Source organism: Suncus etruscus, chromosome 17 (assembly GCF_024139225.1).
Source record: "Suncus etruscus isolate mSunEtr1 chromosome 17, mSunEtr1.pri.cur, whole genome shotgun sequence".
In the NCBI taxonomy this organism is placed as follows: domain Eukaryota; kingdom Metazoa; phylum Chordata; class Mammalia; order Eulipotyphla; family Soricidae; genus Suncus; species Suncus etruscus.
The window spans coordinates 72,646,040-72,708,305 of record NC_064864.1 but is presented as its reverse complement, the minus strand read 5'-3'; the positions used below and the strand labels follow the sequence as shown (position 1 = coordinate 72,708,305).

The 62,266-nt window shown below is 57.6% G+C and overlaps 3 protein-coding genes across 11 annotated transcripts; all 3 read left to right on the top strand.

Annotated features, from left to right (window-relative positions):
- The first annotated feature begins 10,466 nt into the window (after positions 1 to 10,466).
- Positions 10,467 to 39,610, top strand: PACS2 (phosphofurin acidic cluster sorting protein 2). 7 transcript variants are annotated; one of them, XM_049790539.1, is made up of 25 exons: positions 10,467 to 10,612; positions 25,340 to 25,427; positions 26,221 to 26,310; positions 26,583 to 26,708; positions 27,384 to 27,546; positions 27,754 to 27,827; positions 28,135 to 28,191; positions 28,858 to 28,917; positions 31,097 to 31,245; positions 31,730 to 31,820; positions 31,947 to 32,021; positions 32,400 to 32,545; positions 32,677 to 32,809; positions 32,886 to 32,990; positions 33,071 to 33,177; positions 33,279 to 33,433; positions 34,120 to 34,230; positions 34,396 to 34,504; positions 34,944 to 34,976; positions 36,141 to 36,183; positions 37,022 to 37,064; positions 37,140 to 37,275; positions 37,352 to 37,578; positions 37,661 to 37,774; positions 38,375 to 39,610. In XM_049790539.1, the coding sequence occupies exons 1-25, from the start codon at positions 10,494 to 10,496 to the stop codon at positions 38,491 to 38,493; spliced, it is 2,673 nt and encodes an 890-aa protein (XP_049646496.1). In that variant the 5' UTR covers positions 10,467 to 10,493; the 3' UTR covers positions 38,494 to 39,610. The 7 variants fall into 7 exon arrangements, with proteins under 7 accessions (XP_049646496.1, XP_049646493.1, XP_049646494.1 ...); XM_049790536.1 differs by having other exon boundaries at positions 31,730 to 31,847; XM_049790537.1 differs by having other exon boundaries at positions 28,135 to 28,215.
- Positions 39,611 to 39,899: 289 nt separating this feature from the next.
- On the top strand, positions 39,900 to 44,442 carry TEX22 (testis expressed 22). Its single transcript, XM_049790566.1, has 3 exons — positions 39,900 to 40,196; positions 44,070 to 44,168; positions 44,262 to 44,442. The coding sequence occupies exons 1-3, from the start codon at positions 39,906 to 39,908 to the stop codon at positions 44,424 to 44,426; spliced, it is 555 nt and encodes a 184-aa protein (XP_049646523.1). The 5' UTR covers positions 39,900 to 39,905; the 3' UTR covers positions 44,427 to 44,442.
- Positions 44,443 to 46,712: 2,270 nt separating this feature from the next.
- Positions 46,713 to 60,984, top strand: MTA1 (metastasis associated 1). Of its 3 annotated transcripts, none has more exons than XM_049790545.1 (21): positions 46,713 to 46,786; positions 50,045 to 50,112; positions 50,752 to 50,845; positions 51,179 to 51,205; positions 51,297 to 51,423; positions 51,544 to 51,607; positions 53,374 to 53,491; positions 55,008 to 55,110; positions 55,718 to 55,817; positions 56,005 to 56,193; positions 56,638 to 56,712; positions 57,013 to 57,071; positions 57,159 to 57,274; positions 57,454 to 57,605; positions 57,701 to 57,890; positions 57,969 to 58,058; positions 58,506 to 58,649; positions 58,749 to 58,784; positions 59,861 to 59,892; positions 59,981 to 60,132; positions 60,467 to 60,984. In XM_049790545.1, exons 1-21 carry the CDS (start codon positions 46,759 to 46,761, stop codon positions 60,615 to 60,617), a joined length of 2,115 nt encoding a protein of 704 aa, XP_049646502.1. In that variant the 5' UTR covers positions 46,713 to 46,758; the 3' UTR covers positions 60,618 to 60,984. The 3 variants fall into 3 exon arrangements, with proteins under 3 accessions (XP_049646502.1, XP_049646501.1, XP_049646503.1); XM_049790544.1 differs by having other exon boundaries at positions 51,155 to 51,205; XM_049790546.1 differs by lacking the exons at positions 57,969 to 58,058; positions 58,506 to 58,649; positions 58,749 to 58,784; ... (1 more) ...; positions 59,981 to 60,132; positions 60,467 to 60,984 and having other exon boundaries at positions 51,155 to 51,205; positions 57,501 to 57,605; positions 57,701 to 57,831.
- Positions 60,985 to 62,266: the final 1,282 nt, after the last annotated feature.

Here is a 62,266-nt window from a genome sequence, read left to right as displayed (position 1 = left end):
TTTAGTGGTCATGAGGTGCAATAACAGTCACTTTGTACATCAAAGAAATGTATTTTAATACTATAGTAACCAAGTTACCTAACCTACAATAGAAATGTTAAAGGCCCAAAGAAAGAGTTCAGAAGGGATCTACCATTATGGTCCCTTGAGCACCAGCAGGAATGGTCCCTGAGAGCAGAGCCTCTCCAAACAGTTAGAAAACAGGAATAGCTTCTGTTCATGTTTTTGTTTTGAGGCCCATAACTAGCAGTCCTCAGAGGTTACTCCTGGCTCTGAGCTCAGAAACTACTCTTGGCAGGTTCAGGGCCCCTATAGGATGCTGGGGATCAAACCCAGATTGCCTGCATGTAAGGCAAATGCCCTCCCCTCCCTGCTGTGCTGTCGCTCCAGCCCTGCACTTTTTCTTTATTCTTTTGGTCTGTGGTCACACCAGGCAGTGCTCTGGGTTCACTACTGGCAGGGTTCAGGAGACCCTGAGGGTATTGCAGCCAGGGAGGCCCCATGGAAGGTGCTGTCTTCTGTGCGTGCCACCTTCTCTCAGGCCTGGTGCAGACTTCTTGCCATTGCACAATGAGCATACAGGAAACCTTAGGAGAGACACAGTAGGAGTCTCCCCAGAGCCTCTGCCTCCTAGGCCAAGCCCAGAGAGGGCTCCCCAACAATGGTTCATGTGCTCAGTGTGATCCTGGGTGCCACAGAGAGTGTGAAAATCCTGAAAAAGGTGCAGGGAGCACCCCTTTTCCAGACAAGAGCATCATCTCCTCCCTGCTGGGGTCACCTCTCTAAGTCCTCCCCAAACTCCTGTCACCCTGCAACTTTCATTTTCTTCTCCAAACCCCAGGGACCCCTTCAGGGTTAGAGGTGCACCATAAGTAGGACACCATTGTCATGGAAGGTGAGGATAGGTGGGGAGGTGATGTCTGCTCTGCCCGGGGGCAGGGGGGGAGAGGGAGAGGGATATTTGGCTCTACCTGTCTCTGGTAACAGCTGCCCTGTACAATTTCAGGCCTAAGGACCCCAAGGGCCAGCTGGGAAGTTTGTGCTAAAGGCTGGGGGAGACTGTGGCCTGCTTCCCAATGCACTGCCAGGTGTCTCCTGGCCTTCAGGGTCACAGATGCCCATTTTTGCCCCCTTTCAGCAGTCCCAGACAGCTCTTCCTGCAAGCAGGAGGGACACTGTGCCCACCTCAAGTCTCTGTGGAGCTGGGTGTGGGCTGTGTCCCACTGAACTCTAGTCACTTCTGGCTTGCCTGGCCTAAAAGCATCACAGGACAGCTCTGGCCTCAGTCCATTTCCCCGCCTATCCCGGGTACTCAGGCCAAGTCTGAAAACTGATGCCTTTTCTGCCTGTGAAATGCAGGGTTGAACTTGGTCTTCTGTTTGGGATGCCAGCAGCAACGCCTCAGGGAGGGGACTCTGAGGGAGGGAGAAGAAGGGGGAGAGAAATGATGGAGGAGAACAAGGGGTGGGGGAGGAATAAGGGGCAGCAATAAATTTTCTGAAGCAGGTGTCTGTACTGGCCTCCAAAGGTAGGATGGAGGATGGTGTCTGGCCCAGGAAAACACCTCAGGAAGAAGCTGGCTGCTCCTGACAAGGCTACTGGAAGGCAGAAAGAGCCCAATGGGCAGAACAGCAACAGCCACTCCACAGGGGTGGAGCCCTGGCACCCCAAGATCTGCCTGGAAGGGGTTGCTGTGTCCCTGCCCACTCCAGCCCTGCTCTAAACACTCCCACAGGGCATCCCTGTATAGGGTGCTCAGGCCCTGGGGGCAGGGTGACACTTCTTCAGAGGAAGGCTTGGGTGTGGAGGAATCAGTGAAAAAGGGCTCCAAATGCAAGTTTTTCTATTTGACTCTTATTTTCTTGTCTCCAAGGGCTAGAGCAGTAGCACAGTGAGGAGGGCATTTGTCTTACACACAGCTAATCCAGGTTTTATCCTCAGCATTCCGTCCTGGAGTGATCCCTGAGCATAGAGCTAGGAGTAAACAATGTGCATCACTAGGTGTGGCCCCAAACCAAACCAAAGCAAAAGGCAGCTTCATTTTTTTGTTGTTGCTGTTTTTTTAAATTTATATTTATTTATTTATTTTTGGGTTTTGGGTCACACCCGGCGGAGCTCAGGGGTTACTCCTGGCTCTGAGCTCAGAAATCTCTCCTAGCAGGGACGGGAGACCATCTGGGATGCTGAGATTTGAACCACTGTCTGTCTTGGATCCGTACGTGCAAGGCACATACCCTACCACTGTGCTGTCTCTCCAGCCCCTGTTGCTGTTGTTATTTTTGGGCCATACCCAGTGATGCTCAGGGGTTATTCCTGGCTCTGTGCTCAGGAATCATTCTTGGCAGGCTTGGGGGACCCTATGGGAAGTCAGTCAGGGATTGAATCTGGGTTGGCTGTGTGCTATCGCTCTGCCCAGTATCTTCAATTTAATCTGTCACTTTTTTCCCCTCAATTTGTGCTCTTTAAACTTTTTTTTTTTTTTTTTTGGTTTTTGGGCCACACCCGTTTGATGCTCAGGGGTTACTCCTGGCTATGTGCTCAGAAATCGCCCCTGGCTTGGGGGGACCATATGGGACGCCGGGGGATCGAACCGAGGTCCTTCCTTGGCTAGCGCTTGCAAGGCAGACACCTTACCTCCAGCGCCACCTACCCGGCCCCAACTTTCTTTTTTTTTTTTTTTTTTGGGGGCCACACCCGGTGACGCTCAGGGGTTACTCCTGGCTATGCGCACAGAAGTTGCTCCTGGCTTCTTGGGGGACCATATGGGACGCCGGGGGATCGAACCAGGTCCGTCCTAGGCTAGCGCAGGCAAGGCAGGTACCTTACCTCCAGCGCCACCGCCCGGCCCCTCTTTAAACTTTTATTGTGAACATAGACAAAGTCAGTGCTGGACAGACGGTACAAAGGGAAAAGTGCTGGCCCTGCCAGTATATACACCAGATACTATCCCAGCATCATAAATGGTCCCCCAAGGAAGCTAGGACTGATTGCTGAGTGCAGAACCCATGAGTACCACTGAGTATGGACCAAACCCACTATGCTAATGCTCTGGCCCCAGAGTTTTTGAAAATTTAGAAAAATCCCTTCTCACACTGAGATTTTAGATTTTCAATTTGTTTTTCTAGAAATTTTAGATTCCATTTTGTAATATTCTTGTTCCCATTGAATTGTACTTAAGAGCAGTGCTTCTCAATTATTTTCTGTCATGCCCCTCTAGGAAGAAGAAAACATTTTTGCACCCCCCCGCGCAAAACTGTAAATAGTATCTTTTTTTTGGGGGGGGGCCACACCCGTTTGATGCTCAGGGGTTACTCTTGGCTAAGCGCTCAGAAATTGCCCCTGGCTTGCGGGGGACTATATGGGATGCCAAGAGAACGAACGGGATCGAACCGAGGTCCGTTCCGTGGCTAGCTCTTGCAAAGCAGACACCTTACCTCTAGCATCACCTCACCGGCCCCATAAATACTATCTTTATTTAAAAAAACTTTAGGGGGGGCCGGAGAGATAGCATGGAGGTAAGGTGTTTGCCTTTCATGCAGGAGGTCATCGGTTCGAAACCCAGGCGCCCCATATGGTCCCCCGTGCCTGCCAGGAGCAATTTCTGAGCCTGGAGCCAGGAATAACCCCTGAGCACTGCCGGGTGTGACCCAAAAACCAAAAAACAAAAAACAAAAAAACTTTAGGGGCGGGAGAGATAGCACAGCGGCGTTTTGCCTTGCAAGCAGCCGATCCGGGACTTAAGGTGGTTGGTTCGAATCCCAATCCCGGTGTCCTTTATGGTCCCCCGTGCCTGCCAGGAGCGATTTCTGAGCAGATAAGATAGCCAGGAGTAACCCCTGAGCACAGCGGGGGTGTGGCCCAAAAACCAAACCAAAACAAAACAAAAAACTTTAGGGGCCGGAGAGATAGCATGGAGGTAAGGCATTTGCCTTTCATGTAGAAGTGCATTGGTTCGAAATCCCAGCATCCCATATGGTCCCCTGTGCCTGCCAGGAGCGATTTCTGAGCATGGAGCCAGGAGTAACCCCTGAGCACTGCCGGGTGTGACCCAAAAACCAAACCAAACCAAACCAAACAAAAACAAAAACAAAACAAAACAAAAACTTTAACCTGCAAAACAAAAATATATAAAATAATTTAAGCTGATTTTGTTTTTGTTTTTGGGTCACACCTGGCAGCGCTCAGGGGTTACTCCTGGCTCTACACTCAGAAATTGCTCCTTGCAGGCTCAGGGGACCATATGGGTGCCGGGATTCGAACCAGGGTCCTTCTGCATGCAAGGCAAATGCCTTATCTGCATGCTATCTCTCCAGCCCCTGAGCTGATTTTTTAATCAGAGGTGATGTCTGGATTAATTGCTACAATGAGCACGTTTTGCAATGCATAGCTTTCGAAGCTGGGTTTGAAGCAGGACACAGCAACTCTCAACTCCAGAGACATACAGAGACATAAACACAGGGTTTAGCTTGTTATGACAGTGTTTGCTGAGGTCAAACACGCTCCCCTTTATGGAGCTTCGTGCCCTTCCTGGGGGGTGTGCCCCACTATTTGAGAAGCACTGTTTTAGATTAAGAAGTAGATTTTAGGGGCCGGGCGGTGGCGCTCGAGGTAAGGTGCCTGCCTTACCTGCGCTACCCTAGGACGGACCACGGTTCGATCCCCCGGCGTCCCATATGGTCCCCCAAGCCAGGAGCGACTTCTGAGCGCATAGCCAGGAGTAACCCCTGAGCGTCACCGGGTGTGGCCCAAAAACAAAAAAAAAAAAAAAAAAAGAAGTAGATTTTAGTTTCCTTTGTTTTATTTTTTGGGGTTTTTGGCCACAACTGATGGTGCTGAGAAGGTCCTCTTGGCTCGGGATTTGGGGTCATTCCTGAGTGCTTGGGGCCCATGGGTATGAGGGACTGACCCCGGATGCAGCCTATCAAACTGTCTCTTTGGGATCAAGATTCAGTTCCTTTAAAAGGAAGAAAAAGACTGGGGAACCAGAGTAATAGCACAGTGGGGAGGGCATTTGCCTTGCACACGCTGACCCAGGTTTGATCCCCGGCATCCCATATGGTCCTCGAGAACCACCAAGCCTAAGTCCTGAATGCAGAGCCAGGAGTAATTCCTGAACATTGCTCAGTGTGGCCCCAAAACCTATATATATATATATATATATATATATATATATATATATATATATATATATATAATTATGTCATATATTATTATTATATCATAATAATAAATAAATAATAATAAAAAACAAAAAAGAGATGTAAACCAAGTTTTTTTTTCTCTTTTGGGGGCCACACCCAGCAGTGCTTAAGGGTTACTCCTGGCTCTCCGCTCAGAAATCAATCGCTCCTGGCCAGACCCAAAGAAATAGCACAATGGTAGAGCGTTTGCCTTTCATTCGGCCTACCCAGTTCAATTCCTGGCATCCCATATGGGACCCCAATCTGCCAGGAGTGATTTCTGAGTGCAGAGCCAGGAGTAACACCTGAGTGCCACTGGGTGTGGCCCCAAAACCAATCAATCAATCAATAAATAGTTTTTTTTTTTATAAGATATCCCTCCTGGCAGTCTCTGGGAACTATATGGGTCATCTGCATGTAAGGCAAATGCCCCTACCGCTGGCTATTGCAACAGTCCCTAAATCAAGTCTTGATAAATCATGGTACATTGCTCACAGCTGAAAACTGGAGGAGGGATGGATCATGGCACCGCCCTGAGAAAGCCTTGGCGACTGCACCTATACCCCACAATCACTACTTTGCCTATGGCCCAACTTCAGTGTTTTACAGCTGTTCTTTGCAGGGATGCTTAACAAATCAAAATTCTAGGGATGCCGGTATTTGGTTGAGATCACCAGGGCTTTGTTGGAGTGAGTGCAGGCACCATCTTCCTACCTTCTTGTACTTCCTGAAAGCCTGGCAGCCACACCACACAGCCATCATCACATCAGCCACAGAGCTTGGAATTCCTGGACTGTGCTGCCACATATGCTGTCTTGCAACTTCCAAAATTTTCAATACTGTCACAAAATTAGGTGTCAATTAGGTTTCTCCCAAAGTAAGAAAACTACAAAATGAATGTCAACATGGCCATTTAATGAAGCCATTAATGTTAAGAAACAAAAACAAGGGGCAAAAATGATAGCACAGCGGCAGGGCATTTGCCTTGCATGTGGCTGACCCAGGACAAACCTGGATTTCATCCCTTGCTTCCCATGTAGTCCCCTAAACCAGGAGCGATTTCTGAGCGCATAGCCAGGAGTAATCCCTGAGCATCAATGGGTGTGGCCCCAAAACAAAAAAAAAACAAACAAACATGGGACCGGAGAGATAGTTTGGAGGTAAGGCGTTCGCCTTGCATGCCTTGAATCCTGAAATCCCATGTGGTCTCTCGAGCCTGCCAAGAGTGATTTCTGAGCTCATAGCCAGGAGTAACCCTTGAGTGCTGCCGGGTGTGGCCCCCAAAAGAGAAAAAACAAACAAATAAAGAAACAAAAACAAATAACAGAAAAATTGAAAAAAAAAATTTTTTTTTTTTTTTTGCCACACCTGGTGACTCCTGGCTATGTGCTCAGAAATCGCTCCTGGCTTGGGGAACCATATGGGGTGTGTGAGGGGATCTAACCTCGGTCTGTCCCTAGGCTAGCGTGCTAGCCTGCGCAAAGCAGATGCCCTATGGCTTGCGTTTTAAAGCCCTATGGCTTTAGTTTTTGGGTCACAGATTGTAATTGGCCCAGATTGTAATTTTTTTTTTTTTGTGGTTTTTGGGTCACACCCGGCAGTGCTCAGGGGTCATTCCTGGCTCCAGGCTCAGAAATTGCTCCTGGCAGGCACGGGGGACCATATGGGGCTCCGGGATTCGAACCGATGACCTCCTGCATGAAAGGCAAACGCCTTACCTCCATGCTATCTCTCCGGCCCCCCAGATTGTAATTTTTAAAAATTATTTCATTGCTGGGGCCAAAGAGATAGCCTGGAGGTAAGGTGTCTGCCTTCCATGCAGAAGGACAGTGTTCGAATCCCGGCATCCCATATGGTCCCTCGTGCCTGAGCGTAGAGCCAGGAGTAACCCCTGAGCGCTGCCAGGTGTGACCCCAAAACAAAAACAAACAAAAAAAATATTTTATTGCTGTAACAAGGAAGAATTTCACTACATAAAATCATTTCATTGCATGGAAACAAGCAAGATAAAGTAAGTTATTTTGTGCCTGCCAAAGGGGCAAGCTTGGGAGTGGGTGTGAATCTGGGACAATGGTGTTGGAAATGTTACACTGGTGGTGGGATTGGTGTTGGAATATGGAATGGCAGAAACAAATGTATTATGAGCAACTGTAAGCCACTTTGTCTAAATCAAGTAATACAAAATTAAAAACAATGGGGCCAGAACAATAGCACAGCAGTAGGGCATTTGCTTTGCATGCTGCCGGCCAGGATGGATGGACCTTGGTTTGATCCCTGGCATCCCATATGGTCCCCGAGCCAGGAGCAATTTCTGAGCACATAGCCAGTAGAAAATCCTGAGTGTCACAGGGTGTGACCCAAGAAGAAAAAAAATTAAAAACAAAAAGCAGGTGGCAGCTGGGGGCCTGAGAGCTGGTACTCCAGATGCTGACCTTGCTCCCATACACCCTGGTTTGGTCCCCAGCACAGCAGGGAGTGACCCTGGAGCAGAGACTGAAGCAGCAGAACTGTGGGGTGTGGCCCCCCAACTAAGTTCTTTGTTCTGAGGCCCATCTTCTGAAGATGATAACAACACTGCTACCCCTTACTCCCCAGAGCACCCGGCCCCCCGGGACAGGCTGTGTCCCAGCAACCCGACAGATTTCACACAGCCTCTTCTGTCCCTGCAGGGCCACCCACGCCCGCTTCTCCCACGGGCTCTCCATGAACGTCAGCATGATTGAAAGCCACCTTCCTGTGGGCCCAAAGATGCCCCTGCCTGCCCCTGACCCACCCTGGCTCTGCCATTCCCTGCCCTAGCCTGCCCCTGCCCCAGCCCTAGCCTGCCCTGCATGACCCAGCCTGACCCTGTCCTAGCCTGACCCAGCCTGTTCCTGCCTGACCCTGACTCAGCCAGACCCTGCCTGAACCTTTCTGCCCCTGCCCTACCCTGCCCCTGCCCCAAGGGACTCTGTCCCGCCTGCCCAACCAGGTGCACCCTTGCTTTGATCTTTGGTGCTCATATGTGTTGGATATGTGTGGTGCATGAGGCAAGCGTGTGATGTGTGTATAAGTATATGTGGTGTGTTGTGATGTGTCTTGAGTAGGGTGTACAGTAGGTAGTTTGTGTGGTGTGTGAGTGTGAGATGAAATGTGTGGGGTGTGGTATGAGCCTGTGTGTGATGTGTGTAGGGTGTGGGGTGTGTGGGGTGTGAGGTTAATGGAAGGTGGTGGTGTGTGTAAATGCATGTCTGTGTGTAGAGGGTACCCATGTGGACGTGTCCTGGGATCTGAGGGGGTGGCCTTGCTTCAGTCCTGTGCAGGTACCAGACCAGTGGGAGGCCATAGGTACAGCCTGTCCCCAGGATAGCCTGGCAAGGAGGCCACGTCTCAGCAGTACTGGTGGGCAGTGATGTTTCAGGGGTGACCACCCACATTCTGTCTCTTCTTAGCAGGGCTTGAGACTCCCGTGAATAGCCCCTCTGGGGTCATAGGCCAGACACAAGGTATCTGATATGCTTCAGTTTCAATGAGGACTCAAGGGCCCAGTGGAGCAGGATGTGGCCATCCCCTGCTACTTCCTACATCCATGTCTGCAGCCCCCTCAGAGCATAGCCCTGGCCCTACAGATAGCAGGGCTGGGAGAAGCGGAGATAAGGCTCAGTGGCTACCAACGGTGCACATGGCTCTAGGCTCCAGGTGCGGGATGTAGGGAGGTGAAGAGGCAGGGAACAGAGCTTCTCTTGGTCTCTGGTGTCTGTTGCATGGCAGGTCCAGGAGCAAGAATGCATGCAGCCTCTGCAAGGGGAGGCCGAGGGGATCAGCCTAGCTGCCTGATCACTGTTCAGGGGTCATGAGAGGCAGTCAGAATGTTCTCCAAATCTCATAGTTCTTGGGGAACACCAACCTGTACCCCCATGTTACCCTTCCCCCAACTTCCTGCTTACCTCACCTGGATGGTGAGACCTTCCCACAGCTGGGAGGGGTCTGTGGTGGTTAATTAAGGATTTGCCTGGGAGGAGGGAAGAGGGCAGATGCATCAAGAGGAGAGAGGCAGATGCGGCTAGGAGAGGATAGGCTGCTAGGATGGAGGCAGAGTAGCAGGAAAGAGGCTGCTTAGCTTAGAGGCCATATGAAAAAAGCATATGGCGATTAGGGCCTTGTAATAAAGCTGGATGTCTCCTGAGACTTCAACTGACTGCCTGTGGGTCATTTCTTTGTCTTTATCCTGAACCCACAGACCCGAGGGCCAAAGGGGCTGCAGGCACCGAGCTGGGCCGAGAAAGGCCTCGCCATCAAACCATCCACTACTCTAGGACTCATTAATTATTAATTCAACATCCCCAAATCCAGATGCCCTTCCTTCTGGCCTCCTGCCCACAACCCAGTGGGCTTGTCAGGGGGCCCAGGAGGTCTACTCCAAGCTCCAGGGGTGAAGTAGGTGGGTGGGCCTGTGGGGATATGGACCCAGTCCCACTATCCAGGAGGCCCTTCTAGGCTAGACCCTGTCCCTTTCGGGTGCCAGCACAGCTGAAGATTGAGGGACGCTGGGAGGGCACAGGGTGCCAAGGCCCTGGGGCATAGCTTGAACCTAGGAGGTCAGAGGGGACTCAGTTTCCACATGAGGTGATGGGGCCCCCTTATGAGCTGGGGAGATTGGAAGTAGGTGTCAGTGGGAGAGGAGATGGTGTCACCAGGGAACAGCCAGGCGCTGGGAGGAGTTGTAAGGCACCAGAAAGTGGGGTTTGGGGAATCTGGGTGTTTGTTGGAAGACACGAAGACACGAGTGGAGGGCAAGCTTCGGGGACAAGAAGGAACCCCAGGAACTCCTCGACGGAGCTGCGGGACACCGGGCAGCCTGGGGTGCGACAGCGGCTGGGGACGGCAGGGAGACTCCGGTGCAGGCCCGCCCGGGGCAGCTCCTGGGGCCGGCCGGGCGGGGCGCAGGCGCGTCAGGCGCGCTCCCGAGGACCCGCGGGCGGGGTCGCAGCCGGAGGCGCTGCCGGGGGGGGGGTGCGCGCGCCCTCACTTCCGGCGGGCGCGGCGCCGGCCGTGATTGGCCCCGGGCCGGCGGGCGCGCGCCCCGCGTAGCCAATCCGTGGCGGCGGCGCGGGGCGCGCGCGAGGGGCGCGGCGGGCGGGCGCGCGCGCGCGGGGCGGGGCCGAGCGGCCGCAGCCTGGTCGTCGCCCGCGGGCCTGTCCGACGCGGCCCGGCCCGTCCCCGCCGCCGCCGCCCGCCCGCCCGCCGCCAGCCATGTGACCGCGCCGCCGCCCTCCGCGCGCCCGGCCGCCCGCCGCAGCCCCTGGCCGCCGAGGGAGCGGCGGGGCCGGCGCCATGGCCGAGCGGGGCCGCCCGGGCCTCGCCGGCGCGCCCGGCGCGCTCAACACGCCGGTGCCCATGAACCTGTTCGCCACCTGGGAGGTGGACGGCTCCAGCCCCAGCTGCGTGCCCAGGTACGCGCCGGCTGCCCGCTTTGTTCCGCGGCGGCCCGGGCACCCCGGCCGGCTGCTGGACCCGCGGGCGCGCCTCGCGCGGAGCCCCACCCCCGTGCCTGCCGCCCGGACCTTCCCAGCCCCGAGTGCGCCCGAACGCGCCCGGGACCCCCAGCCGGGCCTTGGGTCCCTGGCCCCGCGCCCTAGCCGCGCCCGGTGGCTTGGGACCTTTGTCGGGGTGCTGCGCGGGGCCCCGATCCCTTCGGGGCCGTGCACCCCCCGGCCCCGACCGTCTACCCTCTGGCGTCGAGATCCTGCCTGCGCCTCCCGCTCCCGGGGCGCAGGCCCCTCGTTGCAAGGAGCCCCGGGCCCCAGGGGCGCACCTCACATCCTCACACCTGCCTGCGGGTGCCGCCCCGCCGCAGCAGCCACGGAGGACGCGCTGCCAAGCCTTCCTCCCTCATCCTGGGCGCCTGGCACTGCTTTTCTTGACCTGTCCTGCGCCAGGTGGCCACCTCCTCCTTCCCTGCGGGTCCCCCAGGCCGGCCTCCCCGACTCTGCTCTGTGCAGCCCTCTCTCTGTCTGGGCTCACAAAGGCCCGCGCCCGGGTCGCCCTCTGGGGCCTGCTGACAGCTGCCGGGCTGTGGCCTCTGCAGTTGGAACATGGTGTCTCTCCCTCCTCCTGGAGTCCAGGCTCTGATGTTTCTGCCCTCATGGATCCCGCTGGATTCCGCTGACAGGGCCTCGGTGAGGGATGAAAGAGCAGATCAAACCAGGACTGGTTTTGCCAGGTCCCGCAGGCTGACCTAGCAGAAGGGGTGCAGAGCCCCAGTGGACCTTCTGATCGCCAGGGATGCCAGGCAGTATGAGCTCTGCTGTGCCCCAGAACAGCGGAGCTCCTGAACTCCGCTGGATCAACCGTTCACCATCCCTTGCTGTAACCCCCAGTATTGGAGGACGGGTGCCTGGCAGTGTGCCAGCTCAACAGGGGCTCTGGAGAGGTTTTGTCAGCCCTCCCGGGGTGGGCAGGCAGAGTTGGGGTCCCCCCATGTGAACCAGAGCAAATGTGTCCGTCTTAGTAGAGGTTCGGGCTCTGGTGTCTCTTCCAAAAGTTCTTAGTTCCTTGCTAGGACCTGCAGTGGGATCCTGCGTTTGTCGGGAGCCGCACCTGCCCTTCTTCGGTGTCCGTGGCCACCGGTGGGCGAGCGTGGCCGTGCTGGACTTAGGCGCACTCTGGTGACTGGCGGGGCCACTTTACTTCCTCGTCAGCGAAATTCCTGTGAGGGCCTTCGCCAGCTTTTGTTTCCTTCTTTCTCCCACTTGGACTCCCTGGTTCTTGTTCTCTCTCTGGGGGCGGGAGGCTTCCCCACTCGCTGCTGAGATTCTCCTGCATGTCCCTCAGCCTCTGGTTCTATGGGTACAAAGGGAGGTTCTGGAGAGCTCCTGCCCCATCTCGAGGCCCCTGGTTTGGTACCATCTTGGGGACCTGCACCCGAGCCTGCTGAGGTCACTGACAGTGAACAGTGGGAGTTGGCTGTTGCCGCTCACTCCCTTGCCAGCCATGGCCTTGGCTTGTTTTGTGTCCTGATTCATGTACTCTGGGTCTGAGCCCATTGCCAGCCTTTAGGAGGGGTTTGTGGGGTCTCCACTTGGACCATGGGAGATTTTGGGGAGACTGGCCCCTGAGGGTCCGGGTCCTGGGAGGGCAGAGGCGGCCTGTGCTCTTCTTGCTTGCTGTTCGGTGCTGCTCTGCTGCTCTGACTTCCCTCTCACCTCTGCCCTTCTCAGCTGTCTCTGGTGTGTTTTTAGATTGGGGGGCAGCAGCTGGAAGAGCAACTGAGGGCTGTGTTCATGGAGTATGCCCCCCAATTCCAGCCATCAGTGGTCCTGGGCTACTTTTCCCACTTGCATTTGGGATTCCTCTCCTGTCTCTTTATTTGGTCCAGATTTTCCAGTGTGTTGGCAGGAAACTGTTCCCTCAGTGTTCTCTGCAGTGTCTGCAGGCCTGGGGACCCGGCTCCTCTGCTTCTCTTCTGTGTTGGCTGTTGTCTGTCTTGCTGTTCTGGTTCTTTTTCTAGTTTGTTTTGGGCTCACCAGGCAGTGCTCAGGGCTTACTTCTGTCTCTGCGCTCAAGCTCAGAGATCACTCCTGGTGGTGCTTTTGGGGCCTCTTTGTGCTATTAGGGTTAGAACCCAGTTGGGCAGTGTTCAAGGCAAGCAGCCACTGTACTGTCCTATTACCTGTTTCTTAACCTTCATACAATGGTTTTTTTCCTAGCAATTCCTCACAGTCAAGCTCTTTTTTTCGTTACTCATCCCTGTGCTTGAGGACCCCAGGAGCCTCCCTCTTTGACTTCTTTCTTTTCTGTCCCTTGGAGAAGTGGTTTCAACAGGTGTGTTTGCCTGTTCCTGCTTTCTGCTTTCTTTGAATGGTTGTTGGGTTTCTTAGCACTTCTAGACCCTAGGAGCCTCCCTCTTTGATTTCTTTCTTTTCTGTCTCTTGGAGAAGTGGTTTCAACAGGTGGGTTTGCCTGTTCCTGCTTTCTTGCTTTCTTTGAATGGTTGTTGGGGTTCCTTAGCACCTGTCTAGACTCGGTGTCTCCCTGGTGCTCTTGCTCTGCTCTCCCTGGGCCCTTGCCTCCTGATCTTTGGGTCACTCTTCAGCATTCTACATCTCTGCCCAGTCTGTTTTCTTTTTCTTTTTGGGGGAGGGAAGCTCACATCTATTGTTGCTCAGGGGTTATTCCTGGCTCTGCACTTAGATCACTCATTGCAGGCTCAGGGAACCACATGGAATATGGGGGATCGAACCCGGGTTAAGAGCCCTACTCACAGTACTATCTCTGTGACCTTTTTTTTTTTTCTTGATCATTTTTTCTTTTTCTCAATTAATGTCTTGATTTTGGTGGTGTCAGGTTGGGGGAGGGTGATACTCAGCTGTTCTCAGAGCTTACTTCTGGGTTCCGGGGACCATATGATGCTGATCGAACCCAGGTCAGCTCTGTATCTGCTGTGCTGCGTGTGTTCATTGTGTACTGTGCTTTGCTCATGTGTAATGATTCCTCTGGTGAGTTGACATTTCTGTTTCTTTAGCAGTTGCCCTGGATTGTAGCATGGTGCCTTCTGTTAGGTTTTAGTCTAGTTGTGCCTGTAGAGTCTGGCCCAGCTCTTGAGCTTGTGGTGTTTCCCAATCTGCATTTTTGCTGGGCAAGGGGAACGGACACTTGGATGGGGGTTACTCCTGGCTCTACACTGAGGAATCACTCCTGGTGGTGCTCAGGGGACCAAATGGGGTGCTGGGAAATGAATTTAAGTTGACTGAGTGCAGAGCAAATGCCATTTCAGCTGTGCTGTTTGTTCTGACCCACTCTGATCTGCTCCCTAAGCCCGTAAGTGTTGTGATACTGCATCTCATAGTGACACCTTTCCTGTCTTGTGCTCCTATTGTCAACCCCAGGAGGGCTTTGCTGCCTGCAGCTGGCTCTGTATGCCCCCGAGCTCCCTAGGGTCCTCCCGGCTGGCAGGACCAGTTGTCCTGCCAAACCCCGCCTTGGAGGTGCCATCCCAGGAGGATGAGTGAACTTTTCACCTCTGTGGGCCTGATTCGTCCCTCTGGGACCCCTGACTTCCTTCTCGAACGTTCCAACATAAGACCTGTGCCCCCTCCCACATATCTCCTGCAGCCCCGGCACATACCAATTTCCGTCCCTGCTCCAGGAGAAGAGGCTGCGATCTTTATAGTGGCAGAGCTAGGGGGGCAGTGGGACAGAGGGTATGCTGAGAGTGTATGCTGGGGGCTGCCCTGATTGTGAGACTGAAATAGGAATTAACAGGCCTGCAGGGACCCCTCTGTGCTTGCTTTTCCCTGCTCAGGTAGGACTTTGGGGATTGGCTTTTGTGCAAAAGTGAGGTTTCCTAATCCAGGATTTGATGTCTATGCTGAGATGGGCCTGCTTGACTCCTGCAGCCTCTCAGGCTCTGGGTTCCAATGCCAGCTGGGGACCATATTCAAGGGGAAACCTAGAGAAAGCTCGTGCCCACGCCCCCTGGGTGCCACCCTCTGAGGAGCCCTGAGCAGCACTGTGAACCTCCAGGTTCCTGCTGGTGGCTAGGCAGAATGACCTAGGGGTGCCACTGTGCAGTTCTGCCATATCCTCCTGCTGCCAGGCCTGTGGTATCCGGTGGCGAATGTGGCTACTGATGACCCATGGGCTGCCCAGGGTGGGTGCCAGCCAGAACAGGCATGTTTGGAGATGGTGCCTTCTGCTTGGATGCTGTCCCTGTAGCTGGCAAGACCTGCTAATGGCTTTACGCTGAGAACGGCACTTTCACTTTGGAGCCTGTTCCTTGTCCCCCAGAGCTGCTGGGTCCAAAGATGGGCCATGATGGGAGCATGCTGGAGGCTTCCAGAGAACCCTGGCCTCGCTGTTTCCGGACTCTGTTTTTTACATCCCAATGGTTTTGTCCAGCCAAGTGTCCCCTGCCCCATGGTAAAGTGGAGCCTTCTTTCTGCTCAGAGTGGGCGGTTCCTGGCATTGTGCACACAATGGGCATCCTTGCTGGCACTGCAGCACTCTCAGAACATGGAGTTCCCTGGGAGACTCTCATAAGTTAAGGACTTAGTGCCCTAGTCTTGTAGCAGTGAGTTCTTCTCTGGCCATGCCAACCTGAGTGCCTCGGTGTGTGTCTTGCAGCAGTGGGCAGTGATTCTTCTATGCATGACCATGCCAGCTCGGGTGCCCTGTGCTCCATGCCAAGGAGTGTTTCCATCCCTGCCTGCACCTGGGCCCCAGGTGTGCGCTGTGGGACTGTTCACTGTCATCCTGCTGGGGCTCCTGGCAACCAGTGCCCGTCTCCACTCCCCTGGGAATGGCTCCCCCAGCTGGGCATCATGGGTGGCACAGGGCTGGCCCTTTCCTGCTCAGGAGCAGATGTGGTACCCCTTCAAGGCCCCCTTTAAAGTATATTTGGGGGACTGGAGTGATCAAGTAGTGGGGAGAGTGTTTGCTTTACACATGGCCAACCAGGTTTAATCTCCTCCACCCCATATGGTCCCTGAGCCAGTTAGGACGGACTTTTCATCAGTCAGGAGTAACCCTTGAGTATTTCTCTGTGTGTGCCCCCGAAAAGAAGTCTTTTGGGAAGGGGTAGTACAGAGGTGGGCATCCAGTGCTGGGGTGCTGGACACTTGTCAGCGTGGACCTGGCAGGGAGGCTCCAATGCTAAGAACTTGACTGACTCCCACCTGACTCCTGGTTTCCCGTCCCCCGCTCAGAGGTTTGTAGGGGATGCCACTGTGTTGCACCCCTGGAAAAATCGGTGAGGCCAACGAGCATCAGGCAGGGTGTTCAGATGGGGCTGCATGTTGCTGATGGGTGACTTGAGCTTTGCAAGTGAAAACGATCCACGTGGGGTGCAGGAGGAAACTAGAAGGAAGGTGGTGCTGACTAGTTGGGAGCTGTGCTGGGTGCGAGAGGCCCAGCTCCCAGCTCTGCTTGATGGGTTGTTTTTGTTTTGGGGCCACACCTAGTGATTCTCAGAGGTTACTCCTGGCTCTGCACTCAGGATACTCAGGTGCTGGGGATGGAACCTGGGTATGCCACGTGCAAGACAAGTGTCCTAATCTCCCCAAACTTGATGTTTCTTAGGCTCAAACCTGGCTCTGGCATCCCAGGCCACCCACACATGGACCTGAGCCCTTGGTTGCAGAACTGAGTCTGGGGGTATCTGAAGTCTGCTTCCTCACTTAGGTGTTTAGGGATGTAGTTCCAGGACCTGCCTTGTTCTGGCTGGTCACTGACGTAATGTGGTCAGATTGGAACCCCGATGCTGACAAACTTGCTCCTCATGGCTTTTGCTGGCACTACCCAAGACTCGGTACTTTGCTGGCAGGAGAGTAGGTTACCCTACAGATAGGGCACAGCCTGTCACAGGTCTACCACTAGACTTAGTCCTTGCAGAGAGGCGCTGCACCGGCCTCTCTGTGCTCAGGGTTGCTTTTACTGTTTCCAGAGTAGGACAGTCACAAGTGCTGGTGGAGTTCAGATAAGACAAGTTCAGAGTGGATAGGGCTGGAGCCGTAGTACAACAGGGAAGGCATCTACCTTCACACAGCTATGCGTTTGATCCTGGCACCCATATGGCCCCTCAAGCCTGTCAGCAGTGATTCTTGAGCACAGGGCCAGGAGTAAGCCCTGAGCACCTCCAGGTGTGGCCAAAACAAAGAACTCTTTATTAGAGAACTGAGGGGTGAGGAGGCATGCAGAGTGATTGAGTGGGTGGGTGAGCCTGGTTTCCCCTGCACAGATGCAGGACACAGGGTGCTGGATTAATAGGTGAGGGTGGCTGTACCAAACCCCTAAAGCTACAGCTGGGCAGTAGGTGGATGGATACGTGGTCAAACCTTAAAATTCTGTGTTCTTGGCCAGAGCGATAGCACAGTGGGTAAGTTGTTTGCCTTGCACACAGCCAACCCAGGACTGACCCCGGTTTGATTCCCAGCATCCCATATAGTCCCCTGAGCCTGCCAGGAACCATTTCTGAATGTAGAGCCAGGAGTAACCCCAGAGCACCCACTGTGTGTGGCCTAAACAAACAAAAAAGATTCTGTGTTCTCTAAGGTTCTTTTTTTGGCCACATCTGACAGCACTTTGGGATTACTCCTGGCTCTGTGCTCAGAAATTGCTCCTGGAATGCTCGGGGGAACCATATGGAATGCCAGAGATCCAACCTGGATCTGTCCGGGGTCAGCCACTTGCAAGGCAAACGCCCTGCCACTGTGCTATATCACTCGGCCTCTAAGGTTCTGATATGAGTTTAGTTGTAGTTTCTGATTTCTGCAGCTCATTTGTTAGAAGAGTGCCCTAATAGCTTCTTGCTGCTTTGTTACTGATCACCTTTCAGAGATGAGCTCAAAGATGAGCTTTTGCTATGCAAGTGCAGCTTTGCGCATTGCTGATGGAGAGGAAGGGCTGGTTCCAGCTCCTGCTCTGGCTGGGCACAGCAGTCATTGCTGACCTTGACCTCAGGTGCTGTGCCTCCTTTTCTCCAAGGGCTGTGGATGACCTGGACTCTGGACTTGCCAAGCTTCTCCCTTAGGATTGGGAATGCTGCCTCCTTGTTTAAGCTCAGAAAGGGCCAGGTCTTTGGCCTAGCCCTGGGTGTAGGGTTTTGGGGTCCCCTCCTGCTCACATACCGCAGCTCCTGGACAGCCTGTGCTTCTGGGCTGTCCCTCCAGCATCTGCTATGACTGTGACCCCAGGAGGAGGCTGCCTCCTCCTCTCCTTTGGTTTTTGGCACATTATTCTGCTGCGGTACCCTGGTCTTTCCTCGACCAGCTTTGATGTCACTGTGGATACCTGGGTCATTGAGCTTCCCAGTGTCCTTCCTGGCTCTTTGTGCCTACAGTGTATGACCTTTCAACCTTAAATGGCTTTTGATGACCACAATTTTGCTCTTGGCCCTGCCATTGCCCCTTGTTATACTTTCTCTTGCGACTGATTTCTTCCTTGGAAATGGACTACGACTGAGTTCGTATTCTTTTCTCCTCAGCACACAATAGTTGTTCCCCCTGCTTCCATCTTCAAGGATGCTGGCTGCCATCTCCACAGCTTCTTGTGTGCACAGGGTCCAGATGCCTTCTCCCCATCCCCACTGACAGGGAGTTGGGTGGCCCTGGCTATGTGACGGAAAAGGCACTCAGCACCTGGGCATGTTGGGATGTGTCCAGCAGTCGACCAGCTGGGTCTGTCCCCTGAGCACGTAGAAGGGGACAGTGTGTGGCTGGGGTGTGTGTCCGATCCACCTGCCGCAGTCTCTGACATCCCACAACCGTCCTCAGGGACTTCACTCCCCTGTTGGCCCTGACCCTGGGAGGGGTGAGGACACTCCTGGAGACTCTTTGCCTTTCCCCAGGAGGAATCCCCATCCTCCGCTGAGGCACCACAAGGAGCCCCCTCGCCCTCCCTTCTCTTGTTAGTAGCAGTTGTCATGCAAGAGGCCTGGGAGCTGGCACCATCCGCCCTGAGGAAGCTGGGCAACCTCGACCCAGAACTGGGCCCCCTCCAGACCTCCCACCTCTCAAGCACCCTCATCTCCGTCAGCCCCTGATCCTGTGACCCCCCCACAGCCCACAAGCCCCACGACCACTCTCAGCCCTTACCTCTGAACCCTGTCATCCCTTGTCCCAATTACCCCTCATCTTTCCAGTACCCCCTCAGCTCCTCACACCGCCTCCCATAGGACCACCCTAGTCTGCGTGTCCCCCTCAGCCATACCCCCGGCCAGCTTCGCGTGGCAGCTGCGTGTGCACCGCTGGCCCGCCAAAGGGGTTCTGGGGCTGCCCTTCAGCCTGTGAGGCCTCGACCAGTGCCCCCGGGCCGGTGAGGTGCGAAGTCTTGGGCACGGCCCACGCTGAGGCGGTGTGTCTGCCCTCCAGTGTCCGAGGGCAGCACATGTGTGCCCCATCTCGGGTACGTGCAGCCACCTGCCCCACCTTGGGCCTCACTCATGCTCAGCACCTGGCCACGCCCAAGCGCAGCCGCCCTGGGCGCGGGAAGGTGGTGCGTGTGAGCCTTGCACTGTGTCTTGCACCCGTGTTCCACAGTGGGCTTTGGGGGTCCAGCCTCGGGCCAGGTTCAGGGCAGCTGTGTGGTGCCTCCACTCTGCCACCCCCATGCTGGAAGCTTCCAGAACCCTAGGCAGGGTGGGGCTAGCGCCTGCTTGGCCCATCTCAGGGTCGGCCCTGAGGACTGAGAGGCCTTTTGTCCGCGGACACCAGGCTCTGTGGGCGCGGGGCGGCCCGTACCCGGCCCTATTGTCCCCTCCGAGCTGCTGTGGCACCACGTCCTGTCTCGGAGACAGCCCGGAGAGGGTTGAGGCCGGGGCTGCTGCCTCCTCTGGACTGCCGCTGGCTCCCTGCCTTGCCAGACCAGTGAACTCCTAGATGAGTGCCCCAGGCTTAGGTGTCCATGGCTGCAGCGGGCCCTGGAGAGGAGGAGGAGGAAGGATAAAGCCTGGATGATGGGTGGGGAGGAGGGGGTAAAGCCTGGTGCACGGACGGGTGGGGAGGACAATAAAGCTTGAATATTGGGGAGGATGATAGATTGGTGGATGCTCTTGGAGGCATCGAATATGGATGGAGGACAGAGGGATTCAGTACAGATTGGTGGGGAATAGTGAGGCTGCTTAGGAAGTTGAGACTGGGAGATGATGGCAGTTAATTTGCACAGTATTCTGCCCAACTGAGCTCCCAGGTGAGAGACACAGCCTAGAGGCCTGACCCTTCTAACCCCAGGATTTTTGTTTGTTTTAGCTCACTCATGGGTTTAGCTCTTCTCATGGGTTACTTCTGGCTCTGCACTCTCTTAATTACTCCTGGCGGTGCTCAGAGACCATATGGGGTGCCAGAGATTGAACCTGCATTGGCTTTGTGGAAGGCAAGTGCCTTAAGCATCACTCTGGCTCCTTACCCAAGGTCTTTAATCAAAAGTTAGAACTAGGATGGGGCGGGAGAGATAGCATGGAGGTAGGGTGTTTGCTTTGCATGCAGAAGGACAGTGGTTCGAATCCCAGCATCCTATATGCCTCCCCCCCCAGCCTGCCAGGAGCTATTTCTGAGCAGAGAACCAGGAGTAACTGCTGAGCGCTGCCAGGTGTGACCCCAAAACAAAACAAAACAAAACAAAAAAAGAACTAGGAGTCAACAGGGGCTGAAGTGATAGCACAGCGGTAGTTTATTTGACTTGCACACAGCCAACCTAGGATGGACCTGGGTTTGATTCCTGGCATCCTATATGGTTTCCCCTGAGTGCAGAGCCAGGAGTAACCCTTGAGCGCTGCCAGGTGTGCCCCCCCCCCCCCAAAAAAATAAAGGAACTAGGAGTCAACAATAGTACAGTGTGTAGGGCCTTGCCTGGCATGCATTGACCCAGGTTTGGTCCCTGAGCCTTCCAGGAATGATTGCTGGGTGCAGAGCCAAGAGTCAGCCCTGGGGCTGGAGAGATAGCATGGAGGTAAGGCATTTGCCTTTCATGCAGAAGGTCATCGGTTCGAATCCCAGTGTCCCATATGGTCCCCTGTGCCTGCCAGGAGCAATTTCTGAGCATGGAGCCAGGAGTAACCCCTGAGGTGTGGCCCAAAATTCAAAACTAAATATAAAAAGTTGAAACCAAGTATTTGGTTGGCATCACCACAGAAACAACTTTATCCCTCTTCCCCTACTACCCCTGAGCTTGACACTACTGCTCAGTTCCCCCATGTCCATACTGGGACAAGACAGAAGCAGCTAAGTATCCTTTGATGGTCAAGTGGACAAGCTAGCGGGCCTGCTCTGAGAAAGTCTCCTTAGCTTGGTCCTCTGGATGAACATCCCATAGGACTTAGGTTGCTGGGATAACCGCGTGAACATAGGGGGGTTGTTCAGTGTTCCGGCTGCAAGGCTGTTTTGGATGTCTAGAGGCCACAGCCTATCATGGTCCCTGCGTGTCTCCACGCATTGCCACCCCTGAAGCCGAGCTGTGCTTCCGCAGCAGTGTCTGCCCTGTACAGTGCAGCCGTGGGATGTCCTGGGCCATGCTACTGCAGCACCACATTCCTGGGAAGTTTTTAAAACTGGGGCAACCCTCCACCTGGTACTTCCTGGCTTCTGGTTTGATGCTTGGGCCTGGGAGTCCTGTGCCAAGGGCTTAGCCACAGAGACTAAGAGCCACTGGGCACATTTTTGCCCCTTTTCTCTCCCCAGCCCTGATACATTGTTTTTCAGTCTTTAAAACGCTCCACCTAAGATGAAGAATTACAAGGCAGCTTGTTTTTGAGGCACTGGCTGGTTTCAAGCAAATTGTCAAGGTATATGAATGGTAGGCATCCTGCAGCTGCTCCTAGCAGAGTACTCTAGAGGACCACAGAGGCAGGCCAGGGATGGGAGGGAAACTGGGGACACTGGTGAAGGGACATGTAGGTCCAAAACTCAATCATGAATCACCTTTGTTTTGTTTGATTGGGGGGCCACACCTAGCAGTGCTCAGGGGTTACTTCTTGTTTGTCTTTTTGTTTTTTTGGGGCCACACCCAGTGACGCTCAGGGGTTACTCCTGGCTATGTGCTCAGAAATCACTCCTGGCTTATGGGACCAAATGGGACTTCTGGGGATAGAACTGAGGTTTGTCCTGGATCAGCCGTATGAAAGGCAAACACCCTAACGCTGCACTATTGCTCCTGCCCCGAGTGCTCAGGGGTTACTTCTGAGAAGCTCTGCACTCAGGAATCACTCCTGCCATTGTGTGAGGGACCATGTGGGATGCCCAGGATCGAACCCTGGTGGGCTGCGTGTGAGGCAAACATCTTCCACACCATGCTGTCGTTCCGGCCCTCAGTCAGGGATGAGTAACTTGCTCACAGTGATCTGTAAACTGGAATAAGGTGGAGGAGCACTGCTTGCCTGGTCAGTGACGCCACAGGCTGGAGCACCTGTGTTCCCTGGGTGAGAAGGAAGATGCTCTGGGGTACTCTGGGCAGAAGGGGTTCAAAAGCCACAGATACCCCCATAAGGAGGTCACAGCACCCTAAAGCCAGTTGGAATTTGCATAGTTGATGCAGATGTTGACCTGCTTGTGATTCCTCGGGATAGCAACTTTGAAGGCCTGCAGTCAGGAACACACATGGGCAGCAGCAGGAGGAGAAAAAGAGCAGGTGCCTTCCTGGCCATTGACAGGGCTTGGATCCCCGGCACCGGCTCACTTGCCAGGAACAGTCTGACTCTCCAGGTGTGGGTGGAGAAGAGAGTGTGGGGGCCCTATCCTATTCTGGAAGCTTTTGCTATCTTCTTATTCGTGGGCAGTAAAGGGCCACATGGTCACTGTGGGTATAACCTTAGTTGGGCCCTTTAGGTGTCCCGAGCCTGGCTGGCCCCTCAGGTGACAGGTGTTGACCTTACATAGAACACACCCACCACCTCAGCAGACCCAGCAGGAATTCTTGGCCTTGCCTCTTCAATCCCTGTGGCTGCAACTTCCCAGACTTAGCACTTGCAGAACTGTGAGACCTGGAGTGAGATTTCAGACTGTTGAGGCCACCAGGCTGTGTAGACACATCTCTTAGAGGCTCTGCTACAGGGCCAGGCCAGACCAGGCGGGCAACTATGAGCAGCATCTCCTCCAGCATTAGCTTGGCTTCTGCCCTGTGTGGGAACTGCCGTGTGCCTGCATGAATGAGGCCCGCAGAGACCACTGACCTGTCCTCTCCAAGAGCCGGGCATGGGGTCAAGGTGCACTTTAGCTGGGGTCCAAAGCATGCTCCGGGAGGTTTTCAGTGCTGGAAGTGTTTGTCGAGTTTGCTTCGTGGGGCTCACAGACACCCCAAGGCCCAGTATGCGCTGAGGGCTTGGTGGGTCCCTGTGTCCCTCACAGCTCCCTGACCACTAATGGGCCTCCTCAGGGTGTGCCCTGCTGGACATGGGGCCCTATACTCTACCTGCTCCTGATTCTGGCCTTGTTACTGTCTGTCCCAGAGCCTGCTTTATTGCCTGTCCCTAGATGCTGTCCCTGCCTTCCATCTGTCCCAGGTCCTTCCCTGTTGCCTATTCCTGTTGCTGTCCCCATTGCCCGCTTGTTGGATGTTCTTGGGGCTGGGGTGGGTCTCTGGGGAACTTCACCTTCCTCCTACCTTGGCTTTTTGTTTTTGTTTTTGGGCCACACCCGGCAATGCTCAAGGGTTACTCCTGGCTGTCTGCTCAGAAATAGCTCCTGGCAGGCACGGGGGACCATATGGGACACCGGGATTCGAACCAACCCCCTTTGGTCCTGGATTGGCTGCTTGCAAGGCAAACGCCACTGTGCTATCTCTCCGGGCCCCTACCTTGGCTTGCTTGCTTGCTTGCTTGCTTGCTTCCTTCCTTCCTTCCTTCCTTCCTTCTTTTTTTTTTTTTTTTTTTTTTTTTTTTGTGATTTTTGGGTCACACCCGGCAGTGCTCAGGGGTTATTCCTGGCTCCATGCTCAGAAATTGCTCCTGGCAGGCACGGGGGACCATATGGGACGCCGGGATTCGAACCGATGACCTGCATGAAAGGCAAACGCCTTACCTCCATGCTATCTCTCCGGCCCTTCCTTCCTTCCTTCCTTCCTTCCTTCCTTCCTTCCTTCCTTCCTTCCTTCCTTCCTTCCTTCCTTCCTTCCTTCCTTTCTCTCTCTCTTCTCTCCCTCCCCCTCCCTCCCTCCCTCCCTCTCTCCCTCCCTCCCTCCCTCCCTCCCTCCCTCCCTCCCTCCCTCCCTCCCTCCCTCCCTCCCTCCCTCCTTCCTTCCTTCCTTCCTTCCTTCCTTCCTTCCTTCCTTCCTTCCTTCCTTCCTTCCTTCCTTCCTTCCTTCCTTCCTTCCTTCCTTCCTTTATTTTTGGTTTTTGGGCTATACTGGGTGACTCTCAGGGGTTATTCCTGGCAGACTCAGGGACCATGTGGGATGCCAGGGATTGAACCAAGTCCATCCTGGGTATACCGCATGCAAGGCAAATACATGCCCTACTGTTGTGCTATTGCTTCAGTCCAGCCGCCTTGGCTTTTCTTTCTTTTTGCTGAATGGGGTGAGGCAGCTGTGCTCCTGGCAGAAATAAGGCCTGTGTCCCGTCCCCTCTGCCGAACCTCAGATTCATTCTGCCTCCACGGCTGGCCTGCTTTTCTGCCTTCTCTCTTCCTAGTCCCTGTGCCTCATTACTATCATTTTTGTCTTGGGCTCACACTCAGTGGTGCTTGGGGCTTGTTCCTAATTGTTCAGGGATTTTTCCAGTAGGCTTAGAACCATTCGTGGTCAGCGATGTGCAAGGCAAAGGCTTTTTCCCACCTCACTGTAGCTCAGAACTGGGGCCTCACTGCTCTGCTGCTAATGGAGATTTGGGGTGATTCTTGCCCTCTGTCCCAGGGGGTTGGGGTGTCCCTGCCTTGCTTTGCGGTTCTCCCAGGCGGGAACACTGGTGCTGGTGGCTGTGGTGCCCAGATGCTTCACATGCCTCCAAAGCTCCTCTAGCTTGGGTTGGGCTGATGGGGACTGTTGGCTTCCTCAGGGTGACTGGAGTTGGCTGTGACATGACCATGCAGTGTGGTGTAAGAAGCAGGGTAACTATTGAGCCCCATAGTGGCCAGGACCCTCCCTGTTTCTGGGTGCAGGAACATGGTCTGTGCCATTTCTTCTGTTTCTGCTGGAACTGTGCTCCTTTTTCCAGCTATTCTGGGTGCCCTGATCCTGGGCAGTATGAAGCCCGGGGGCTCCCTGTCTCACTCTCAAAGCCTTATTCACCACCTGCGTTACCCACTGGCTTTGCTGTCCATCCCACTTTCCCCAGTTTGCTTTGGTCCTTCTGCCCAGCACCGTCTGGATGGATATGCTGGTGTCTTGTCCTTGGGGTGCTGGGCCTTTCCCTGCTGTGGGCCCATGGCTCTGGCCGAGCGGCCTTTGCTTGGCTCAGCATCTTGCCCAGTCTCTGTATTAGCCTTCAGGGCACCATGTCCCTGTTCTCCACTTGGGAGCCCAAGTGGGGCCTGCTCCCGGGTGGGGGCACTGCCCCCCACAACCCTACATCTGTCCCCTGGTTCCTTTGGACTCAGGGAGGTGTGCTTTTCCATAGCCTTTTTTGGGGTTGGGGAGCTCCTGGCAGGGATGAGCTGGGGTGGTCAGCTTGGCCCTGGCGGTGCCCTGTGCCTTGCCACAGTGTGGGGAAGGGTGCTGTATGGTAAGCCCAGCGGGCACTGAGCTGCCCCCTCCCCCAGGTTATGCAGCCTGACGGTGAAGAAGCTGGTGGTGTTCAGGGAGCTGGAAAAGGAGCTCATCTCTGTGGTGCTCGCTGTGAAGATGCAGGTGGGCCTATGGGAGCTACTGGGGCAGGGGATGTTGTTGGGAGGGTGTTACTGGGTGTTGGGTGTTTCTATGGGGGTCTTACTGGGGTGGTGAGTGTTGACAGGGGGAAGTTGGGTGTTGCAGAGTCAGTGTCAAGTCCAACCCCTCTCAGATGACCCTGGCATTGAGGCACACAGCCCCCAGGGACCTGCCCAGCCTGGGATCTCCTTATGTTTCACTAGGGCTCTCGGTGGGCTTCTAGTGGCGTCTCAGGTTCATTTGTGGGGGGCTGGTTTTCGTGCACTGGCCGCCAGGGGTCCTTTGCAGCTGTCCGTGGCATAGGGTTTCTTGCTGAGGGCCCTGCTCTCAGCTCCCCTGACTCCTGGCTGCTGGGGCTTCTGCTTGTGTTGTGCAGTGCCTATGAATGGTCAGGGAGCTGCTGAGGGTGGGGAATTGGAGCCCCAGGGGGCCACCTTGCCTTCCCCATTCACTCCCCTGTGCTTCCCTGGGGCCTTAGGACACAGATGTGACACCCATAGGAACCCTCTGCTGGCCTGGGGGCTGTTGTAGGGGCTTTGAGAGGTGCTGGTGGGATCCAGCTGCAAAGAGTTTGTGGGAAGCACCATGAGGAACAGGAGGAGGGCAGGAGGAGTGGAGCTGAAGTGTTCAGCCGAGGCCCAGTCAGGGAGCACCAGCACAGAATCTGCCTTCTGCCTGTGTTGGCCCCTCAGTGACCACACCTCCCTTGGACCCCTGTTTGGGCAGCTGGTGCTAAGTGCTGACCCATGCTCAGCGCTCTGCATCTCATCCCCAGGGCTCCAAGCGGATCCTGCGATCCCATGAGATTGTGCTGCCCCCCAGTGGACAAGTGGAGACGGATCTGGCGCTGACCTTCTCCTTGCAGGTTGGTGTCTCACACCAGGGGGGCAGGTGGCTTGTGGGCAAGTGACCTTCACTCAGAGGCCTGCTGTTCTGTACCCTGGGGTATCTAGATGCATTGTCAGGTGGGTCCTCCAATGACATCCCCCCACAGTCTCTCCATCATGGTCTTGTCCTGGTGCCCACTTCTGTCCCCCACTCCCCCATAGTGGGTGTGGGTACCCTGACTGAAAGTTGGGTGTATGTGCTGAAGTCCTTGGTGCAGTCTGGCTGCATGCTCATGGAAGCCCCTTGCAGTACCCCCACTTCCTGAAGCGCGAGGGCAATAAGCTGCAGGTGTTGCTGCAGAGACGCAAACGTTACAAGAACCGAACCATCCTGGGCTATAAGACACTGGCGGCTGGTGCCATCAACATGGCCCAGGTAAGTGCCCGACCTGAGAACTCTCCTGCACCGCTCCTCAAGGGTCTCCTTTCGGGCTCTGACTACTCACTAAACCCCTGCCTCCTTCATGGGCCCTACCCTGGGGGCTACCTGGAGGTGCTAGGGCAGGTGTGAGGCATGAGCTATGAATGTGCCAGCAGCCCTATGAGCCTGTGTCCTCTCCAACTGTCCTACCTCCTGCCTCGTTCTGTTGGACTGGTGCCAGAGCCATCTTCCCACGATCCACTTTTTCACTAAGTGTTTGGCTGGACCTAGAGCACAGAGGGGAGGGCACTTGTCTTGCATGCGGCACTCGGGTCCAATCCCCAGCATCCCCTATGGTCTCCTGAGCACCATCAAGAGCTCAGAGCCAGGAGTAACCCCTGAACAAAAGAGCTTGGCACCTTGGTTTAGGCTTCAGCATGGAGCAAATCTAGCACCTGAAGCCCTGTTATCACAAAGGGCAGCTTTTGAGTGTGACAGCTCACCGAGGGCCAGGCCAGGCTGGAGGAGGGGCCTGGTGCTGAGCCGGCACTGACCACTCACCTGAGCGTGGCCTGGGGCTTGTCCCAGCCTTTCTCTGCCCCAAGGTCCCTCCAGGCACAGCATAGGGTCTAAGAGGGATGGGGTGGGCTGGCCACTGTCCTGTGGCTCCCTGACTGGCGCTGCCTCCAGGTGATGCAGCACCCCTCAGAGGGCGGCCAGGTGCTGGGTCTGTGCAGCGGCACCAAGGAGGCGGCTGTCAAGGTGGCCGAGGTCTGGGTCTTCTCCCTGTGCAGCCAGCCTGTCGACCATGAGGACGGTGCCATGCAGGCCGGTCCCAAGGCCAAGTCTGTGGGTGAGCTGCGGGACAGGGCGGGGGCCTGGCATGGTTATTGGGGCTGCCCCAATGGGACTTTGTTCCCTGCAGTGTGGCCTACGGCCACCATGGGGGCTGCAGCTTACAGAATCGTCTGGGCTGCCATTGGGACGTCGGTCACCTCATTACCAGGACATGCTGGAATCTCAGAGCACCCACCTCCCCTTCTGTCAAATTATTCCACAGACAACTATTCGGAGGAAGAGGATGAAAGCTTTTCCTCGGAGCAGGAGGCCAGTGATGATGCTGTGCAGGGCCAGGTAGGAGGCAGGAGCGAGTGCTGGTTCTTGCATGAGTGTGTGTTACCGTGTGATTGAGTCTGTGAGTCTCTGCTGCCTACGTGAATATCTGTGCATCTGTGGCTGCATCTGTGTGTCTGCACGTGTGGGAGTCTATGAGCATCTGTGTGCGTTTCTGTTTCTGTGCATCTGTGTGTGCCTGTCTGTTTGTTTGCATGTCTGTGTGTGCCTGTGTTTTTGTGTGTATGTGCTTCAGTATTTGTGTATGTCTGTACATATGTGTGCATGTCTCTGTGCTGGTCGAAACCAGGCATTATATCTTCTGCAGGACCTGGACGAGGATGACTTTGACATGGGGAAGGCAGTGAAGCAGCGGCGCTCGGTAGTAAGAACGACGTCCATGACCAGGGTCGGTGGAAACTGCCTCCCTCGACAGTTTGGGCATTGTGGTGGGCACATGACATGGGACTAAGTATCTCCTGTGGTCCAGTCTCTTCCCCAACAGATGCCAGTCCTAGTGGGGAGGGGTCTGCCAGGACTTCAGCTCTCTTAGAACTTCGCTGGTAGTTGCCAACCAGGAGGGGTACCCCTGTGCACCCAGGGTGCCCGTCCACACAGCCAGGGCAGGCAGCTGAGGTCTAGCTTCTGTGTGCAGATCTGGGGGTTGTTGAGACACACTGTGTGTCCAGCACTGCCCCATTACTGGCCCTTCCCAGGGGTGCTGAATGACCATATGAGGCTGAGGACTTCTCCCCAGGAAGTGGCTCTGGGCTGACGGGTTGAGGTCGCCTGTCAGTGCCCTTCCCTGAGGCCTGTGTCTGGGCCATTCTTCATGCCAGCCACATTCTACTAGGAGTTCAGGGCCCCCAGAGAGAGCTGAGCTCTGTCAGATGGGCCTCATTGGCTGTGGAAGCTTATGGAAGAAGCAGCTCAATGGCGCTATTCATGCTGGTGAAGCCAGTATGGGGCCCTCACTTTGGACACAGGTGGTGCCACCTGTGTCCTGCCCATGATGTGGACCCACAGCCCTGACCCCCTGCTTGTCTTGCAGCAGCAGAATTTCAAGCAGAAAGTAGTGGCGCTGCTGCGGAGGTTCAAAGTGTCAGACGAGGTGAGTGGCCAGCTCCATGAGGTGCTATGCCTGGGCTGCCCTTGGCATGTGGCTCTCTGGTTTTTAGTTTCTGAGGCTCAGGGGACCATGTGTGGAGCCAGGGACAAATCTGTCTTGGCCACGTGCAAGGCCACAGTGCATTTCCCGTGTGCCCTCTGGCCTTTGGGGCTTTAGTGTTTTTGCTTTGGCACACCCAGGGCCCCACTGTGCATGCCAGCAGTGCAGGAGGTGGAAGCCAGGAGGATGCAGGGACAACAGGCTCAGGGCCATCCTATGCCCCGGGCATTGTCCTGTGCGCGACCCTGGCTTGGAGCTCATGATAACTAGATTGTTGTATTTTCTTTATTTTGTTATTGGGACCACACTCATCAATGTTTTGGGTTTACTTCTAAATTACTCTTGCACTCACGAATTGCTCCTGGTGCTCACGATGCTCACAGGATCCTATGGGATGCTGGGGATCGAACCCAGGTCAGACACATGCACGGCCAGCACACTGACCACTGGAGTATCACTCCAGCCTTAAACAGACTAGTGTAAAGCAGGTGAGGTGCACAGCCAATTTGGGCCGGAAGTCTACATGCCTTTCTTCTAGTTCACCCTGCTGCATGCAGGACCTCCAAAGCTTTCTTCGGAGCTTCTCTGGTCCTCAGATGGAGGTTCACAAGGAGGTGTTGGCTTTCATCACTGCATCGGGGACAGGGTCCACTGGCGAAGGCCCTGATCCTACAGCGCCAAGGCTGGGCATCAGCTCTCCCCCACTCTTTGTACCTTTGTGTGTGGAGTGAGACCCACACCCCTCAGGGACTCAGAGATTACACCTGGTGATGCTTGTGGGACTCTATGGGCACTAGAGATCGAACCTGATTCAGCCACATGCAAGACAAATGCCCTACCCTGTCCCTCTTTTCATGCCTTTTTATGTGGCTATGACATTTAGGCCCAGCTTTGGACCCATAGGACAGGCCACATTTGGTATCTGAGCTCCTAGAGCCCCCCACGTGCCTTAAGAGTCGGGTTAGGGGGCCGGGTAGGTGGCGCTGGAGGTAAGGTGTCTGCCTTGCAAGCGCTAGCCAAGGAAGGACCGCGGTTCGATCCCCCGGCGTCCCATATGGTCCCCCCAAGCCAGGGGCGATTTCTGAGCGCTTAGCCAGGAGTAACCCCTGAGCGTTAAACGGGTGTGGCCCAAAAACCAAAAAAAAAAAAAAAAAAAAAAAGAGTCGGGTTAGGCAGCGAGCCTGGTATATGTGAGTGCCCGGCATCCATCATGTCCCAGCTGGCCCTGCTACAGTGTGTGCCAGGGTCCTGAGGGGACAAGAGATGACAGGGTAGCCCCTGCATATGGCTTTTGAGAAAAGCAGGCAGTAGCAGGAGATGGTCCTTCCTGGGTGCTGAGTATCCGCTGCTTCCAGGCTAGGTCTCGGTGTTAGGTTGCTTTTTGGTGAGATCTAATTCTGCTCTGTGCTCGGGACCACGTCTGACTGTGCTGGGGACCATAGCTGGTGTCAGGATCTGACATACAGTCAGAGCCACTTGCTAGCAAAAGCCTTGACCTTTGAACCATCTCTCCAGCCACATCACATAGATTTCTGTGTCCCAGAGGGGAAGGTGTTTTTAGAGATTCCAGAAATGGTTCAAAAAGAGATAACCCCTGAACTGGAGAGATAGCACCGTGGGGAGGGTGTTTGACTTGTGTGCAACAGACCTGGGTTCAATCCTTGGCATCCTGTATGGTCCCCTGAGCTTGCCAGGAGTTATTCCTGAGTACAGAGCCAGAAGCACCACCAGGTGTCGTCCCCCTCCCCCCAAAAAAAGGAAGTCCTTGAAAACCTGGGGGTCAAGAGTGAAAGTGAGGCCCGGAGAGATAGCACAGTGGCGTTTGCCTTACAAGCAGCCGATCCAGAACCAAAGGTGGTTGGTTCGAATCCCGGTGTCCCATATGGTCCCCCGTGCCTGCCAGGAGCTATTTTAGAGCAGACAGCCAGGAGTAACCCCTGAGCACTGCCGGGTGTGGCCTAAAAACCAAAAAAAAAAAAAAAAAAAAAAAAAAAAGAGTGGAAGTGCAGGAAAGCATCTTCTGAGTTCATGTTTCCCTAAAGGAGATATGCTACAGGCACGACTATACCCCAAGGTGATGGGGTAATGGGGTGGTCAGCCTCCCACCTGTGACCCCCGACAGGTTCTGGACTCAGAGCAGGATCCGACGGAGCATGTGCCTGAGGTGGAGGAAGACCTGGACCTGCTGTATGATACGCTGGAGCCCAGTGACAGTGGCCCCGACATGGACGATGATGACAGTGTCCTCAGCACGCCCAAGCCCAAGCTCAGGTGGGTACTGCTATAATGCTCCACAGCAGCGCCTGTGCAAGGAGATTGGATGTGGGGCCACCTGGTGTGAACCTGGTCCAGAGGGTCTGCGGTGTGCGGTTCCTCCAAGTCTCTGGGGAGTCTGGGTGGAGACGGTCGTGAGGGGGTGTAGTCACTGCTCCATGCCCCCTTGGTCCTGCCCTGGGTTTGAGGGTCCCCAGCCCTTTGGGTACTGGCAGAATGAGGGCTAGTGCTCTTGTGCTTCAGTGTCCGTGCCTGCCCCTGCCTTCTGCAACCCTGGCCTGATCATCCTGTGTGGGCTTGGAAGTGGGTCTCGGGGGCCCCCACACCTCCTGGCTATGCCCCTCTGTGTGCTGGTGCTGTCCAGGTAGATCACTGAACAGAAGAGCTGGGCTCCCAGGCCCAAGTCTTTTCAGGGCACTGAGGGAGGCTGAGGGGGACACTGCCATGCACCCCTGTGACCCCACCTGTGCCCCATCCTCAGGCCCTACTTCGAAGGCCTATCCCACTCCAGCTCGCAGACCGAGGTGGGCAGCATCCACAGTGGGCGCAGCCAGAAGGACCCACCAAGCCCTGTGAGTCCCTCCGCTCTGGGGTCAGGGGTGAGTCCCCCTCACTGGCTCCACCCCCCCCCCCCATTCCCCTGCGCTGAGCTGGCCTCAGCATCCCTACCCAGCCTCCTGACTCCTGTCTGTCCACAGGCTGAGGTGCCTGAGAAGACGCGGGCCCTGGGGGGGAAGCTGCCCAGCGACAGCGTCTCAGACCTGGTAGCACATGTAAGCAGGCGGGGCCTATCATCCTGCACACACCACATGCCTGTCACAGTCGCAGGGGCCAGAACACTCCAGGATAGTGGGAACTTGGAGACCCCTCCCAGGACAATGGGGACTTGTGTACCCCTCCCAGGACAGTGGGGATTTAGGGCCCCTCAGGTAGTGGGGAGTCCCAGGACATTGGGGACCACAGAACAAAGGGCCAAGAGCCAGAATGAGTATCTACTGTCTGGGGACTGTAGCTCTGGGAGTGTCAGTGCTGGCCCCTGTACCTCCCAACTAGTGGTAGGTTAGTACTTCCAGGCCTGGCATGTGCCCTCTGGTGTGGCCAAAGGCCTCCTTGCCTCAGCGCCCCGTGCAGCTGTGCTTGTCTACCCTCAGCACAGTGGTCAGGTCCTGGGGGAGCAGCCAGCTCTGCCCCAAGACAGCCCCGAGACTGAACCCAGCAGCCTAGACATCTTCACTGAGAAACTGCCTCCCAGCGGGCGCATCACCAAGACCGAGTCGCTTGTCATCCCATCCACCAGGTGATGTGGGGGCGCTGGGTGGGAGTGGGGCCAGCTCTCGTTGAGGGTGCACCTTCTGGGACGCTGGCCAGACTCCTGGCTGCCCGTACACACACCCAGTCCTGATCGTGTCCTGGCTGCTGGGCCCACAGGTCTGAGTGCAAGCAGGCAGGCCGTCGGGGGCGGAGCACGTCCCTGAAGGAGCGGCAGCCGGCCCGGCCTCAGAATGAGAGGGCCAACAGCCTGGACAACGAGCGCTGCCCAGACTCCCGCAACCAGCTGCAGGTGCAGGACTCCCCGGCTGGTGGGGCACGGTGTCCCTGCCCTGCCTGGTCCGTAACGGCCCTGTATCTCCCCCCAGATCCCCAGAAAAACCGTGTATGACCAGCTGAATCATATCCTCATCTCCGACGACCAGCTCCCTGAGAACATCATCCTGGTCAACACCTCTGACTGGCAGGGCCAGGTGGGTCTCAGCCCCTGGGTGGGCAGGTGTGGGGGACATTCCTGCTAGTCGTTCATGTGCCCCATCCTGTGACTCCCCAGTTCCTGTCAGGTGTGCTGCAGCGACACACGCTGCCTGTGGTCTGTACCTGTTCAGCCGCCGACGTCCAAGCTGCCTTCAGCACCATCGTCTCCCGCATCCAGCGATAGTGAGTCCAGCTGGCAGGGACTTGGGGGGTCCTGCTCGGTTCCTGCCATGAGGGGCTCATCCTGAGGCGTCTGTCCTGTGTCTGTCCCTGCCCTTGAGCAGCTGCAACTGTAACTCGCAGCCACCGCGGCCAGTGAAGATTGCTGTGGCGGGCGCCCAGCACTACCTGAGCGCGGTGCTGCGCCTCTTTGTGGAGCAGCTCTCGCACAAGACTCCCGACTGGCTGGGTTACATGCGCTTCCTAGTCATCCCACTGGGTGAGGGCCTGCACCCCACTTCTGCCAAGCCCCGTCTTCTCCTGCCTGTAACTGTCATTGAAATGGTGTGGGTACTGAAGTAACAGCACAGCAGGGAGAGTGCTTGCCTTGCATAGACCTACCTGTGTTCAGTCCTCGACCTCCCATATGGTCCTTTGAGCACCGTCAGGAGTGGTCCCTGAATGCAGAGCCAGGTTGGCTAAAAAAAAAAAAGAAAAAGAAAGAAAGAAAGAAATGGGGCCGGGGCTGGCGAGGTGGCGCTAGAGGTAAGGTGTCTGCCTTGCAAGCGCTAGCCAAGGAAGGACTGCGGTTCGATCCCCCAGTGTCCCATATGGTCCCCCCAAGCCAGGGGCAATTTCTGAGTGCTTAGCCAGGAGTAACTCCTGAGTATCAAATGGGTGTGGCCCGAAAAACCAAAAAAAAAAAAAAATGGGGCAAAAGAGATAGTAAAATGAGTAGGGCGTTTGCCTTGCATGTGGCTGACCTGTTTTGATCCCTCAAACCCTGTATGTTCAGAGTCCCCATATGAGCAGTCAGAATAATCCCCAAACATCAGCAGATGTGGCCAAAAACAAAAATATAAGGGGGGAGTGTATGGGTGTCTAAGGAACCCCACTGCAAGCCAGCTATTTTAATCAGGCCATTGGGACTGGGGCCTAGTCTGACCCCCAGCCCATGGCCTGCAGGCTCGCACCCTGTGGCCCGCTACCTGGGCTCCGTGGACTATCGCTACAACAACTTCTTCCAGGACCTGGCCTGGCGTGACCTGTTCAACAAGCTGGAGGCCCAGAGCACTGGTGAGGGCAGGGGATGTGGGGTGCCCTGTGGGTGGGCAGCAGCCTTGGCCTCCATTCTGCCTCTGCCAGCTGAGCTTCTGAGCTTGCAGAGCAGCAGGCCACTGGGCTGGGCAGCCCCGGCGTTCAGCTGGCTGCACCCACCCAGCAAGCCACCTCCCCGTGCAGTGCAGGACACGCCCGACATCGTGTCAAGGATCACTCAGTACATCTCAGGGGCCAACTGTGCCCACCCGCTGCCCATCGCAGAGGCCATGCTCACCTACAAGCAGAAGAGGTATCTGCTCTGTGTCCTTGTATCCCTACATTGGAACACGGGGATCCAGGAATGGGCAGGGCTGCACCCCAAGGCTGGGTCCTAATGCCCCAGCCTTTTCTACCTCCATGTTTCCCAGAGTGGGTGATGCTGGTCCCCAGGGACATTGAACAGGAGCACCCTTGGGTGCCACAGGGCACTTTTGTTTGCTTAAAACGGATGGGGGGAAGGGAGACAGGAACCGAGTGAGGTTTTTCCTGGAAAGGGCTGTGGCCCGGAGCGTTCAGTACCTTTTGTATCATCACCATGTGCTTCTCTGCCCATAGAGCCCTGGCTGGGCTGTGGGCTGGAGGGGCAGAGGAGGCTGGCCCCCAAGAGTGAGGTGCAGGTGGCCATGATGTATGCCACATAATCCCCACAGTAACTGTGTCTTGTTTTCTCTCCGGCGCTTTCTGAAAAGGAGAAAGAACTTTCATTTTGACTTTACCCTCAGGTACCACGACTCTGGCCTCTGCCCATCCCAGGCTGGTCTTTAGGGCTGTTTAGCAGAGTCCAAATGTGGGGTGCCCCGAATATGCCGCCTCCAGGGCAGAGGCCCTATGGCCTTGTGGAGTCTCAGACTGCAGTGCCATTGCCCTCACAAGGAGCAGGTGCCTTGGGTCGGTCATTGCACCAATGATCAGTCAAGCCAACCTCCCCAGCTTTCCTGGCCTTGGGCTCTAGGGTATTCTGAGAAAAGTCCCCATGGCACAGGTGGGTCCAGGTGGACCCCGGAGGTGACCTCTCATCACACTGCCCTGTGTCCTGCTAAACAAGCCTGAGCAAAGGAGAGAAAGACCAGCCAGGGGCCGCTCCTCCCTGACCCACTCCATCAGGACCCCACCGCATGACTGGCCTTGGCTCAGCTCGTGGGGACACCCAGACTCTTATCCACGGGGCTCCTAAGGCTCTGGGGCCAGACAACAGCACAGCTCTTCTTGCCCAGAGCCCCCTTCCCTCCCTGTGTACACCACTACTCCACGCAGTCTGCCCCCAGCCCCTCCTGGCCAGGCATGGCTGTGAGCTGACCCTGGCCCCGGCCCATGGGCTGTGCGTGCTGGACTGGGTGCATGGCAGCCTCGCAGCTTGGCTTCCAGAGTCATGTTGCACATCCCCATGTCTGGGCCCTTCCTGCGTGGTGGGGAGCCCTGTGATCTGGACCCCCAGGGACCCCTGCTTCTGCCCCTTGCATGCAGGAGTGGCTAGGCATGGGACAACTTGGCCGTCTGAGAGGAGAAAGGTGTGAAGATGCCTCAGCTCTGCTCCACTGAGAAAGGGTTTGGGGATCCTGGAGCACGGAGTCTGCAGGGCCATTCCAGATCATGGCTCCCTGCAGCCATGTGGGGGCTGTCTCAGTGGGGGCCCGTATGCCCTTCCTGGCAGTGGGTACTTCTGGGAGGCCCCAGAGACCAGCTGCAGGGTCTTGCCAGGAGGAGATCCAGTGACACCTGCTCCAGGACACTTGCTTGACCTACTGGTTCTGGGGGTGCCTCTTGGGAGTCTCAGTCTGCCAAAGGCCCTTCTTGGCCCTTGCTGACCAGACTGCAAGAGGAGCGGGGTGGGACATGACCAGAGCCAGCCCAGATGGGACTGGTGATGACCTCTCTCCTTGCTCTAGCCCTGATGAAGAGTCTGCACAGAAGTTCATCCCCTTCGTAGGGGTGAGTGTCCCGCATGGTTCAGAGCTCCAACTCTTCAAGGCCATGGATCAGAACCACAGAGAGGGAGTAGAACCATGGGGAGGGGTGGCAGAACCTCACAGGGAGGAGCCAGAGAGATAGCATGGAAGTAGGGTGTTTGCCTTGCATGCAGAAGGACGGTGGCTTGAATCCCGGCATCCCATATGGTCCCCCAAGCCTGCCAGGAGCGATTTCTGAGCTAGAGCCAGGAGTAACCCCCGAGTGCCGCCGGGTGTGACCCCCCCAAAAAAAAACTATTAAAAAAAAAAACCCTCGGGGGCCGGGCGGTGGCGCTGGAGGTAAGGTGCCTGCCTTGCCTGCGCTAGCCTAGGACGGACCGCGGTTCGATCCCCCGGCGTCCCATATGGTCCCCCAAGAAGCCAGGAGCAACTTCTGAGTGCATAGCCAGGAGTAACCCCTGAGCATCACAGGGTGTGGCCCAAAAAAAAACCAAAAAAAAAAAAAAAAAACCCTCACAGGGAAGGGGACAGCCACACAGGATACACAGGGTACAGAACCACACTGGGGGTGGGGGTAGAACCAACTAGCTGATGGGCCGGTGGGTGAGTAGTGCCCGACAGTGCCCAGCACTGCCCTGGCCTATCCTTTCATGGGCCCAAGAATGGACATTTCCTGCTAGGAAAACCAGACTGCTGCCTCTTGCCTAATGGGGATGGCCCCATCTCCCAGTCAAGCATCCACAGGGCCTTCCATAGGGGACTGGCAGGGAGCTGCAGCAGCCCAGGTGGCCTGGGCATAGGTATAGCAGTGGCTGTAGACTGGGGTGAGCACTCTGCAGCGGTGCCCTGCTGTGTTGCAGGTGGTGAAGGTAGGCATCGTGGAGCCGTCCTTGGCCACCTCAGGTGAGACCCTTCCACGTGGTAGGGCCGGGGTGCTGGCACAGGACTCAGACTCATGGCCCCCTTTTGCTCCCCAAGGCGACTCAGACGATGCAGCCCCATCGGGCTCCTGTGTGCTCTCGTCCACCCCACCGTCCTCATCTCCTGCCACCAAGGAAGCCTCACCCACGCCCCCCTCCTCCCCGTCAGTGAGTGGCAGCCTGGCTTCCCCCAGGTAACAGCCCCCTAGGCCTGGGGCCCCGCGGCTGTCCCTGGTGCCCGGGCCAGAGAGTGAGCCCTGCTGCTTCCAGCCAGGGAGTCGGCGCCGAATTGATGGGGCTGCAGGTGGACTACTGGACGTCGGCACTGCCCACAGACAGGAAGAGGGACGCTGAGAAGAGGGAGCAGCCCAGCGCCAAGACAACGCTCAAGAGCACCTTCCGCTCTCTCCAGGTCAGCAGGCTGCCCAGTGGCGGCGATGCGGCCCTCACGCCCACCATGTCCATGACCGTGGTCACCAAGGAGAAGAACAAGAAGGGTGAGTGGGGGCAGGCAGGGAGGCCCACATGGCCATGAGGGCAAGCTGGCTCACAGCAGGCCTGTTCTCCCTTCCCATCCAGTCATGTTCCTGCCCAAGAAAACCAAGGACAAGGACGTGGAGTCCAAAAGCCAATGTGTGGAGGGCATCAGCCGCCTGATCTGCACAGCTAAGCACCAACAGAACATGCTGCGAGGTGAGGCCACTGCTCCCTGCTGACAGGCCCATCCCTGCCCAGTACTGCCCACTCCTGCACGTCCTCATCTATTCCTGCCCCCTGCCAACTGGCCCTACCTGTCCTCGTTCATCTCTGCCCACTCCTGCCTGTCCTCATCCACTGCTGACCATTACTGACCAACATTGCCTGTCCTCATCCACTGACCAGCTCTGCCCACCCTTGCAAGTCCTTGCCCATCCCTGCCTCTGCCTACCCTTGCCCAACACTACTGCCCCTGACTAGTCCCAGGCTATCAGCTCGGTGCTGGGTACGGAGAGGAAGGCCCTTCCCAGGACCTTCACGGGTTCTCCCTAGTTGCGGGGCGCCCTGTGTGCTCTGGGCTTTTCCGACAGGGCCTAGCAGGACTCAGTGGGACACAAGCCCTTCTAGCTCCTCAGCATAATTGACCACCGTGGCCACGGAGCCCTCGTCCTCTTGACTCTCCTGATCTGAGGCGGGGGTGGGGGGGGGAAGCCTTGCTCTGGGCAGCTGAGCCTGTGGGAGGGACAGAGGGCAGCAGAGGGTGCTTGTCAGGGAGCAGTCCCTCAGCCTGGCTGTTACGAGCTCTTGTCCCCACAGTCCTCATCGATGGTGTGGAGTGGAATGATGTCAAGTTTTTCCAGCTCGCAGCACAGTGGTCATCCCACGTCAAGCACTTCCCCATCTGCATCTTTGGACACTCCAAGGCATCCTTCTAACCCCTCCCGTAGCCCATGGCCCCTGTCTGGCGGGGGACACGGCCTGGTCTCAGCTTCCCTGTAATACTCGGTGGGTGACAGCCAGATCCTTAAATGCAGCTGCTGTCTCCGTGTGAACGTGATCACAGCCTGGCAGCAGAGGATCTGGTCTGCCTTGGCCCCGGTTCCCAGGGCTGCCCACCTGCTGGAGAGGAGGGCAGGACAGAGGCCCTGCCTGTGCCTGCAGGTCTGAACACTTTTCAGTACAGGTAACTCTTATCTGCCGAACCTGATGGTGCCCTCCTGAACCCCATGCCCGACCTGGGATTGGGCGCTGCTCCAACCTGCCCCTGCTGTCTGCTCCGCACGCACTATGGCCCTGCAGGGCTAACCACCATCTGGGCTACTGCCTCGCTCTAGACAGGCCCCCTGCACCCTGAAGATGCTTGTCCCCAGCTGAGCCCCTCCAGGCCTTGCCCCATACCAGCCTCAAGGCCATCCACGGTTCCTGTCGGGGAGGAGGGATCCAGGGAGCCTGTCCCCCACCAGAGGCTCTGCCAGTGGTCCCACAACATGCCCTACAGGAGAACTGGGCTGCACTCACCCCGTGCCTCAGTTTCCCTGTCCACCACGGGGGCAGCCACGTTCCCTGCCTACCTCACGGAGCCATTCTGAGGACTTGTGCTGGCACCGGTTCCTCCAAGGCAGAAGCTGCAGAGGCCAGAGTGGGTGCAGGGCAAGGGGTGCCCAGTCCAGGGGCCAAGGTTAGGTGCCTCCGCCCAGCCCTGCACCCCATGGCGCTGTGTCACCCCACGCCCCGTCTCCCCAGGACACGCGGGCCAGTGTCCACTTGGGGGCAAGGGCCCCCACCTTGCTGCACTGTTCTGGCTCCAGATGAGGCCTCGCTGCCCGTGGCCGGGCCACTGTCAGGCCCCGACGGGGCGGGCTGACAGGCCGAGCGGACCCTGCTGCTCTGTACACCGTGCGACGCTTGTTTCTAGGGTGTTTGTTGCTAGGTCTCTTTTCTAACGAAACAGGACTGATGTAAATAGCCTTTGGGGAAGCAGGCGCTGATGTGTCACGGACCTAACTGGACTATTTTAAGGTGCTGATGCAACAGAATAAACCTGGAGACACACCCCCGGGCCCCTGTGCTTCCTACGCGTGCTCGCAAAGCCCTCCGTCCCCGTCCCCCACAACTGAACCAGCTGGGCCCAGGCCCCAGGGCGGCAAGAGCCAGAGCGCAGGCGCTGCGCGGGGTCGGGGGACAGGAACTGTGCGGAAGATTTCGGCGGAAGTTGCTCGTGGCCCCGCCCCTGCCCGCGCAGGCCTGGCCTGGGTGTGGCTGGTGTCAAGCGAGGTCACAGAGGGCGGGGTGCGTGGGTGGGCGGGCCGTGGCTCCGGATCACTCGGGGGAGCAGGAGAGAGACACCATGGAGTGGGCGGGCCCCCGGAGCGGGAGCCGTGTGCCGGGATGGAGGCTCCCTGGGGTCCGGGCCGCCCCAGGGAGCCTGCGCGCCGCGTGGCCAGCCCGATTTGACCAGACCCCGACGGCCCCAGGGAGCCGCGGGACGCCCTGGCCAGAGGCTGGGAGCGGAGCTGCGGGTGAGGTGGGCTTGCACGGTTGTGGGGACGCGAGCCGGGTGCCCACGGCCCACGGGGCGCAGACCAAGGCGACCCCGGCCCGGAGCAGCTGTCCACAGGGCCTGCAGACTCAGGACTGGGTAAGACAGACGGGGATCCAGGCCAAGCCTGGGAACAGCTCCGCCTGGGGAGGCTGGTCAGTGTGGGCCAAGGGAGGAGGGGGCCTCCCGAGAAGAAGGGCGGGGTTTCTGGTAACCGAGACCCTGCGTACTGGCCTGGGGTGGACAAGGAACACCTCGCAGCACACAGACAGGGAAAGGCTACTGTTGGCCCTGCCAGCCACCCTCACTGGCCTTGACCTCAGTGCGGAACACAACCTTACCTGCCTGAGATCAGGGTTCCAGCCCTGGCTGTGCAGAACTTCACCATATGGATCTGTAGCTCCAGGTAGTTAAGATGCATGGCAGAGGCGTGCAGAAAACTAAACATTCAGTTTCCTTGGAAAAGAAAAAAGTATTTTCTGCACAGAACACATTAAGTAACAAACAAACAACCAAAACAAAACAAAAACAGGGTCAAAGTAAGAGCAGAGGGAAGGGAGCTTGTCTTGCACACAGCCAACGTGAATTCTATCCTGGCATCCCATTTGGTCCCTCAAACCCATCAGGAGCATTACTGGGTGTGGCCCAAAAGCCAAACACACACAAAACACCCATGAAAGTTTTGATCGGAGAGAATAGGTATACAGTCACCTGTGTTTGATCCCCAGCACTGCACATGGTGCACCTGTGCAGACCTGTAAAGCAAACGCCCTCCCCGCTGTGCTCACTCTCTGGCCCAAACTCCTCATGCAATAGCATGAGCAAGAAGTGGACCTGAGGGCCCGGAGAGATAGCACAGCGGCGTTTGCCTTGCAAGCAGCCGATCCAGGACCAAAGGTGGTTGGTTCGAATCCCGGTGTCCCATAGGGTCCCCCGTGCCTGCCAGGAGCTATTTCTGAGCAGACAGCCAGGAGTAACCCCTGAGCACCGCTGGGTGTGGCCCCCCCCCAAAAAAAAAAAAGTGGACCTGAGCTGCCCATGCCCTCTACCTCCCCCAGTGCAGGAAGCACCCCCCAGTCCACCTGGCGCCCATTCCTATATGGCCTCAGCACCAGGAGCAACTGGGTCCAGGGACCGGAGCGATGGTGCAGTGGGGAAGGCACCTGCCTTGCTCAAGGCCGACCTGGGTTCGACCCCAACACCCCCATATGGTCCCCCAGCCCCACCAGGAGTGATCCCTGAACACCTCTGGTGTGACCCCAAAACAACATAGAATGAGCACATGTGACTACAAGGATTTCAGCTGAGAGAAGGGTGGTACCAGGAGATGAGCCTCAGTGTCACCACATCTTGCAATAAGGTTCATAAATTCCAATAATTTTTCTTCAAATATCAAAATCCGTTGAATCTCAGTAAGGTGGGAAGAGACATATATGTCCTGGTACAGAGACCCCAACAGGAGTGTAGGGTGTGAACAGCACCAAGATCACACACAGCAGGGACCCCAAACAGTGGGAAAGGAGGAGGGTTCCCCCGAGGATCCCAAGGCCAAGTCCAGGATCTGCGAGGTTGGTACTAGAGCCATAGTACAACAGGGATGCCTTGTTCGTGGCAGACTGGATTTGATCCTGGCATCCCATATGGTCCCTGAGCCTCTTGGAAGTAACCCCGTGTGTTCTGCCCTGTGTGGCCCCTAAACCAAAAAGAACCCAAGCACTGCCAGAGTGATTCCTGAGTACCATCAGGTGTGACCCCAAACAATGCAAAGCCAACCATAATCTGCAAGATGGGATCCAAAACCCCAAGCTCAGACCCTCTCTGGCAGGGCTGGCTCTTTCAGACGAGTATGTTCAGTGCACGCTTAAGTGAGCCAAGCCCAGTTTTGGCGCACCACCTTGTCTCACGTGCACAAACAGTCGCACAACTGCCTTCTGCACACAGATCCTCCCCATACAGTGTCTCTCCTGTACCCTGTCGCCCATGCTCATGCACAGTCTGGGATGTGCAGGGCCAGGGGAGGCATTCACGGAATCCCAGATCCCACACAACCTGGGGTAGAGGAGGCCCACATTGTGCCTCATGCTACCATCCTGGTAGGCCTTCTCTCATGGTCCAAGTCTCCAGCGTGACTTGGCCCCCCCAGGATGATTCCCAGCATTCTGTCCCCAGCCTCACTTGCCATCAGTGCTCACCGTCAGTGCTTAACTTGACCTAATCTTGCGGGCACTTCCAGCTACAGCTCTAGTCCCTGCATCTGGGCATCTGTGCCCTGGTACCCATGGAGCATGGGTGGGAGTGCCTATACCTTGGTTCCTGATATGCCAGTGTGTGTGTTCGTATGTGAGCTGAGGTTGTGAAGAGTACGTGGGGCCGTATTCTGTCTGCATGCAGGGGAGCATATGTGTGTGATGAGGAATGTGAGGATGTGACATGGGGGTGTGAATGAGTGTGAGCATGTGAATGAGCACGTGTAGTTATGTGTGTTTGGTTAATGTGTGAATGCATGTAGTTTAATGTGGTTGACTTGTATAAAGTGTGTGTGTGTGACTCAGTTGTAAATGTATGTTCTCCGGGCTACGTGGGACTGTGTGATTGAGGATGTGCATGTGATGACTGGAAGTTTGTGGCTGTACTGTGTGATTGTGGTGGAGTGTAAGCATGTGGCTATAGTGTGAGTGTGAAAAGATATGCATGTACTAAGTCATGCTGAATTGTGAGTGAGTGTGTCTGTTGGGCTTGAGAGTAACCATGTGTTGCCCGTTGTGTTCTGCAGTTGTGTGTGTGTGTGTGTGTGTGTGTGTGTGTGTGTGTGCGCGTGCGCGCAGGGTCTGTACTGTGCTGCTGTTAGGTCTGGTCTCACGTTCTCATCTCTGCTCCCAGCCCCTCACCCCATCTGAGATCTTCAGGATCCCCAACCACCAGGGGTGCCCCAGCCCGCCTTTACTCCCCACCGGCCCCTCACAGCAAGGCCAGCATAGGTCCTGTCATAGAGTCATCCTTGGGGACACAGATTCACATCTGCTCTGAGGGTGCCTGTGGGGCGGTCTGGCACCTGCTTCCTATGGGGACAGTCCTGTTGGGATGTCTCCTGGAAGTGAGCCCTACCCTCCTGGGGGAGGCTCAGCCAGAGTTGGGCTCCCTGTGTCCCAGTAACTCCTTGTCACCACATCCAAAGGTGGAAGGATTGTCAGAGTCTGGAACCCACCTCCAGAGTCTTTGCCCTGCCAGCCCTGAGCCAGGTCACACTGTTGAACTTGGGGCTCCGGTGGCTGTGGGGTCCTCATGCCTGCACCTCCTGTGGCATGTGGTGCTGGGCAGCTCCTGAGAGTACATGCCGGAAGTGGGGTCCCTGGGGTGCTTCTAGTGCCCTTCATTCAGGTACCAGGAGTGTCTGATCCTTCATTATTGTACTTTTTTCCTTTTCTGCTTTTGAAAGTGCTCAGGGATTTCTCCTGGCAAGGCTCGAGGGACCCAATGGGGTGCAGGGATCAACCCTAGGCCGCCATGCTGTCTCGTGGGCTGTCATTGTGTCACTGTGTTGCTGTCACATTTTCCACCTCCCCAGAGCTCCCCTCCCATCCATGGAGGAGCAGCCACATGTGTACAAGGGACCGCTGCAATGCTGTTCACCCATGAGTCCTGTGCAGTCAGGCCTGTGGCTCAGGAGTGCTGGGCCTAGCCTGTCCTCAACTGCTGCCCAGGACACTACTGACCACTATCCAGGCCTCTTCATTGACCACTTTCCTAGGCCACTACTGACTGCTGTCAAGGCCACTGTACTGACAGCTGCACTGACCGCTGCCCAGGCCACTACTGATCTGCCTGGGTCACTACTGACCAATGCACTTATCACTGTCTTGACCACTGCACTGACCACTGCCTGGGACACTACTGACAATTCCCAAGGCCACTGATTGACTGCTGTCTGGGCCTGTCCTGGGCCCGTGAGCTGAGGGGCTGCTGTCCCTGCAGGTATGTGAGCTCCCCCAGAGCAGGTACCAGCGCCGGCACTGGAACACTGACATCGAGGAGCGCCGCCAGCTGGCCCTGGAGTCTCCATCCCCTGAAAAGGTGTGTGTGGGGGCTCGTGGGGCACCCTTGAAGGGGCAGCCTCAGTATCCCCCATGGCTCTTCCTGGCCCTTGACTGGCACTGCTACCCACAGAGCATCCTACAGACTGTGTCCTGGCTGCTGTCCGACGGCATGGACAAGGACGTGCTGCTGCCACCGATGTCCCTCACTGCCCCGTGGCCAGCCAGGGTTTCCCTCACTGCCCTGCCGCTGTCTGTCCTGGGAGCATGTGGAACCTCTAACTCTCCACCTTTCTAAGAGCCGACCTCAGCCCTATTTTGTCCCTGAGTGCTTATTGGAGTCCTGTCTAGTCTCCCCAGGGGTGCCAAGCTGAGCTCAGTTGGAGCTGGGGGCATGTGCCAGGGCCAGTGTCTGCCCATCCTCCCCTACTTCTACGTCTCGCACAGGCCCTGTCTAGGTTTGCCCATGTGGGCACATACAACCAGGGATAGTCAAGGCTGGGTTCTGGAAGTGGGGACTTTCTGGAGAAGGGGATTCACTCCCATGTGGGCAGTGAGTTTGGAAGGGCCCCACACTAGGATCCCAAGAAAGGCAGAGCATGGGCCAGCAAAGGCAGCCTGGCTCCGGGCCACCTGCAACGGTCCCACCATTCCCTCTTTGGGCACCACACACCTCACTCAAAACCCTCCCTGTGCCACCTCCAAGAAGCCTAAGAGATCACTGCTTAGTCCCCAATCTCTGGGGGACCCTGAACATGACAGCCCCACAGCCCCTACGGTGGTTGGACAGAAACTCAGGGTGACAGTGGGTGTTGGCTGACAAGAGGTCCTAGTACTCACAGGCCAGAGTGGTGACAGGGTCAGCAGTGGAGACATTGGATGGAGCCATCATGTGTCTGAGACCCCAGCCCCATGTCCGGGATCCCCACTCTGCAGGAACCTCTAGCTGAGAAGGCACCCAGGAGAGAAGCAAGCCTCTGGGGGTGGGTGCTCTGTCACCAGGACTGGATCCATGCCCCACCTGGCCCCTAGAACCCTAGTGTAGAAGGGGAATAGGAATGGACCTGCACTTATCCCAGAGGGGCTGGCCTTGGGGTGGACCAGCTGGTCCCCACATCAGGTTGGCTGGCAATTGTCTCAGCCTTGGGGGCCTGGTGAGTGGGTGACGGGTAGGGCTGGCCCTTAGCGTATCCCCCATGGAAAAAATAAAAGGCTCATGGGCAGCTCTTATCTAGCCCCTAACCTCAACATCCCCAGGAATCTTCCTGTCCTGGAGCTCAGCCTCAAGCTGGGATGGGGGCACTTTTTTTCTTTTCCTCTTGATATAATTGAGTTTATTACTCATAGAATTTTGGTTTTTGGACTACATTTGGCGGTGCGCAAGGGTTATTCCTGGCTCTTTGCTCAAGTTCACTCCTGATAGGCTCAGGACCTTATGGGATGCCAAGGATCAAACCCAGGTCAGCTGCCTGCAAGGCAAGTGTCCTCCCCGCTGTGCTATCTCTTCAGCCCTCTCATGGAAAACTTTTTTTTACCATTATAAACTCTACTGGTATGAAGCATACTTTGGTATTTTTCCTGCACCATCACTCGGAAAGCTGGTCCAGTCACTGTGTAATGAAATCCTTCCTGGGCACTTGGAGCTGACCTGACCGAGAGCTGGCAAGCTGCACCCGAGGAGATTCGTCTGGACCACGGCCCTCGCCTCCTCCCCTGCTTCCTGCCCCCCAGCACTGGTCTTGGTTCCCTGGTGCCCCGTCCAGGGCTGATCCTCCAAATGAGCATGCAACCCAACGCCCAGCCACAGGCTGGCAAAGAGCGGGTGTGGCTCCGGCAACGAACTCCCTTGGGCTCCCTGTGGCCTGTGGCGTGTGGGCCCTGCCCAGGCCGCACAAACCTTCGCAGTGGGGCAGGTGTGAGGGGGACGCCGAGAGGGCAGGTTGGGATGGGGGGAACCCTGGGAGGAGGGACAGAGCCGGGAAGTCAGCACCGGCCAAGGAGGGGGCGACCCGGCTGGTGGATGGGGGTGTCAGGATGGGGTCCGCGGGGACGGGTCCAGGGGCCTGGCTGGTGGGCCAGCGGGTGCAGCAGGCGGGCGGGGGGGGGGGGGGGCAGGTGGAGCAGGGGCGACGAGACCCCGCCCACGCCGGGCACGCCCCGCATAAGCCCCGCCCCGCCCCGCGTCCACGGCGCAAGGCCCCGCCCACGAGGTCGCTGAAGCCCCGCCCCGCTTCCACGGTGCGAAGCCCCGCCGCGCATCCACCGCGCGAGGCCCTGCCCACGAGGCCGCCGAAGCCCCGCCCCCCGCGCGAGGCCCCGCCCCGCCGAAGCCCCGCCGCGCCGCGCGTCCACTGCGCGAGACCCCGCCGAAGCCCCGCCCCGCCGCGCATCCACGGCGCGAAGCCCCGCCCCGACGAAGCCCCGCCCCGCGTCCACGGCGCGAGGCCCCGCCCACGAGGCCCCGCCCCTTCCTCTCCCGGCCGCGGCCTCCGTCCTGCGCGGCCTCGGCGGCGGCGGCGGCGGCTGCGCGGCCCCTTTAAACCGCTCGCGGCCCCCGCCCGCCCCCGCCCCCGCCCGCCCGCCCGCGCCGCCGCCTCCATTTTCCAGGCCGCCCGCGCCGCGGCCCGGACATGGCCGCCAACATGTACCGGGTGGGAGGTAAGGCCGCCCCCGCCGCCCCGCCGCGCCCCTCCCCCACGCGCCGCCGCCGCCCCTCCCCCCGCCCGCGCCGCCCCTCCCCCACCCGCCGCCCCGCCGGACGCCCACCCGCCGCGCGGGAGCGCCCACCTGTTGGCCCGGCCGCACCCCAGCCTGGCCCCCGGCGGCCGGAGCCCCTGCCCCTTCCCCAGCAGGCACGTGGGCCGGCGGCCATGGGGGCCGCGGGAGGGACGCGGGAGGCGGACCCCAGACGGACCCGGGCCTGCAGGGCCTCGGCTGCGCCCCGGGAGCGGCGGGTGGGGGCGGCTCGGACCCCCGCGGCCTCGCCCCTCCTCTCCTCCCCGCACTTGGGGCCTCGGGCCCCCTTTCCGAGCAGCGCCGCCCGTCCTCTGCAGCTCCCCGGCTGCACCCTGCCCTGCCTCCCGCCCTGCGGCCCCGCATCCCTCCCCCGACCCTCTCCCCTCCGGCCTGCCCCCCGCAGGTGTGCCCCCCGAAGGAAGGCCCTTCCTTTCCTCTCCCTACGGGGAGGTGCTGGCAGCGTGGGGGGTCCCTGCCTCTCCCCACCACTGGCCCTGCCCCCAGCGGAGCCTGTGCCCCCTTCCGCGGTGTGTGTCTCCCCCCCACCCCATGGCAAGACTGAGCCCCGGGGTGCCCTGGGAGCTGTGGACGATGTGGACAAGGCAGCTCTGGCCCTGACGCTGCCCCGTCCTCGTTTGATGGTCCTGGGATTTGGCTCCAGGGGGACCTGAACATCCCAGTAGCCTCTGCAGGGGTATGGGGGGGGGGCTGTAGGGGGTCATGAAGTACAGTCAACACTCTGGGGCTCTCTTGAGTTCATTTATTTTTTTGGTTTTCTGGGATTGGCTAGGACCCACCCTGGAGACCCCCACATGCCCCAGGCCATCCCGGGTTCCCCACAGCCCGTGGCCCGACCCCCGAAGAGGTTGGTGGCTTGGGAAAGGGCCTGAGGAGGCCTGGGCAACTGTCAGGCTCTGAAATAGGGCTGAGGGCCCAGAGAAGTTCTGGAACCCTTCCCTGCTGGAGGAGGGGGACTTGGCTGCAGGCCACACTAGGACCCTGCCTCTCCTGGGGTTGAGCTGGGGTCCCTGAGCGCCCCCAGGTCGCCCTCCTGTGAGGGGATCCAGGACTGCTCAACTGCTCTGCCCTGGCTGCCCTAGGGTGATTAGGGGGATTGTCTCCCCACACCGTTGGGTCCCACGTCTCAGGTGTCCCCAGAGCACCCTCTGTTCTGTGTGAGCTGCTCGCTTAGTCCAGGGGGTCTCATCTCCTTTTCTGGAATTTTGAGTCTGTGTGTTTGGAGTTGGGGTGGTTTGGGCCACAACCGGAGGTGATCTAGGCTCCCTCCGGGCTCTGGTCACTCCTGGTAGGGTTTGGGGACCCCTGTGATGCAGTTGCTGCCAGCCCAGCTGTCTTGATGTTGCTCAGCGGCTGCTTTGGCACCAGTGTACAGAATGAAGTGCTTCTTGTCTCTGCCTGGCCCCCCGCGGTGCCCCTTGGCTCGGTTGTACCCTCTGATGTACCTGGGGGGTCCTCCCCCAGCCCTGACCCACCTGGAGAGTCACCAGCCCAGGGAGTTTGTATGTTCAGACACACCCAGGAGGAGGAAGGCTGGGACAGGGATGGCGGATTCAGGTTCAGCACACGGGTCGGGGACCCTGGTACCCTGGGCAGCTTTGTTGCCTTGCCAGCCTTGGTGTGTGGCTGTGTCACTCCAGTCTCAAGTTGGAGCTGCTCTTCAAACCCTCCCCTGAGGGGGAGCTGCCTCCCCCTATTGTGGGGGCCCTGCCCACTCCTCCCTACTGTGGGGTCCAGCCCTCCTCCTTCTGCTCCTCCCCTCCTTTGCCTTAGTGTTGGGTTTATGCAGGGGTTTTATTTTGTTTGTTTTTTTGGTTTTTGGCCCGGCGGCATTCAGGAGTTACTCCTGTCTCTGTGCTCAGAGGTCGTTCCTGGCAGGCTTGGGGGGACCATATGGGATGCTAGGATTCGAACTAGGTCTGTCCTGTGTTGGCCACGTGCAAAGCAAACAGCTTACCGTTGTGCTATCACTCCGGCCCTCCAGTTTGTTTTGATGCTTCCTCTCTCCTTGATGCTGCTTCCTCTCTCCCTCTGTCTCACCTCACTCGTTTTCTTTCCTTTTTCTCTGATGCAGTTCCAGTTTGTTCGGATATGTGTTCGCTCTCTCTCCCCTCCCCCTCTCCCCCCACACCAACACATCAGCTGTGCTCACTCCGGGTGGGCTCCGAAGACCCTGTGTGATGTAACCTGGGTTGGTCATGCCCTGTGCAGGTGTCCTTTAAATTCTCTCCAGGGTCCTGTCCCTTTTGCTGTGAAAATTCTACTCTGGCCACCAGGATCCTGTTTGTTTGGATGGGCTCGGGGTCCACCCCTGGCCTGGGGTCCTGTCTTGTCCTGGGAAGTTTTAGACTGCTGCCTCTGGCTCTAGCCCAGGCCCATACCTGGCAGAGGGTCTCGTGGCATTGTGGCTTTTGTTTGTTTGGGCCCCGTCTGGGCTGTCTGAGGTTGCGGATGAAATGCCAAGCCGAGTCCTGGCCTGCAGTGTTGGTGTCGCGAGTGATGTGGCAGCTTTCACTGGCCCTCTCTGGCCCTTGCAAGCCCTGGCGGCCTTTGGGGGCTGTTTCTGCCCTGCAGCACCTGCTCCCCTGGCTGCCAGGCCCGTGCTCGGCCTGCACTCACCCTACTTGGGGGGTCATGGGTCTGTTTGCAGGAGGAGCCACTAGGGTGTCTGCCCCAGCACCCTGCCCTGATGGGCCCCATCTTCCTCTGTTGCCCTATGGCATGGCTTGCCTGTGGGGTTAGGGCACAGGGCGGTGCTGAGCATCAGGGAGTGGCCCTGCCACCTCCTTGCAGTGCCTTCCTGTGCCTTCGCTGTGCACAAACTTCTGTCCACTTGTGTTCGGGTATGGCCCTGTGTTGCTGTGTGAACTCCTGAGCGTGTTTCTGCAGGTATGTTCCTGCAGGTGCATCTTACAGGTGTGTGCCCCAAGCCGTGTCCCTACATGTGCATCCCTACAGGTGTGTGTCCTCAGGTGCATCCCTGGAAGTGATACTGCATAGCTGCTTGCACAGGGCTGGCCTATTCCTTTAATCTAGCCTGGGCATTTCCCTGGTGATCAGTCCCAAGCTGGCCTGAGGCTCCGTGGGTCTTCTCAGAGGGATCCAAAGGGTGGAGTGCCCCTGCCCGACTGACTGACTGTTGTGTGTGTGTTTCCTCTGCAGACTACGTGTACTTTGAGAACTCGTCCAGCAACCCCTACCTTATCCGCAGAATCGAGGAGCTCAACAAGGTGTGCAGCACAGCCTGGTGGTGTCTGGGTAGGGGTGTGGGGGTGTCTGTGTCTCTCTGTGAGTCTGTCTTTGTGTATGGAGTGTGTTTACGTGTGCATGTGTGTCCCAGCGTGTATGTTTGTGTCTATGTGTGTCCCCACGCAGCATGGCCAGCACAGCCCCAGCCTGGCCTTGGGATTCAGAAATTCTTCGAGGCTCCGGGGTTCCCCAGGAAGCACCTCGTGCTCCCTGGGCGCTGCTGTTGGGATAGGTCAGGACCCCAGAAACTGCTGGACAGTCCTTGGTCTACCCAGTGGTCCTTGCTACCATCTCTGTTGTCTCCCATCTGCTGGGTATCCCAAACACGCAGCATTGCCTTGGTGGGCTTTACCTCATGGGCAGCTGGGGCAACAGGACCTGGGTCCAAGGCTGAGTCCTCGAGGAGCCCCCTGAGTCTATAGCATTCTGGTCGGTTCCAGATCTCAGTGCTAGGCTCCACAGTGTTGGGGGAGCATGTGAGGGAGAACTGCACCTCCGGCTCCTGGGATCCACAGGACCCGTTCATGGCATGTGGATGGGGTGCAGAATCCCACACTAGGCTTGGGCTGCTGGGAGCAAGCTCTGGGGAGCCCCAGCAACTGAACCCTGCTCGGTTGCAGACGGCGAATGGCAACGTGGAGGCCAAGGTGGTGTGTTTCTACCGGCGGCGGGACATCTCCAGCACACTCATCGCCCTGGCCGACAAGCATGCCAGTGAGTGTGGGTGCAGGGGATGGGGGGTGTGTGATGGTAGAGGATCGTGGGGAGGTGTGGCAGAGGTGCACCCCCAGGCCCTTGTGGGCTTAGCCCCACCCTTTTCCCCTTCCCTCCTGGCATTTAACCAGCGGAGAGGCCCCTCATGTCCCCAGTTGGAGGTGTTGCCATCTCCCCTGACTAAAACCAGCCTTCAGGGACCCCTAGGTTGGATATCTGGGACTGGGGTGCTGTTGTTCTGACTCTGCTCGGGGGAGCTGATGGGGCCCCCATGTGCTTGGTGACCCTTAACTGCTGTCTCCTGTCTAGCCCTGTCTGTCTGCTATAAAGCAGGAGCTGGAGCTGACAACGGTGAGGAAGGTAAGTGCTGCGCCACCACTTACTCTGATGCTCCCCTCCCGGCCCCCTACCTCCCACACTGAAGAGAGACACCCCCCACCCCCCGCCACAGGGGAGCTGGAGGAAGAGCTGGAGAACCCTGAGATGGTGGGGCTGCCTGAGAAACTGCAGCACCAGCTGCGCCACCGGGAGCTGTTCCTGTCGAGGCAACTTGAGTCCCTGCCGGCCACGCACATCAGGTACCAGTGCTTGGTGGCCGTCTGCGACAAAGCATGCTGCAGTGCACAACCCCAAAACCTCACACCTCAATGGGCCACCTCCCTGCTCCTTCCTGGGTACTCAGGTGCCTTCTCTTCCAGGGGCAAATGCAGTGTCACCCTCCTCAATGAGACCGAGTCGCTCAAGTCCTACCTGGAGAGGGAGGTGAGCATCAAGTGTGTGAGAGAGAGAAAGTGTGTGTGTGTGTGTGTGTGTGTGTGTGTGTGTGTGTTGAGAGGGTGTGATTGTGCCTGTGACCCAATGTGTAAAGGTGTGTCCATGTGCGTGTACCTCGGGTTTTGTGTGTGCGTGTGTGAGAGAGAGAAAGGAGAGAGATAGATGAGAAGAGAGAGAGAGTCCATCTGTCCATTCAGAGGTTTGAGTTGAGTGATGACTGTCTAAGGCTTCCAACTAGGGACCCCTGGACCCAGGGACTGGAGTGGGGGCTCCAGGTGGCGTCTCCAGCTGAAGAGCAGTGCCGGGCCAGCTCTGTCCCCAGTGCTGGAGGGGTGGGGGGTGTCTCCCATGGGGCAGCTGAGTGAAGCTTTGAGGTTAGACGTGCCAAGCCAAGCAGGAGACCCTCCTGCTGCTGTCTCTTGGTTATCCGGGCTGGAGGTGTTGTGAGTGCATCCCCTCTGGAGTCCAGCAGGGGGCGCCATGGTGTCAGGAGAATTGGTGGGGAGCAGTTTAGCCCCCTCAGGTAGCTGGTGTGTGTGTTGTGTGTGTGTCCTTTCTTAGCCGTGGGCACGTGCAGAGCCATGACTGGGGTATGTGAGGCCCTGGCACTGCCCATACCGAGGGGAATACAGTGTGTATATGTGTGTGTGTGTCCTTTCTTAGCTGTGGGGACGTGCAGAGCCATGACTGAGGTATGTGGGGCCCTGGCACAGCCCATACCCAGGGGAATACGTTGTGTGTGTATGTGTGTGTGTTGTTTGTGTGTCCTTTCTTAGCTGTGGGGATGTGTAGAGCCATGACTGGGGTATGTGGGGCCCTGGCAAGGCCCATACCCAGGGGAATACAATGTGTGTGTGTTGTGTGTATGTGTGTGTGCTCTGTATGTGTCCTTTCTTAGCTGTGGGGACGTGCAGAGCCGTGTGTGTGTGTGTGTGTGTGTGTGTGTGTATGCGTGTGTGTCCTTTTTTAACTGTGGGGATGTGCAGAGCCATGACTGGGGTATGTGGGGCCCTGGCATGGCCCATAACCAGGGGAATACGTTGTGTGTGTGTGTGTGTGTGGTGTTTGTGTGTCCTTTCTTAGCTGTGGGGACGTGCAGAGCTGTGTGTGTGTGTGTGCGTGTGTGTGTGTGTGTGTGCGTGTGTGTGTGTGTGTGCGTGTGTGTCCTTTTTTAGCTGTGGGGATGTGCAGAGCCATGACTGGGGTATGTGGGGCCCTGGCACGGCCCATACCCAGGGGAATACAATGTGTGTGTGTTGTGTGTATGTGTGTGTGCTCTGTATGTGTCCTTTCTTAGCTGTGGGGACGTGCAGAGCCGTGTGTGTGTGTGTGTGTGTGTGTGTGTGTGTGTGTCCTTTTTTAGCTGTGGGGACGTGCAGAGCCATGACTGGGGTATGTGGGATCCTGGCACGGCCCATACCCAGGGAAATACAATGGTCCTGAGGAGATGGCCACATGAGGGGAGAGGGCCAGAGTGTTGTACACGGCTGACCCAGGTTCGATCTCAGCGTTCTGTAGGGTCCCCCAAGCCTGCCTGGTGTGATTCCAGATCACAGAGCCAGGAGTGAGCCCTGAGCATTGCCACGTGTGCCCCAAATAAAACAAGAGGGGTGCTGGTGCATTTGCTGTAGTCGGCAGCCGCAGGCTCAGACCCATGTGCCCCACCACCTCAGTCACTGCCTCTAGGCACAGATGGGTGGGGCGCTTGGCAGCTGACTGCTCTCCCTATGCTGACCAACCATGCTGTTCTGCAGGACTTCTTCTTCTACTCCCTCGTCTATGACCCACAGCAGAAGACACTCCTGGCAGACAAAGGCGAGATCCGCGTGGGGAGCCGGTACCAGGCCGACATCACAGATCTGCTGGAGGAAGGTGGGTAGGGGTGAGGAGGCTCCCTTTTCTCTCCTCTTCCTTCTCCCCTCCCTGCTCTCACCTCTCCCCTCCTCTCCCTTCTATTATCTATTCCACCCTTCCCATTCCTCCCTCCCATCTCCCCTGCGTGGGACCTTCCATCTTGCAGCCCTCGACCTTCTTCGTCCATTCTTGGCCCCCAGCTTGAGGTGCCTGGCTGGCTCAGGCAGTGCCAGTAGAGGCTAGGGAGAGTAGTTAGCCCTAGCCCCCTACCCAGCACATGCACCGTTGCCCTTTCTTTTTTTTTTTTTGGTTTTTGGGCCACATCCGGTAACGCTCAGGGGTTACTCCTGGCTATGTTCTCAGAAGTTGCTCCTGGCTTGGGGGACCATATGGGACACCGGGGGATCGAACCTCGGTCCATCCAAGGCCAGCGCAGGCAAGGCAGGCACCTTACCTTTAGCGCCACCGCCCGGCCCCACCATTGCCCTTTCTGAAGCTGCTGCTTTCTGAAGGCCTGTTGGGTGTGACACATCTCCTGTCTGTGTTTCCCATAGTTCCTCTGCCTGCTGCATGCCAGCTGGCAGCCTTTTCCACATTGGGTACGGCCACCTGGTATGCTGTTCGGTTGGAGGGTTCATTGTGGCCCTTGGAGCAGGGGTTCTAGGAGGGCCTTAGACCAGGGAGCACAGCACAAGGGACTGGGTGGTCAACTAGATGGGGTGACTGTTCCCCTGTACTCAGTACTGTGTCAGGTGTGATTGGGGATTGGCGACTGGAGCAGCCGAGCTGGGGCGGTGCGTTGTGGATGCTATGTCCACGCTCTGAGAGGAAGATCCAGGTGGTTCTGCTGGGCCAGTGTCTCAGCCAAATCCTGGTACACTGCCCAGCTGACTGTACCTGAGCCCCGGTGGGGGGGGGGGGGGTTGACACCTGGGATCCCTTAGTAGTGCCTAGCATGAACATGCGTGTGCTCGTGTATGCCTACGTGTGTGAGCACGCCTGTCAAGGAGTTTGTGCCTATGTGTATGTGTGTTTGTGGGAAGTTATGTGTGTGTCTTAGAGGAAGTATGTGTCTGTTAGGAAATTTGTGTGTCCATGTGAGGACATACCCATGTGGGAGTATGTAACTAAGGGATCCTATGTGTCAGTTTGTGTGTATAAGGGAGCATGTTTGTAAGTGTGTGCTTGCAGGAGCCTGTGCATGGCAGGGTTTGTGTGAGGGAGCATGTAGAGGAGAGGGACCGCGTGTGTAGGACCACATGTGGGAGGCAGCATGTGAATGGTGTGAATGAGGGAGCCTGTGGACTGGAGGGACCTGTGTGGGAGCAAGGGAGCATATAAGTGTGAAGAACAGTGTCTGAGGGAATGTGTGAGAGGCTGTGTGTGGGGGCCTGTTGTCTGTGCGCCTGTATGTTCTGCGGGTTTCTCCAGGCTTGCCCTACTGCGTGGCCCTGTGAGGTGGTGCTAGTCTGGTTCCTGGCCCTGTGGGAGTCTTGGGTCCCCTGAGCCCCTTGCCGTGCTTGTCTCCCCACAGGTGAGGAGGACGGGCGGGACCAGGCCAAGCTGGAGACGAAGGTGTGGGAGTCGCACAACCCACTGGTGGACAAGCAGATCGACCAGTTCCTGGTGGTAGCCCGGTAGGTTCCAGCAGCGGGGCCCGTGGGGAGCCAGGCCCAGCCCTGAAGGGCACTTTTCTGGGTGCCCTAGGGCCAGCTGTTGGCAGGGTTAATGCTGGGGTGTTGTACATGCGCTTCAGTCTCAAGCCTGGCCACTGGGTTGACCCCAGGAGAAAGTGCTTCATGCAGGGGGAGATTCCCAGGCCCTATTGGCAGGGGGTGTGCAATCTTGAAGCCTGGGGACCTGGTGGGGAGGCTCCCAGGACACCCAGATTCTATTCCTGGATCCTTGAGGTCTGTCCCTGGGGTGTACTCTCCATTTGGGATATCCCGTGTCTGTCTCCTTGATTCTCAGTATAGTATCTGTCCTGGGATACTCGTTACTCGGTGTTCCCCAGAATACTCTTGTCTTCCCCAGGATACTCACTTTACTGAGTCAGTGTCTGTCCCCTGGATACTCTGTCCCTGGATATGCTGTCTGTCCCCTGATACTCCATGTCTAGCCCAGTGTGTCTATTGTTTGTCCCGGGGTGCTGGTGTTCATCCTGATCCCATAACGGACAGCGTGTATGTGTGTGGGGTGTGGCTGTGCGAGGCGGCCTGCTGGCTTAGTGCTTCTCTCCGCCAGCTCCGTGGGCACCTTCGCCCGGGCTCTGGACTGCAGCAGCTCCGTCCGGCAGCCCAGCCTGCACATGAGCGCGGCTGCCGCGTCCCGGGACATCACGCTGGTATGGCCCCCCCTTACCTGCTCACAGCCAGATAGGAAGTGGGTCTAGGGGGCCCTCAGGGTTGCTCCTGCTCTCCTTCAAATGGAGCCCCTGAGGGGGGGGGCCCGGCCATGCGGGTGCATGAATATATGTGTGTGTGTGTATATGTGTGCTCATGTGCATACTTGGCCATGTTTTCCTGCCGCAGTTCCATGCCATGGACACACTACACAAGAGCGTGTACGATGTGGCCAAGGCCATCTCGGCTCTGGTGCCGCAGGGCGGGCCAGTGCTGTGCCGCGACGAGATGGAGGAGTGGTCAGCGTCCGAGGCCAGCCTGTTTGAGGAGGCGCTGGAGAAGTATGGCAAGGACTTCACCGACATACAGCAGGATTTTGTGAGTGCCGGATCAGGGCCCCTGTTAGCCACCCACCCACCCGCCTGCCTGAGGAAGTGGCCTACCTCTTCTGCGAGGCAGGCCTGGAGGGGCGTGACCGGGCTGGGACCCATGACAAGGAGCTACCTCATGCTGTAGGCTACACTGATGCCTCGGGGCTAGTTGGCACGACAGCTGCATGAGAAAGTCCCAGACACACATGCCACGACTGGGGTGTAGCTGGGCATAGGGAGCCCTGGGGCTACTGCCACTGGCACTGCAGCCGTGACAGGACTTCTAGGCCCAGGAATAGGCTTCTGCTCTTGACCATGTCTACTCCACACTTTGGGCACAGAGACTGCAGGGACACAGGAATAGAGGACTGGTGGGTGCTGGAGAAGGGCAAGGGGCATTGGGCCTTGATTGGGAGCCCCTTGCCTCACCCCTGCCTTCCACCCTGTTTAGTTGCCCTGGAAGTCGCTGACAAGCATCATCGAGTACTACTACATGTGGAAGACCACCGACAGATACGTGCAGCAGGTGGGCCTTGGGAGCACGTGGCGCCTAGAGGGGTGTGCACACACAGGCTACAGACGGACAGGCATCAACATGCGCACACACACATATAGGAGGGCTGCAGACAGACGAACACACATGCACATGTACACAGACGTGCATACACTAGGGCTACGATGGATGCACACACACATGCACATAACAGACAGACACGAGAGCTGTGAATGGAAGGATACATACACATGCACGCAGACATACACGTGAGGGCTGCAGACGACACGCACACATACACACACTTGTGTGTTTCGGGCTCTTCTGTTTTAGAAACGCTTGAAGGCTGCCGAGGCTGAGAGCAAGTTGAAGCAGGTTTATATCCCCAACTAGTGAGTACCGAGGCACCCGGCGGGCCTGCCTGGGGGACAGGCACCCCTTGGCACCCTGTGACACCTTCCTCTCTCCCCTCCCCAAAGTAACAAGCCAAACCCGAACCAGATCAGCGGCAATAATGTCAAGGCGGGCGTGGTGAATGGTGCTGGGGCACCGGGCCAGAGTCCCGGGGCTGGCCGAGCCTGCGAGAGCTGCTACAGTAAGTGCCCGGCCCGGGTGCTGCCCGCGGTCCGGGGGGCCCGCCGGGGGCCCACACCCTTCCTGGGGAGCCTCCTCCGGGCCCCCTGGGGGCGGCCGGCCGGGCGGGGGACAGCTGAGGGCTCTGCCGTCGCTGGTCCTGCTTAAGAACCCGCCTATCTCCAACTTTGTTGTCCGTAGCCGCCCAGTCTTACCAGTGGTATTCTTGGGGTCCCCCTAACATGCAGTGTCGTCTCTGCGCCTCTTGTTGGACATATTGGAAGAAATATGGTGGCTTGAAAATGCCAACCCGGCTCGATGGGGAGAGGCCGGGACCCAACCGCAGTAACTTGGTAAGCGGCTTGCCCGGCCCCGCCTCCCTGCCTGGCCCTGTGGCCCCTGCCCGCGGTCATGGCGCTGTGTCGGGGCGGCGCGCCCCCTTTCGCAGAGCCCCCATGGCCTTCCAGCCCGGAGCAGCGGGAGCCCCAAGTTCGCCATGAAGACGCGCCAGGCTTTCTATCTGCACACCACCAAACTCACCCGCATTGCGCGGCGCCTGTGCCGGGAGATCCTGCGGCCCCAGCATGCAGCCCGGCACCCCTACATGCCTGTCAACAGCGCCGCCATCAAGGCTGAGTGTGAGTGTCACGTGCCTCTCATCATGTCCTGGCTTGGTGCCCTGTGCCCCTCACTCACGCTGGCCCTGGGCCCTACAGGTACAGCGCGGCTGCCTGAGGCCTCGCAGAGCCCGCTGGTGCTGAAGCAGGCTGTGCGGAAACCTCTGGAGGCTGTGCTGCGGTACCTGGGTGAGCTCCACCCGCCCTGCTCTGGGGGGTCCACATCCCTGATCCTGGGGGGTGGGGCTGTGGTACCTAAGTGAATCCCTAACCTGCTCCACCTCATCCTGTCCTGTCCTGGGGTACCTGTACCCCCAAGCCTGGGGAATGGGGCTTCGGTGCCTGGCTCCCATCCTGCTCCTCACCCACCTAGTGGGCACACACACAACCCCCCCCCCCCCGTATGTGCAGCAGCCCTATGTGTCTTGCCCGAAGCCCTGTCCCCAGACCTAGGGGTGATGTGCCATGCCCTGCAGACATTCCAGAGCCCTGAGCTCAGTGTGTGCTCTACAGGCATAAGTGGGCTGGGCTTCTCTGGCTGTCTGGGCATTGGGGCCCCACCTACCCCCGCTGGCCACACTCCACAGGGAAGTACCTTCAAGCTGGCCCCACGCTGACCCATTCTATGTCCTGCAGAGGCTCACCCACGCCCCCCAAAGCCGGAGCCTGTGAAGAACGTGCCCAGTGGCCTGAGCCCTGCTAAGCCAGCGCCTGTCATCAGCAGCGGCTCGCCCACCATCCTGGGCAAGAGGGGCTACGAACACCACAACGGCGTGGACGGTGAGTCGAGGGCCTTGAGGCTGGGCCAGCCTGGCCCGCCGGCCGCTCATCGAGTCTGTCTTCTCTCCTCTCTCCCCGCTGTCCATCGGGCATGGCCAGGCAACATGAAGAAGCGCCTCTTGATGCCCAGTAGGGGTAAGGCCTGGGGCAGCCGCTGGCGGGGGCCATGTGCTGTGCTCGTGCTCATGGCAGTCGGCGGGCTGCCCGCAGCCTCCACCCGCCACTGCCACGCTGATTGCCGCATGCCTCTGCCGCTCGTCGTGCCTGCACCCCTCTGTGCCCTGGGCCTGGCGGGGCTGGTGGGGCTGTGGGCCCCCTGGGGAGGTGGATAGGGTGGGGCCGTGAGCATGGCTGGGGGGTGCCCTGGGCCCTCTGGTGGGCACAGGATCGTGTGAGGATCAGGAGGGCTGTGACGTGTGGCTTGTGGGCTGGTCAGCGGGCCATGTCCCCACAGCCTGGCCTTGCCAAAGCCCAGTGAGGACATGTGGAGTGAGGCCTGGCCTTGATACCCACTTCGCCTGGCTGCCACCTCTTGTTAGTGCCAGGAGAGGCGCCTAGTGGGGTGGGCCTGGTGGGGGTGGGCCAGGATGGATCGGCACTAACACCCCCTGTGCTTCTTCCCTCTGCGGCTCGCTGTGGTAGGCACTTACCTGGGTAAGTGGTGTGAGTGCTGGGCCGGCCCACACCTCATTCCCCTCCTGGGGATACCCTCCTGGGGTATCCCTGAAGTCTGAGCTGGTTCTGCAGGCCCCATGGGCACATTGCCTCTGGCCTCCGGGTGGGCCCCATGGCCAGGACACTGCTCAGTCAGACCCTTGCATGACCACAGATGCCGCTGGCTCACACCTGCACACACACACCTGCTTGCACATACATCCTCCTCACCTGCACATGCTCACCTGCATGCTCATCTGCATGTTCTCCCCACACACGCACACACATTTGGACCTGCTCACAGGCACAGCCACGCAGCCTTTGCCCTCCCCCTTGGTTAGGGAGTTGGTTGTTGCCAGGAAATCAGTGGTGGTGGGTGCCTGCCCACCATACTTGGCAGGCTGGGCTGCCTCCTGCAGCTGGCTGAGTACCTCAAGGTGCTTCTGGCCAGAAACAAAGGGCCCTCGGGGTCCAGGTTCGGAGCATTTCTCAAACCCTGCCTGCTGGAACTGTGGTTCAGGCATGCCCAGTCTCAGCTGCTGCCTTGCTCTTGGCAGGTTTGGCGAACCACGGACAGGCCAGGCACATGGTGAGTGCAGTGTGGGCGTGCTTCCAGTCAGGGGTGCGACTCATGCTTGTGCTCTGGGATAGTCTTTTCATCCCCCTTCTCCCCGCAGGGACCAAGCCGGAACCTTCTGCTCAATGGGAAGTCATACCCCACCAAAGTGCGCCTGATCCGGGGGGGCTCCCTGCCCCCCGTCAAGCGGCGGCGGATGAACTGGATTGATGCTCCCGATGATGTGTTTTACATGGCCACGGAGGAGACCAGGTTGGGGCAGTGCCGTGCCACTGGGAGGGGCAGGGTCTCAGAATGAGCAGGGCTGTGGGTGGAGCCTCAGACAGGCTGGTTGAGGCCTCAACAATTGGCAGGGGCCTCTGGCAAGTGGGGTGTGGTCTCAGCCTGGGGCAGGGCCACTGAGAAACTGGTTGTGGCCTCAGGCAGGCTAGCAGGGCCTCTGACAAGTGGGTTATGGTCTAAGGGTGGGGCAGGGCCTCAGACCTTCTGGGTTGTAGTTTGAGGCCAACCCTTGGGGTCCCTGCCCATGTGCTTGCCTCTGCCCCTGCCCGTGATGCCTGCGGGCGCCTGCTCTGCCTGCCTGCAGGAAGATCCGCAAGCTGCTGTCCTCATCGGAGACCAAGCGTGCCGCCCGCAGGCCCTACAAGCCCATCGCCTTGCGCCAGAGCCAAGCACTGCCGCTGCGGCCACCTGCGCCAGCCCCAGTGAACGACGAGCCCATCATTATCGAGGACTAGCCCCTCGCTCACCCGCCCTCCCCGCAGGCTGCGCCCCATTTGGTAGTGCCCCCTCACTCCCAGAGAAACCAATGCCCTGGGAGTTGGTCTCTAACTTATTCCAAGATTTATTCCAAGGAGCCCCTTTAGCTTTGAGTTTCCCATTTGGCTGGAGTGGAGCCGAGGAGCCGCAGCCGCGGCAGTTCTGTTGTGTTCTGTTGAAGGTGCCATTTTAAATTTTATTTTTATTACTTTTTTTGTAGATGAATTTAAGCTCTGTAACTTACACCTGGAATGTTAGAATTGTGTGGCCGGCTGCTGGGGTTGGCCCCTTGTCTTTTCAAGTAATTTTCATATTAAAAAAAAAAGGAAAAAAAACTTATAAAAAGGTAAAAACCCAACTTGTCCTCCCGAGTCTTTTGTCTTGCTCCTTGTGCCCTGGGAAGGCTGGCTGCCTAGAGTGGGGTTATGGCCAGGCAGGCACTGACCCCCTGGGTTTAGGCCAGTCAGTGCCCTAAACCTCCACAGCTGGGGACCCTCCGTGATGGGCTGGGGTACAGGCAGGCCGTGAGTGGTGGGTATGGGGGCCTAGTGGGGATTACTGCGATATCTCAATCCTGTTCCTTCCTAAAAACACTGAGAAGGTCCACCGAAGCTCCCTTCCCTGCCCTCACAGATACAGCCAGTAGCTGGGGTTTCTCAGACTATGCCAGCCAGCTGCAGGGGGGGAGGTGTCTCAGGCTGGCCAGCTACAGGGGCCTCCCAGATTGCGCCCCCCAAGCTGTCCCGTCTCCTCATGTGGCAGTCTGGTAGGGCATGAAAATAGAAACCACTTCTCCCTGCGGAGCAGATAAGCACAGCACTCCTGCATGCCGAGAGGTAACCCCACAATGCTGGCAGCAGTCCTGAGCCCTCGTGGTCACAGGGGACTGTGCCCTTGAGCAGATGGACAGCATTATGGTCCTCAGGCAGCCCCTTCCTGGCCAAGGTGCCTGCTCAGAGTGGGCTCAGGGTTTCCCCAGTGTGGTTCCCCCCACTGTTGGCTTAGACACCCGCTGAATCCAGCCCTTGGCTATGAACCGCTTCCCTGGCCTCCCCATGCTGTCACCCACCCTTTGCTCCGGGAATCTGAACTGCCCACCGCTGCCCATTCCTGCTCTGTCCAGGGGCCACATGGTCTCCCACCTGTGCCCCCCACAGCTGACCCACTGCACCTGCGGAGGCTCCAGAGGGATAGACTGCTGAGCTCAGAGAGGGGGACAGGGAGCCATGAATTATTCAGGGACATCTGACCTGCGGGAGCCCCTGGCTGGCCGCACCTCCCGCTGCAGCCTTGGCCTGGCTCCAGAGCCTGATGCACAGGGGCCGGTTGGGCTGGTCAGTCGGGTGGGGGGCAGGGGAGTGGGCAGGTTACATAGCTGGGCCTTGTACGTGTCCCGGGAACGGCTGCCGGAACTGGGCAATGCCTGGGCCCTGCGCACCACCCTGCGGGGCTCACACCCTCATCTGCTCAGCTCCTCGGGGCCATGGGCTGGGAGGGCCGGCTTGCACGTCTGTTCCTCCCGCTAGGCTCAAGGCCGGTTGCGCTAGCGGAGGCGGGAAGGGAGGAGTCCGGATCCAGGTGGGGGCAGCGGATGCTGGCAGCAGGCAGGGCCCAGAGCATGCCGGAG

Excerpts from the sequence above, each read along its gene's own strand:
- PACS2 (XM_049790535.1), top strand. The coding sequence starts at position 10,494 with ATGGCCGAGCGGGGCCGCCCGGGCCTCGCCGGCGCGCCCGGCGCGCTC. Across the intron at positions 10,613-25,339 it reads AGCCCCAGCTGCGTGCCCAG|GTTATGCAGCCTGACGGTGA; the intron begins GTACGCGCCGGC and ends CCCCTCCCCCAG. Across the intron at positions 32,022-32,399 it reads TCTCAGACCTGGTAGCACAT|CACAGTGGTCAGGTCCTGGG; the intron begins GTAAGCAGGCGG and ends GTCTACCCTCAG.
- MTA1 (XM_049790544.1), top strand. The coding sequence starts at position 46,759 with ATGGCCGCCAACATGTACCGGGTGGGAG. Across the intron at positions 56,194-56,637 it reads CCGACATACAGCAGGATTTT|TTGCCCTGGAAGTCGCTGAC; the intron begins GTGAGTGCCGGA and ends CACCCTGTTTAG. Across the intron at positions 58,785-59,860 it reads CCTCTTGATGCCCAGTAGGG|GTTTGGCGAACCACGGACAG; the intron begins GTAAGGCCTGGG and ends TGCTCTTGGCAG.
- TEX22 (XM_049790566.1), top strand. The coding sequence starts at position 39,906 with ATGGAGTGGGCGGGCCCCCGGAGCGGGAGCCGTGTGCCGGGATGGAGG. Across the intron at positions 40,197-44,069 it reads GCCTGCAGACTCAGGACTGG|GTATGTGAGCTCCCCCAGAG; the intron begins GTAAGACAGACG and ends CTGTCCCTGCAG. Across the intron at positions 44,169-44,261 it reads AGTCTCCATCCCCTGAAAAG|AGCATCCTACAGACTGTGTC; the intron begins GTGTGTGTGGGG and ends TGCTACCCACAG.